Genomic DNA, 60,948 nt, shown 5'->3' with positions numbered 1-60,948 from the left:
ACAAAATAATTTTTACAAGCTATCCAGTTGTGATTAGAGCTGAGAGAATTGAATTTCCCTGGCAGTGATCATATTCATATTAGCCTAATTAATAGCGCTGTTTAACTTCGACTGTTTACCGCTGTAATAACATCACAGTGTGCTGGAAACTGAAGCTCAGTCTCCCCTGAAGCGCTTTATCTCTCTCTCTCCTTACTGGCCGTGACGACCGCACACATCTTAAACACTGCCGGTGTTAAGCCATTTCGTTTCCCCCAATATATTTGTCTTTTAAGTCGCGGGAAAACAATTCTTCTGGTAAAGATATTACCATAAACCCTATACAAGATCCCTGCGTCCAAAACCTCGTATTGTATATTATATAACTTACTGAATAAAAATAAGTACATACCTTATGTGTTGTGTACGTTATCTTTATCAGTAACATGTTGGTGCACTATGGCATCCTGACATGTCACCCGCCATGTTTGTTATCTGACCAGTTTGCTTGATCACCTAATATGCTTACAACAATGGTGAAATTATTAACTCTGATGTTGGTAAACAAATACAATCTAAACACAAGGTATAGTTTTTTTTATCTATGTACATTTTGGCAGCTTTTCAGCCCGGGCCACATGGGATAGACAGGGTTGCCAAGTCTGTGTTTTTCACACGGAATTTAAATTCTTTCCGTAGTTTTTTTTTTTTTTACAATAAAAGGTGTAATAACTTTGTTCATTGTGTCTAAGCATGTTGATTTTATTTTTGAAAAACAGACTGTGTTTATGTTTCATACAGTGACTGTCAAATATGTATTCTGGGTCTGGAAATAGAATATTTTGAGTTTTGGTGTTTGGGATAGTTTTTATTGGCCATTGGCTGGGTTTTGTTACGCAGACCTGGCAAACCTTAATTGTCCATCCAAAACAAATCTCAGCAAAAGTAGAACTAGGTATTTCTCAGATTATTTGTATTTGTCATATAATTTTGTTTTGCACACCCAGGTTTCAGATACACTATTAGGCATTTGTATTTGCACAAATTATGCAGTTTTGGAAGTAGCTGTTATCCTCAAGGCAGGTCTATTTTTTAAGACCTTATAAGCCAATACTGTATCTAATATATATTTCACAAAATATGGATAAATGTGCGGTAAAAATTTGTTTTTACCATTTTATTATAATTTTAATAAAAACGTGTTAATATTTTCTTCTCTTCCTTTTGGTGTATAAATCATAAGAGGTGGTTCATGTATGATATAACCTCTAAACTTTATAATCCTTAAAAATTAAAATGATTTTCATCTTTTAAAAAACTGTTTCACATTTTACCCTATATAGTAAGATATATAATGAGGACATTAAGATATGGCATAGTTTGAATTACTAAGGGGCTTTGAGACCACCCTCAATTAAACTTGCCTCATTAAAAGAAGAGGGCAATTTCACACATTTTATTTTCAGAAATATTTTAGGATGAGTAGCTTTACAGATGATTTAGTTTGCATGTAGTGTCATTTTGAAGGTGAATTCATGTTTGAATGCAGTACAGTGTAACAGAATCGCACAACTTAATTCTTTCTTAAACTCTAACACCAAGGTCAAGCTCAGGAGTCACAGATCTCGAGTTGACCAGAGGTGAGGAGTTCAACCCAGTCATATGACATTACTGCATTCAGCACATACCCATCAGATTAATGTGCTCTTGAATAATAGTTTGTGACTGGAGAAACTCATACACTTCTGTTTTTTAGATATTACCAAATAAATCCTACTCAAGAACCCAAATCTTACAATATTGTACAAACAAAAAAGCTGTTTTATGGTGTCGTAAAATGTATGGCAGATTTTTTAAGCACTGATGAAGTAAGTTACTGATTACATTGTAAACATGGTTGTTAGGTGTGTACTGCAATTCACAACTAAAATCAAAACATTTTAGCATGGAGCACATAAGAAACAAGAGCAACATAAGTACATCAGATGGTGATCTAACACCTTTTATCATCATTAGAATCAACTTTGCTTTGAAATCAAGCTTAACATTTAACATAACAACAGACTTCCTATATTAAACCATAATTTGTCCTCTAGTTTGACTATTCTGTAAGTATGAAATGAAAATAGGACTGAACAGGCTTTCAAAGCATGGCAACATTCATAAAACATCTCCGTTGTTCTGTTTAAAAGAGGAATTTTCACCCCTTTGTTGCCCTATGTGTGCACAACAGCCTGAGCAAAACAAGCCAGGCAAGCTCACTGATCCAGAGCAGTGCGCTGAACTGCCCCTCTTGTCCCAGCAGAGCCACAGAAGATGGATTTGGCACAATCAAAATAAAAGCTAATAAAATTGAGTCTCTAGACCACCCAAGTCCAATGGTAGAATCATTTAAGAGGTCCACCTCTGTTCATTTAACATCATGTACTATAAATAGCCTTTTATATTCTCTATATTATAGACCTATTAATTGTGGCATGAACGAATGAAATAGGCAACTTAAAGCTAAAATGGAGTAAATGCAAAATGTTAGGCTTTGAAATTGTTACTGTTTTGTTCTTTAAACATAAAGTTTAATTACAGACAAAGCCTCTGGAGATTGGCCTCTTGTATATTTTTAAGCAGTTCTGAATGGACGTCTGTAAGGTATGCTGTGCGCTAATTGGGCAGGCCTGCCAGTCATTAGCTAAAATGTCGGCCCAGTCTGGATGAGCGATAGTCTACTCTTAGCTGGACGAAAGCATGGAGGAGGTTCCTGTCAAGGTTGGTCAACTGCTCTCCAGAGCACACCTGCTTGAGGTTGTCCGGGGCAACAACCAGGAGATTACACAGAGCATGAAGTGTGTCAAAGAGCTGGAGCACAAGTGCAACCTGTGGAGGGTTTGTAGTCAAACATTAGTGTTAACAATTAAGGTAACGCAGGCTTTATAACTATGAAACATTTTCATTTGTTCCTCCAAAAATTAGTAATTTTATGAATACTGTACTGTACAAAATAGAGTTTGAAACTCTTAAAAAGTTCAATCAAATATGTATTTTTTTCCTATCCTGGTAAAATTTTCAAGTAAAGTGTTATTGTAAAGATTGTCCACCTTATTGGATCATACTGTACTAAATATTATAGGTGCCATTTTATTTTATACAGTATTCACGTTTTATTGTAATGAAATAAACCTGACTATGTGTAAAACACACTGTGTAAAACCTGATACATTCATACAATAATTTATATCTATTAGTTAAAAAAACTAACAATTTGTGCATTAATTTGTAGACATCACACATAACTTTCTTGGAATATAATGGTAACAATCCATCTCAGAAATAGTATTAACCTTCAAAACTTTTACAAAAGTGCTCATTAATGACAAAAAATATGCGCATGAATGCTTAATTTAACCCATTATATTAAAGGATAACACCACAGTTTTTCAATATTTTACTATGTTCTTACCTCAACTTAGATTAATTAATACATACCTACCTTTTTTTAATGCATGCACTTAATATTTGTACAGTGAGTCATGAACATGTTAGCATTTAGCCTAGCCGCATTCATTCCTTAGGATCCAAACAGGGATGAATTTAGAAGCCACCAAACACTTCCATGTTTTCCCCATTAAAAGACACACGAGTAAGTATGGTGGCACAAAATAAAACGTGGGGATTTTTAAGCAAATAAAAAATTAGAACTATATTGTATGGCGGAAGAGCACTTAGTTTGCGGCACTTCGACCTCGGCGCGCAGTTACATCACAACTCCTGACTACTTCTCTCTCGCTCAAACTTACATCAATATTACTGCGCCCAAGTTTGAAGTGCTGCAAACGAAGTGCTCTTCTGCCATACAATATAGTTCCGCTTAAAAAAATTACTTTGTTTTGTGCCACCATACTTATTCATGTAACAGTCTTTAAATGGGGAAAACATGGAAGTCTTTGGTGGCTTCTAAATTCATCCCTGTTTGGATCCTACGGAATGAATGGGGCTAGGCTAAATGCTAACACATTCACTACGCGCTGTACAAAGATTAAGTGTATGCATTGAAAAAAGATAGATATGTATTAATTTGTCTAAGATGAGGTAAGAACATTGTAAAATATAAAAAACTGTGGTGTTTTCCTTTCAGAAATAGTTTCTTAACTTCAAATAAAAAAATTACATGTGATTATTTTTAAGATAATTTTATAATGCTTTCAGCTATCAAACAAGTAGCACTTTTTAGTACTTTTGGCACACGTATTTATCATGTACATCCATTCTGCTGAATTCTGCAGTTTCCAAACAATTAGCGCTTTAAAACTATAAATACATTTTACAGCTTTGTGAGAGTCTGGTCATACAAAACAGTTTAAAGTGGCCAAAAATAAATCCTATGAGACCTTTGTCTTCTACTCACCCTGAAATCTTTGGCGCAGCGGCGGTACTCTGCCACATCACAGATGGCTAGCATGCCACCCATGGAGCTATAGCTGAACTGCTGCAGGTGTTCATGGATTAGCCTGTGGAATCTCACTCCCAGCTCCGTCAAAACTGTATCCACATTCTTACCATCCATGGATCTCCTCACACGCTCCACCTGCTTGCTCACGTAGACGCACACCTTTGAACAAGCCTTCAAGAAAGAACACAAGAAAAAAAAGTGAAAAAATTAGCCATACAAGACATTGATAAACTTTTTTAAATGAAATCACAAAGAAAAAAATACTAATTACTATCCATGGATTTAATTTCTTACTGCAGTGTACTGTATCATGACATTGTTCTCATCTTCAGGTCTGAAGTCTGTTTTCTTCTGCTCAGTGGCTAGGATTTGCTTCATCTGGCCAATCATACAATTCAGTGTCCTAAGAAAACAACATTACAAAATGTTACAAAACTGAAGTCAACACAAATGAGGTTAAAGATTGGCTTTCGTCCTAAATAAGAATCAATGCCGTTCAAACAACTAAATTAGTTTTGAACTAACCGATCAATTCCAGTGTCTAGCTTCACCTCCATCTGTTCGATCACCTCTTTCTTCTTGTGCAGGCACTCCGTCAACTTAGGAGAGGAGCTAAAGGGGTCAAAAGTCGAAACAAATGTTATGGGAAAGTCAACAGTCAGAAGAGGTATAGCCAAAGGATAAAAATGAGTCAAACTCGCCTGATAAGAGGCATGAGATGATCGTTAAACTGCTTATCAAAGAGGTGGAAGATTGTGTTGGCCTGCTGGACCACATCCAAGAAGTACAGGTTGGCATTTTTGGCATCCGCAGATGGGATGCCTGTGTAATAAATGTAATGCACAATAAATGTTCATTCTGTTTCTCTATGAGAAACTTCCTACTGATCTTCCTACTGCAAGAATTATCTCTGTACAGTGCATTGAAAAACCTATAGCATTGCCTACTAGTTAGAACAACAATAATGTCTTCAAATATGGAAATATGAATCATGAACTTCTTGACTGAAAACCTTTATTAACAAAACTCAGAATCATACTATACAAGGGGAACTTGGAGACTCAAATGCTTTGGCCAGGCATACCTGAAAGCCCAATCTCAAGGGCATAGTCTATATGGTCCACACAGAGGTAATCCACCAAAAGAAGAAAGATGGAGAAAGCATTCTTTGGTAGATCTGAAGGGTCAGACAACTGTGAAAAAGACAAGTATTTACATCATTATTCATTGTATTATAGTCCTCAAATTCCTGCATAAAAAAGAAAGGAGACATTTCACAATTCAAGTTCATAACAATGCTGTGCTACCTTGTTGCATCTCTCAAAGGCATGTCGGGTTTCCTGCAGCAGGTTAACTACAACCTCTTGTGAGAGCAGGGTCTCTCCATGTGTATCAATACTGGGCCCGAGAGGCAGGTTAGTGCGCTGTCTGATCCTCTCTTTTAGGTCTTGGATACTAATAGATGAAGAGGAAATTTAAGTGATACACTGAACACTTCTATATAACAGCCTTAAGCTTCTGAAGCAATTTTGTACTTCCGTCTAACAGAACAAAATCCAGATCCTTACCTGCCTGCACCTACGGGACGTTTTTGGTGGTTCTTTGAGTCGTAGAAGCGTTGAAGAATCATGCTGCTGCGGCTTTGCAGATACTGCCGCTCCATATCAATGTAGCTCTCCAGATAACACGAGAAGATGTTCTTTATCAGCTTAGACAGAAATGTGTGTTTGTCTGAGCCCAAGTTAAAGTCCGAAAGCTTAGCAGCCAATGCCGTTGTCCTGCAAATAACAGGTAAAATACTTCAAAATCATGGTGATGGAAATTGAATTGGTGCCAACATACAGTAAACAAATCTGTCAAGAAATAACTAAAATCATAAGCTCTAATTTGATTGGCTGACTATGCTATTTTTGGAGGTCAGAGGGCATATTTTTATCAATCCACCTTGAAAAAAAGTCAAGTTTCTTACAAGTTATAATTCTGATATAATTGACCGCTTCCAAAGAACAACTAGTAGCAACATTTTCCAAGGTTTGGGAGGTTAATACATAGCATAAAATAATTTATGTTTGATTGAAATCTTTAGTAGAGTAAAAGGTATCTCCATAAGTACATTTTGCTAATATTTTTAACTGTCATTCAGTTTTACATGTCTTCTACTCTACTTATTGTGCAAAACTATGTTCAGTAAAGCAACTGCATATGACAACTTCGTATAAACAAATAAACTGTTTTATGTTACAAATACAAAGTTTGATGGCAAACTATCTATATTTAAATTAATAATATTTAATCAATACCTTGTATAGAGGTCATAGAGGTTTTTGAGGTATTGCTCCACGTCAGAGTTACGGGTCTCATCTAGTTTTTCTTTGACATGAGCCTGAAATCATAAACAACATTTGATTTAGTTACAAAAAGATGACTTACAGGATTAAAGCTACAGTAACTGGCTGTTAAAATAGTGCTAACTAGCAGTAAAAAACTGGAGATGCACCGCTATATCGGGCAATAAAATAAATTTTTAACATTATTGGCTATCGGCCAATAGTTTAAAAACCGTATGTATAAGCTGAATTTGGGCAGAAGGGAAAATTCACCTTCAAGATCATCTAATACCTACTTTCTAGGGGACTTTTAAGATACTTACTCCACCAGACAAGACGAGACACAAGATTGCGTTCTTTAAAAAAAATCCTCAATGATAAAATGGATAGAATGGAAAGTAGTCCTTTATTTAACTGAAATCACATAATTTTGAAATGTTTTAACTAATCTAAGACTGTCACTGATAATTATTTTGGTAATTTTATATTTTTTAGTGATAAAAATAGACCTAAGTGAGCAATAACCTTTAAAAATCACATAATAATGAGGCAATAATAATCGGTTAAAATAAAGTATAAAAAACTAGTTAACAGATGGTTTTATTAAACAAAAACATTATATGTTGGGGTTTAATTAATGCAAGTTAATATATCCACCAAACTGGTTATCAGTATCAGCAGATATCAGTCTGAATATCAGCTATCGGTGGAAATATTTAAAATCAGTGCATCTCTAGTGAAAACTATATGTATATAGTATGTATATTTGACTGACAATTTTTTTTTTAGCAACACTATATAATGGCAAGATATACAGTAACACATGTTTTGTAATGTCCTCCTGTGGGCCTTTTACCTGTATCTTGTTCTCAAAGATACTCTGAATGAGTTTAGCCATGACGGTTTCCGGACTGCAGAAGACCTCTCCAACCTGCTTATTAACACGCTGACAAAGAAGGGCTATGTCTTCAAAAACATCACTCCTCATATATGCTCCCTGTAGATGAGAAAGACAAGCTACTTTGTAATTATACACACATTCCTTAAATTATTAATGAAAGTGCACCTAAAATCAAGTATAATCTTAATGAAATTAACAGAAATAAATGATTGTCCTAACTAATGCGCACCTCTTGACACTGCTTAATGTAGACGTCCACACAATGGGCATAACCCTGTAAAGGAAAGAAATAATTACAGATTACATATATGGCAAATACGCAGAAAGCTCTGATTTGGGTTCCTGCAGTTGAGTGGTAGAGTATTGCAGCACAAAACATTTGTGGGATCGATCCCAGGAAACACACATACTAATTAAAATGTATACCTTGTAATTCACTTTAAGTCACTTTGGATAAAAGAGTCTGCCAAATGCATACATTTAAATGTAAATGTGTTATTTGCAACTAATTTACCTCAGTAACACTTTTTACTGCAATTTTACTTTGTGATAAATGAAAACATATTAGAGTTTGATTTTACCTGCACATAACTGAATGGACAATGAAAAGTGAGTGTTTTCACACCAGACTATAGCTAGACTTGAATACGAGTTCACAGTTTATTGTAAAGAAATCTATTCCCCTCTTTTTTGAGAAGTATTTATAAGCTGAATATGGGGGCAGAAGGGAAAATTCACCTTCGGATCATCTAATACTTACTTTCTAGGGGACTTTCAAGAGACTTACTCCACCAGACAAGACGAGACACAAGATTGCATTCTTTTTAAAAGATGCAAAACATTAATATGTATGTTGGGGTGGGCAATATGACCAAAATCTTATATCACGATCGGATTACTTTTATATCATGGTAACGAAATGTATCACCGTACAGTTTTTTTTAATCTTTTAATAAGGTTTTTATGTTATTAAAATATTTAATGCCATAGAATTTTCATAATTCATACAAAAAATGTATACAAGCATAAAAAAGAAGATAAAATACAAACAAAACTCAAGATAACTGAAGATAAACAGTCATATCATGGGGATGTCAGCTAAAAAGGAAGTAGATTTGAAGCTCTGAGTTACATTTTAATGCAAGACTTTATCTTGGAATAATATCCGAATTAAGCATAATAAATTCAAAAACATGTTTAAAGAAAGTAAACGGGTCAATTCTGAATTTGTGTTGACTTAAGGGGCTCAGAGTACATTCAACAAACCTTAAAATGAAGCAGGACTGCCGCCACCTCTCGCATGCGTCCAATCTCTCCTCTCCTTTGAGCTGCTGTAAATTCCTGAATTAACTGACGCTCAAGATCATGATATTTACCTGTCAAACACACACAACACTTATGTTGATACTGCATATTTATCATATAGATATATATAAAGTTGCTGTATTGTTATTTTGCAGCTGCTTACTTGCTATCTTGGCCTTGACATCAGAAAATCTAAAAACAGGGTAAAAAAATCATATGAATGAAATGTTTGTGTCTTTTTGCATTTTTGTGACTTAATGCTAGCCTATGATAGCCTATACTAGCCTATACTAAGGAAATGTATATGAAGAGTTCAGATGCGAAACCTGCTACCTGATTTCTTGTTAATTAGCATTTTTATCAGAATCTTAATGGAAGTATTTAATGAACGTATCGTATGTGTTGAGAGTATTCGGTTACAGTACTTATTTCATTTTTGATGGTGGGGTTTAGCGGCTTTTGGATCTGAACTCTTCATATGTATATATAAGGGGATTAAGAACTAGCATTAGCATATTCAAATATGCAAAGAATCTATTTTGTAATATTCGGTTTATACTCTATACTTTTGATTTCAGCTTGTGTTACATACTGTGAGGGGTCAGGAAGAATTTGCAGTAATGGCAGACTTACTTTTTGTTATAAATAATCAAAAAAGTGTGTTAATACATTAAACATTTAAAGGTGCAATGTGGGACTTTTAGCGGCATCTACACTCAAACCGTGAGTTCACACCAGCCGCGTTTGGGGTGTCAAATTCACGTCTACTGCGTCTAGTTTGCCGCTTGAACATTTTGAGTTTGCGCATGAAAGCCGTGCAAATTCTTGTCATCGAGACATTTGCGTGGAAATTCGTGTCATTAGAGGGGCTTCTGCGACTCCACTAGCTTCCTGTAATCATGTCACTACTAGAGCAAGCTCCTGATTGGTTAATGCGGGGAGTTTTTCCGCCAATTTCAAATTTTTCTACCTTTCCTAGTTAAATGCCTCATTCACGCCGCAAAACCTACAGACGTGCGTCATCACGTCTCCACATTGACGTAACGTTGAAATCACTCGTGCTTGACGCCTCTACCACGACTGGCCTGAACGCAGCATAAGAAAGGAATTTAAAAAAAAAATGTCATGCTTTTAACACATTATGTGTAATTTTAACACATGTCAGTTTGTGTTAATTTTGTGTTAAAATAAAAAAGTAACACAAAATGTGTTGTTCCAATAATAACACATAGATGTGTGGATTCTGGGACAACGTATTTAGTATGTTGTCCCTATACTAACACTGATTGTGTTGTTTTTAACACACCCATTTCTAAGAGTATAGCAGTAAGCAGTATAGTAAATGGTATTCATTTACCATTAGCGCATGCTGGTGACGCTGTGCTAACATGTGACGCAGCAGTCGAAACCTTCGATTCAATAGACCAATTTAGAGTAGACGTCACAGTTACGTCACTGCAAGCTGCGCGCGCAATGCGGTTGCAGAAAAACAGTGGAAATGAATTAGACACGAGTGAAAAGAGCAAGATAACTCACTGGAAAATGTCCGGTTGTGCTGTTAAGTGTCAGAATAAGAATGCCAAAAAAGATGGCTTTCATTTGTATAGAATATCATCGTCGAAGACATCATTTGAAGATAAACGTAGGTGTTTATGATTACAATAAGCCCTTAAACGGACAGAATGGAGCAAGGAAATCATCTGGAAATCTTTTAATAATTAGAATAGAAAATAAGTAGAGAAAATGTCCGGTGTTTTGTCGAAGTCTGTTCCCTCCATGTGTTTCTTATAGCGATTTTATCACGTTACAATTATAATTTATTAAGGAAGAAATAATAGAAAACTGGAAAATTATGAAATATTTAATAAACGCTATTATATATAATACATGATAGTATTGCTTTTACATGTACTTTAGCGATTCAGACTGTAAAAATATTTGATTTAGCAAAAAAGAACAATACATATACATTACATACATGCATATCAGTAGCCAAGCCATTTAAACTTTTTATCTATCTAAAAAATAAACGTAACGTGATTAAAATGCTATAAGAAACATTGCACTAAAGGGAAACATATAGGAATCAGACTTCGACAGAACTCCGGATCCATAAAAATCACGGTTTAATGCTAAAACACTTCACAACCCTACTGCGGAGCAGTCACTTTCTGCAACCAGTTTGGCTCCGCCCACAAAAAAAGTCATCTCTGTTTGCAAACACGAAATTGGTCTATAGGTGTCATAGGGTAACGATCTTATAGGAGTGCAAAAATCCTGCAGTGTATTCTGGGCTTAAGGGGGACCCGCAATGTATCTAGATTAAAAGGCTAGTTTAAAGGAAATAAAAACAATACAGTTCATTTTGTAGGGTCTTTATACACCATTGAGAAGTTCTGTATATTATATTGGATTTCTGTCAAGAGATCCTTCTAAAAGTCCCACACTGCACATTTAACTTTTTGAATTTTATTCTGGCAAAAATTGTGATATACATTTTTAATGTTATATGACATTAATAACCAATCTCTGCAGTACAGTGGTTTCAAGTTGACTCTGTCCACAGACTTCTTACCTATCAAACGGAAGCTCCTGAGCAATCAGGTGCAACTTTTGAATGATGTCGGCAGCTTCTTTTATCTGTTTGGGATTAGAACAGACGGTGGTAAGTAAGAGCCCATGTATACTACAGGACAGATGCCTCAAAACATGAACCAAGGCCAGAGGCATCACCCCTAAATCTGTGGATCGGCTTACGGTAAACCTGTCCCTCTCCTGTCCATGTTCATTTATCATCTTTTTGTCCACCACAAGAACGATAAGCGCAAGTTCTAACCTGTGCACCTGAACCTCATCAGCAGCCCAACTTAACCCCCGTCCATCAAGAGCTGCCCATCCAACACCTTACACTCACTCATGACTATTACGAATGGACTATATCTAATCCCTCACTAAATCACCTCCCATAATCTGTCCTCCCCCTGGCAGGTAGGAGCTCACGCCAAAAACAGGACCCTGACATGAACCCTTCCACCTTTCCCTTCAAGCCCGTAGGAGAAGAAAAAGGCCCTGCCGTCCACACATCCTCCGTTCCTCTCTGCTTTTCCTGCCTGCCTTAGCTAACATCATTATTGTGCTCCCGTGAGGTGGATCCATCCCTTTTCCGCTCTCCTCGCTGAGGTTTTCTAAGTATCTGTCCCCCAGCTAAGATTAGCTAAATCCCATGTAAGTGATGTAGCAGTCTCCCAGCAGTAGGGGTTTTTTACCGGCGCTTGTCTCCTTGCTGCCTAGGCCTGGCCCTCCCTTTCACAGGGATTAACCCAACCTTTCGTTCCTTCCTTTTCCTATTCCTCTTTTTCCCCTCTCAGCTATTCACCGGCACCTCTTTTCTCTTCTGGAGGAGTGCTCATTTTGAGAAATATTGAAAAGTCTGCCGGGTATATTCCCACATGGTCTCTAGAAGCATGTTGGTGGCCTTATGCTAATAGCATCAGAAGATGTAAGACTTGCCACCCAGGGTTGGTCACATTAATACAGGGTAACTTGAGAGATTAAGTTACAATGTGGCATTTCCAATAATGGTGGTGCACATCAACAACTAAGGAGACATTTTGCATATGAACAAAATTGTATTGCACCTCCACACAGTGGTGGAACCATAAAAAATTATTAATTTAAATTTAAATGAAGAGTGAGATAAAAGAGACTAGGTATCAAAAATATGTAATTATAAAAAAACTGCCAAGTAAATAAGTTATCAAAATTGTGAAAAAAGGCAGGTTTTAAGACCACATATCGCCACATCAAACTACAACCTACTAATTTATTCTTTTGATGTCACGTAGTGCTGTCACAATGATTAAATAACCGTCTCATCGCGATTATTTAATATCACTGCAATGATTGCACATCTCTCTAAAAAACATAAGGGGGAGCTGCAGCGCCTGTATAAACGAGACCGTATCAGATGGTGTTTCTTAACTAACAGTGTAACGCAACATTGCAAAGCCATTCAATACAGTAAAAAACAGCATTTAAAGAAATGCTGGATGTGATACGAACTGCCAGGTAAAACATACATATCCAAAACAGCAATTGCAAATTTAGGGAAGGATGCTATTCTTAAGGATCTGTAAGGAATTGATTTTTTGGAGCCACTACAGACATGTTATTTTGAAATTACTTTTTTATTTTCAGTTATTTTTTATGTTTATTTCTTATCAAGAATTTTCAGTTTTTAAAATGTATATTCATTAAATAATTACTTTAAATATGTGTTATGTATTAATATTTACTGCCAGGTAAACCTTGCACAATTTAAATAATCACAACAATGTGTGAAAATTATTTTAATGAACAAACAAAAAAATTATGAGAATTAAATATCAAAGCAATAAAACAGACAATTAATCATCATAATCACCAAAGCCCTAAAACAGGCAATTATTCTTCATAATTGTCACAATTTAGCAGGCAGTTGACCTTCAGCCAAATTTAATTATCGTGACAGCAATAATGTCATGTATTCTAAAGTAACCAAATTGGCGGTCACGGAGTGAAATTTCTCTGATATATCCATTGTTGTGCTATCTAAATCTGACCTTTTCAGGATTGTTGAAGACATCACTGCGCAGCTCTCCATCCAGGAACTCATTGAAGTACGTCATGAGCCTCTGGGCTTCCACAGCCCTCTGCCTTGGCGTGTTCACTCCTTCTAGCTGATCCCCCAGATGACAAACCTTAGTGGCCACATAGCTGATATGTTCATCAAGCTCCTGGAAGTGCTGAAAGGCTACCTAAATGTCCATAATAAGGAAGGTGAGGTTGTGAAACAAAATTTGCTGTACTGTTTTTTTGTGAGGAACACACTGTAAAATGATTCCTGTAGATGTTTAGTTATGTTTGTTCAATTATTATTAATGCCATTTTAGCATCTATGGCTATTTTCAGGGCGAGAACCGGTTAATCCATACAAAAGTTGACCGACCCAAGTTAATTTACACACATGTTGGGGGAGATCCAAATTGGAATCTCCAATTCACCTAACCAGCAAGTTTTTGGCATATGGGAGGAAACCAGAGTACCTGGAGTAAACCCACGCTGACACAGGGAGAACATGCAAACTCCACACAGAAAGGCCTTGCTTAACTCTTTCCCCACCAGCGTTTTTAAAAAAAGTTGCCAGCCAGCGCCAGCGTTTTTCATGTTTTTCACCAAAGTTTAATGCCTTCCAGAAAATGTTCTTCTTTAAATATATAAACATACAATATACTAAATGAAAGAACAGACCCTCTGCTTTCAAACAAAAAAAAACGTTTCATCCTACCTTTAGTGGTTCTTTTGCAATCAGCTTTTGAATATGGGTAGGTTTTTGCAAAAACACCATATTTTGAGCAAAAAGCAGAGATAATTAAATTTTTATGACGGACTTTTCATACAGATCCCATTCAGAGCGATCTTTAAAACAGACACGGACATGCAGCAGCTTGCCATAGAGCAATACTTTCGGTTTTAAAAAGTTGCGGACCTGCGCCACCTGGTGGATAATAGCGGTATTGCAGAAAGACGGAAAATCTCGTCAATGGCGGGGAAAGAGTTAAAGGAACACGCCAACTTTTTGGGACTTCAGCTTATTCACCGTATCCCCCAGAGTTAGATAAGTCCAAACATACCTTTTTTATCTCTGTCCGTGCCGTAACTCTGTCTGACGCACCCACCGCCAGCCTAGCTTAGCAAAAATGGCTCCAGCTAGCATACTGCTCCCAATAAGTGACAAAATAATGCCAACATTTTCCTATTTATATGTTGTGATTTGTATAGTCATATGAGACACAGCCATCTTTTAACGGTATACATACTGGGAACTATATTCTCAGTAGGCGAAGCACTGCTACTTGGGCGGAGTGATTTGCTCACAGCACTTGAGAAGCCCCTTGGTGAGGAGCAGAGAGTTCACGCAAGTGTTGTGCTAATCACTCCCAAAAAGTTGGCGTGTTCCTTTAATTATAAACAAATTATAAAATTGTTTTAAATTTACTTATGTATGAATGTAAAGGAAACTGACTTGGTTGCTTCTCTGCAGGTCCTGGACCTTGTGGGCAAACTCCTTGGCTTCACGGTGACATTGCTGCTCCAACTTCTCCACCTTCCTCTGGATTCGTTCATCTAGCTGTTGTAGCTCCTCGATGTGGTTGACAAACTCCTCCAGCAACCTGAACAACAGACAAATTGTGTTATACACTCACCTAAAGGATTATTAGGAACGCCATACTAATACTGTGTTTGACCCCTTTCGCCTTCAGAACTTCAGTCTTAATTCTACATGGCATTGATTCAACAAGGTGCTGAAAACATTCTTTAGAAATGTTGGCCCATACTGATAGGATAGCACCTTGCAGTTGATGGAGATTTGTGGGATGCACATCCAGGGCACAAACCTCTCGTTCCACCACATCCCAAAGATCCTCTATTGGGTTGAGATCTGGTGACTGTGGGGGCCATTTTAGTACAGTGAAGTCATTGTCATGTTCAAGAAACCAATTTAAAATGATTCGAGCTTTATGACATGGTGCATTATCCTGCTGGAAGTAGCCATCAGAGGATGGGTGGGTACATGGTGGTCATAAGGTTATCCGCCTCAAGTTTGTGCGTGTTGTGGCTTCACAAATGCTTTGCTGCATACCTCAGTTGTAACGAGTGGTTATTTCAGTCAAAGTAGCTCTTCTATCAGCTTGAATCAGTCGGCCCATTCTCCTCTGATCTCTAGCATCAACAAGGCATTTTCGCCCACAAGACTGCCGCATACTGGGTGTTTGTCCCTTTTCACACCATTCTTTGTAAACCCTAGAAATGGTTGTGCGTGAATATTCCAGTAACTGAGCAGATTGTGAAATACTCAGACCGGCCTGGCTGGCACCAACAACCATGCCACACTCAAAATTGCTTAAATCACCTTTCTTTCCCATTCTGACATTCAGTTTGGAGTTCAGGAGATTGAAGCAACTGCCATGTGATTGGTTGATTAGATAATTTCATTAATGAGAAATTGAATAGGTGTTCCTTATAATCCTTTAGGTGAGTGTAATTTACCTTGTGGAGCAGAAAGGGAAATGCTTAGGTATTGAAGTTAATTTCAAAATGTTCATAACATAAGGCAAGGTATGTCTTTAATTGTACTTTAATTTTTGGCAGTATAAACTGCCAAAGCCTTGAATGTATGTAAAAAAGCTGGGTTGATTTCTGCTTTACAACTTGGTTTCCGTTCCACAGAAAGAAAGAAAAAACATGGTAGGATAGTTCACCCCAAAATGAAAATTATGTCATAATTTTCTCAACCTCATATTGTTTAAAAGGGCTACGAAGATTGATACCAGCAAGTTGAATTGCTGACAAAGAACTCTGTGATCATTTTTATACATTAGTCTGGAGGTTTGCCGAGCATTCCAGAAAACACTCTTTGTGTTTACAGAACACTGGAAAAGGATCCATTTCACACTTTAATTTGCAAGATGCAGGCTTACGTCCCAAATTAAGTTAGCTTGGCTAGCATGTAATCTATGGGGAAACGTAATATAAAACCTGACCAATCACATGAAAACCCTGAAGCTCTGTTTCCATATGCTGAAACCAGCTCAGCAGCAAGGATCTGTGCTGAGATTCATTTATCTTTCATGAATACTTCTTCAAACGGACTCTGAAAAGTCTAGGAGACTGATCTTAAACTGGAAAACGAAAAAGCGTCCAAGTAGAGCATCATATTTGTCAAGATCATATAAGTACTTACCTCGGCAGCAAATCAGCTAATGGCCTGTTACCATAAATTGTGTCTCTTTATAACAATGTCCTGTCTGTAATGTGTGTGTGTGTATTTAGGAAAACTCACATATACATCCGAAAGCTTCGTCAGCTGCATTTCAAAGAACTTGTAGGACAGCAAAGCCAAAAGCTCCAACTCAGCAAGTTTGGATTCTCTGGGTGGTAGCAAAACATTCTGAAGTGATGAGTATATAATCTCATATCACCGTAATTCCCTAAACGCTGCTGGCAGCTTAAGTTCTTTTTCCTCTCCATCTCTTTCCTTCCAAATTTGTTCTCTTCCATCATTTGTGAGTCAATGGTTCGCCCAGCTCACAACAGCCTCTTCATGGTCGGTTATTTGAGAGCTCAGTGTAAAATTGGGGACGATGTTTCTGCTCTGGCAGTCAAAAAGCACTTTTGCAATGCTTTTATGTTGAAGTAAACTTCTTGTCGTTTTGATGCTTTTGTCTACAACAGTTACATGATTGTCAAAATAGTCATTCGAACAATATCATATGTTTTGATGATGCACACGGTACATTATCATAATTAAAGGGATTGCTTTTATGTAAATCTGGCCTAGATGTAAACTACTCATTTTTTTGTGTTGCGGAATCGACTTGAAAATGCAAAACATGTTAAACAAACAAATAACATTATATATAGGCGACAACAGTAGTGTCCAACTTTGAACAATTGACATCTTCAAATATGAAAAAATATTGTATGCATGTTGTATAGGAGTATACACTAAAGCAGTGGTTCTCCGAAATTTGGCTCCCCTTGTGATGTCAGAAGGGGATAATATTGCCTCTTAATCTGCACTATCCAACCACAGTACTGCCATTTAGTGCAGAAATCAGCTCATTTGCATTTAAAAGGACACAACTAAATGGCACATTTTTGCTGACATCTTCTGAGTGGCAATTTTAACATGTTATAATAAATCATTTATATGGTATTTTGAACTTTACATTTGTACTCTGAGGACACCAAAGATTTATTTGACATCTTAAAGTCTTGTAAAATGTCCCCTTTAAATGTTTAATTTATAGTTTCATAATAAACAACAAAGTTCTGTCTGAATTCGGTTCCCTATTGGGTCCTTTTAGGAGGGTCGGAGTTCACTTTGTTTGTTCACATCCTGAACTGCTCTGAGGCTTTGTCCACACGAAGCCGGTGCATTCCCTATCCGATCATTTTTTTCTCGTTCTAAAAAAAATAATCTGTAAACAGGGCGTCGTCTCAAGAAATATCTGCACAACAAACGAAACCACTGAAACCGACTGAAAGCGGTGTAGTATATATGCCAGACCAGTATGGGGTGCTGTACTTCTGCCACAGATATACACTATACACGGAGAAGAAGACTTTGAGCATGCGCATAACCTTGCGCGCTGTATACGAACCAAGAAGAAGAAGTGATGGCAAACGCCACAACTTCAAGAGCAAAAGCCTCCTTTTGTCTTTCTCCTGGTTGTGTTCCGTGGTGGATCTAAGAGCATGTGGCGTATGGTGTTGTTCATTATCGCTTGCTCACCACAATTGCATAGAAGCAATAGATTTTGCTGTAATAAAGCTAGTAGGCTTAGTAGCTTATGTAGCACGAACACAATCATGTAGTCCGCCATTATTGTTGTTGCTGTACGTGTGATGCTGCCGACACGTGATGTGATGACGTTTTCGCTTCACAAAATATACGGATAGGCTGTACACATGAAACCGCAAGGGTGTCGATTTCAGATTTATCCACTTTAGGACCCGGTTTCAAAAAATAGCGGTTCCAGTCTCCCAAAATGCCGGATCCGTGTGGACGAAACGCCAATACGATAAAAATGTATACGTATACAGTGATTCACGTCTCCGTGTGGACAGCCCCTGAGAGCGTTTGGAGGGCTCAAACAAACTGAGTGTAAAAACACCCTCAGAAAGAGTGGACTGCAGCTGGAGTGAGTGCTTCAAGAACCACTACGCACAGACGTATACAAGACATTGGTTTCTGCTATCGCATTCCTTGTGTCAAGCCACTCTTGAACAACAGACAACGTCAGAAGCATCTCAAAGACAAAAAGGACTAGACTACTGCTGAGTGATCCAAAGTTATGTTCTCTGATGAAAGTAAATTTTGAATTTCCTTTGGCAATCAGGGTCCCAGAGTCTGGAGGAAGAGAGGAGAGGCACACAATGCACGTTGCTTGAGTTCCAGTGTGAAGTTTCACAGTCAGTGATGGTTTGGGGTGCCATGTCATCTGCTGGTGTTGGTCCACTGTGTTTTCTGAGGGCCAAAGTCAACGCAGCCGTATACCAGGACATTTTAAAGCACTTCATGCTTCCTGCCGCTGACCATCTTTATGGAGATGCAGATTTGATTTTCCAACAGGACTTGGCACCTGCACACAGTGCCAAAGCTACCAGTCCCTGGTTTAACAACCATGGTATCCCTGTTCTTAATTGGCCAGCAATCTCGCCTGCCTTTAACCCCACAGAAAATCTATGGGGTATTGTGAAAAGGAAGATGCGATATGCCAGGCCCAACAATGCAGAAGAGTTGAAGGCCACTATCAGAGCAACCTGGGCTCTCATAACACCTAAGCAGTGCCACAGACTGTTCAACTCCATGCCACGCCGCATTGCTGCAGTTATTCAGGCAAAAAAGAGCCCCCACTAAGTATTGAGTGTTGTACATGCTCATACTTTTCATGTTCATACTTTTCAGTTGGCCCAGATTTCTAAAAATCCTTTCTTTGTATTGGTCTTAAGTAATATTCTAATTTTCTAAGATATTGAATTTGGGATTTTCCTTAGTTGTCAGTCATAATCATCCCATAATCAAATTAAAATAAATAAATAAACATTTGAAATATATCAGTCTGTGTTTAATGTGTGAATATAATATACGTTTCACTTTTTAAATGGAATTAGTGAAATAAATAAACTTTTTAAAAATATTTTAATTATATGACCAGCACCTGTAGTTATAAGAGTAAGAGTTCCAATATATTCTGCTGACTATGATATATATAAAACAAATCATAAATTATGTTGTGACTCACTTTTTGGGGTCAAATGCCTCGGCTCCTCCTTTAGAACCTCCTCCAGGAGTTCTCCAAGCCAGTCTCTCAATATACTCATCGGCATCAAATGGTTCCTGGTGAAGTTTATATTGTAAATATTTTTTAAAAAAAATCAAGTAAAGCTTATAAATTTGACATCACACCTTAAATTTCATCAAGTTAAATTTCACAAGACGTTTTTAAGATGTCAAATAAATCTTTGGTGTCCCCAGAGTATTTTAGATTAAAATAACATACAGATAATTTATTATAACATGTTAAAATTGCCACTTTGTAGGTGTGAGCAAAAATGTGCTGTTTTGGGGTGTGTCCTTTAAATGCAACTGAGCGGATCTTTGCACTAAAAAGCAGTGCCATTAGCAGTGGTTGAATACTGCAGATTAAGGGGCGGTATTATCCCCTTCTGACATCACTGGGGGGGAGCCAAACTTCAATGACCTATTTTTCACATGCTTGTAGAAAATTGTTTACCAAAACTAAGTTAATGGTTTGATCTTATTGACATTTTCTAGGTTGATACAATCACTGGAAACCAATTATAGCACTTAAACATGAAAAAAGTCTGATTTTCATGATATGTCCCCTTTAAATAACGAAAAAGAATCGATTACAATCTATATTGCTTATACATAGGTGCGTACTGTAATGAGGTAAAATTTCTTCCTTAGGCTATTTAAATATAAATAGTGTGTAGGATAGTGTCAATAGCTAAAAATTGTGAGCCAGTTTAGTGTTTTGATTAAGTATTGTTTACCACCAATGCAACTCAACTGATTACATGCAAAAAATTTGTCAAAACTTAACGATTTAAACACGTGCACTTAAAATGCGCACTTAATATGTGCACTTAAACGCGTGACACACACTTTAAGCTATAAATCAGTTTGTCTTAAAGCTGTAACGCAAACCGTGACATATATGATTGAATTATCAGACAGACTTACCTCGAATAACTGGGCTGTCGTAGCCATATTTGACAGCGCCTAAATGTAAAGACGTGCCCGAAAACAACGCTCAAAACTGAGAAGTTTCCCCTATAATCCCTTTTCTCCTTGTATATTTCTATTTTGAGTACAGTTGCTTCCTGCATCCAACTGCCATGACCGGACCGGAAATAGAAAGAAAGGATACAAGGAGAGGATGTGCTATGTGCTTGCGAACGGGTCTGGGATCAGTTGTTATGTTTCATTTGACCGTCATCAAAACCAGTCAGTTTTGTTAAGGCTGATCCCACATCAGCTTCGCCTGTTTCGAACACGACGCAGCCACGCCCCAAAATGTCACGTGATGTCTGAAAACAGGAAGACATGGCTGTCAGATGAGAGTAACATGACAGAAGCGTTCCTCTATCCGGTGTATTTTACATATTTAACATGTTTCTTGACAATCTAAATTGGTAACTCAGTGTAGAATTATGAATAATGATTATTCTAGGTATTATATAATTACTGGCGTTAATTAATAATACGTTTATCGCATACTTCGCTAGATGCCTGCACTTTTATAATAGTCACAGTCTCATACAGATAAATCAGACAGACAGCAGCGTCAATGAGTATACGAGCATTGTGGGTTGTCTCTCACGAGAAGGGTGAATCTGGGAAAGTGCGGTTTTCCAGGTAAGCTCGCTGTCTCTGCAATTCACCATATTTGAAATGGACTAGTGCACTATTTGCCATTTTTAAAGTGATAAGTGGTTGTGTTCAAATAGCATGTTACCATACTACCCATACTATATGCTGTATAAATACTATATGAAGTGTGTAGATTTTTTAATGCAGTGAACATGACTTTCTATTTTCAGAACTACATTACTATTTTCATTAATTATTTGATCAGACGAAAGACATTTTAACTACTAATCGACACAACTTCACTAAATAAAAACAGTGTAGCCCAATAAAAAAAGTATGGTTGATACACTTCTAATGGGAGGTCAAGTTGACCACACTGCATTGTGGGTTGTAAAATACTAAATATTGGGAAAAATATTATGAGTGTTATAAGTACATGTTTCAGACATTTTTCTTATATATATTTTTTTTAATGATCACATGCTCACTGATGTAGACTTGCTGACTCCAAACAAATATGACAGCACAGAAGGTTTGCCCTCTTATTGTAAGTTGTTTGTTTTTGTTTTTTTAGACGGTACCCAACAGTAGAGTTTCGTGCCAAATCCTTGGCTGGAGCTCAATATGTGGCTGTTCCAGAGGACTGTGTTTTACCTCAGCTTCTGCTGACAGAATTAGGGCAGGTGGATGCTGACAAACCTTACGTAGACATACGGGATGACTGTGCCCATCAACAGCGTTCACCGGCTGTGGAGCTCCACGTGGATGGCCTGGTTGGGAGAACCCTCTGGCCTGTGCTTGCTGTCACTCAAGGAGCATTAATCTTAGCCTGCCTTCCGCTCGTGGAAGCCCCTCCTGAGCCCCGGCCACCTCTCCCCAGCCTGGCCTCAGTCTCTCAGGGCTTAGCTCTGTTGTCAGGCCTGCAGGATTTCCTCTGTGGGGCTGGAGGTAAACTACCAGAGCCTGATGTGCTAGCATCACGTTTGGCAGCCCTTCCCTCGGTGCTCCTGCAGATTTGCCCTTTGGGACGGCCGCTGGATACTCCCCCTTCGGCTGGAACCATGCCTGCTTCTGTGGCTCCAAGCCCAGGGGGGGCTCAGAAGCAGCCAGCCTGGAAAGCGGGGGTCCATCGTGGAAGGGCTGTAGTAAGTGTGGCACTTACAGAGAAGGTGAGGTCCATGCAGTATGGCAAGAGTACCCAACAGGATCTGTGGGATGTGTACGGCATGGTTATGTGTAAAGTTAGTGGCCTTCCTTTTTCCGTTCAGATTTTTGTGTTATTAAAGGAACACGCCCACATTTTGGGAAATTAGCTTATTCACCGTATCCCCCAGAGTTAGATAAGTCCATACATACCTCTCTCATCTCCGTGCGTGCTGTAACTCTGTCTGACGCAGCCCCCGCTAGCTTAGCTTAGCACAAAGACTGGAAATGCATGGCTCCAGCTAGCAAACTGCTCCCAAAAAGTGACAAAATAACGCGGACATTTCCTATTTATGTGTTGTAATTTGTATAGTCACATCGTGTACAAATAACAAGCTCGTATGAGACACGGACATCTTTTAGTCGTATATTGCTGGGAACTATATATTCTCAGGCGCAGCGCTGCTGCTGGGGCGGAGTGATTTGCTCGCAGCACCTGAGTGAGAAGCCCCGTGGTGAGGAGCAGAGAGTTCGCTCAGAGTTGGAGTAACGGAGTTAGCGATTGCTAGGTAGTAAATTTATTACAATCATGGGTGTTTACTGTATTGTAAAGAGCTGCAACAATAAACAGGGGAGACCAGGTAATACCATGATGTTTCACAGAATTCCAACTAAAAACGCTGACCTGATGAAACAATGGCTGCTTGCTCTGGATATAGACCCACACACACCTGTAGCCACCATCAAGGGCTATCGTGTTTGCTCAGAGCATTTCAGAGAGGATGACTATTTTCATAAAATGGAATTTGCTACACGGACAATGAAACATGTGCTGAAGGATACGGCCATCCCATCTATCGTACAGACAGGACAAAGTGGATCACCTGCGGCTACGGTAAGTGTCCCGTTATGTTCGATGACTAGTTTACTGTAGAGTGCCATTAGCTAGACGTAATATAACGTTAGTGACACTATTACATGAACAGGGTGGTCACTACTATTGCACTTCCCGGGCCCTATGTAATTTTAGTAATTATTATGTTGTCAAGAACGCGCTATATCGCCCGAGTAACAAACGAACGGTTTTTGAGGTAACTCATTACTGTAGCCTTCACCTGGCTGTTGAATTAGAGGGGGAAGATTTGTGACCCTGTTTGTACAATAGTTGCCTACTGTCTGTGGGTTCATTGTGCAAAAACAATTTGCTTTGTGCTATTACTTTCACCTTATTCTATAATAATAATAATTTTTATTTTATGTAACTTAGCGCCTTTCAATGTTATTTCTCAAAGCGCTTTAGAAGTATGAAGCAAGATAAAAAAATAACGGGTCTCACTCAGGTGCTGCGAGCAAATCACTCCGCCCCAGCAGCAGCGCTGCGCCTGAGAATATATAGTTCCCAGCAATATACGACTAAAAGATGTCCGTGTCTCATACGAGCTTGTTATTTGTACACGATGTGACTATACAAATTACAACACATAAATAGGAAAATGTCCGCGTTATTTTGTCACTTTTTGGGAGCAGTTTGCTAGCTGGAGCCATGCATTTCCAGTCTTTGTGCTAAGCTAAGCTAGCGGGGCTGCGTCAGACAGAGTTACAGCACGCACGGAGATGAGAGAGGTATGTATGGACTTATCTAACTCTGGGGGATACGGTGAATAAGCTAATTTCCCAAAATGTGGGCGTGTTCCTTTAAGATATCTAAACACTTACAATTTTTTTTGGTTTTCTCTTGGCATCAGTGTGAGGTGGAAGGTGTTTTGCCCAATGTTACGGTCACCCTCACTCTTCCACCAAATGGCTCGCCACTGCAGGACATTCTTGTCCATCCGTGTGTGACATCTCTAGATGCAAGCATCCTCACCGCCTGCAGCGTGGAGGAAAATGATGGCTCTGCCTTTTCAGGGCCATACAAGTTCCCGTTCTCACCTCCTTTGGAGCTTTTCAGACTCTGCAGTTACACTTCTCAGGTAGATCTTCTGTTATTAATAGGTTATTAAATGTTTTTTAAGATGTGTATTTTATTTATCATTTATCATATACACACTACTACCTAAGTGTTTTAACTGTCTAATAACTATTTATTAGGTACCTGTGCCACCAATTCTTGGCACCTACCAACTGAATGCAGAGGAGAATCATCTAAAGATATATGTGGTCCTGAAACTCCACGAAAGTGTCAAAAATAGTTTTGAGTACTGTGAGGCACACCTTCCTTTTTTCAACCGGTAATAGATGTTCACATTCTTGCATAGCTTAATAAATTAAATTTTAAATAAATAAAATAAGTTAAATAAATGTTAAATTTTGTTAGTAATTTTATACTCCACATGTGCTAGGTGACACATTTAGAGAGATTTTTGCAGTAGATCTGAATATTGCCAGTGGTTTAGAATAGCATAGTGCTTTATAATGGCTTTAGTAGGTTCAGTGTGGTCATGCTTATATATAGTAGATTACATCAGTTATTACAACAGTGCATGCTTCTTTACAGGAATCTGATGGGCAACGTGGAGGTCAAAGTGAGCTCAGGACAGCTTGAGGTGTCAAAAGAGAAGAACCTGCTGGTTTGGGTCATTGGCACGTCAACTCTTAATATTTCAGTTTGTTGGTAATTATTTTAAAAAATTAACATAAATATAACATATTTCTTATGTCCTCAGGTCAGAAGTTTCCAAAGTCTAGGGAAGTATCGCTGGAGGGGACTGTTCATTTTTCAGGGACTGTTGCTGGACCAACAGATCCTCTCTGCACAGGACTCACTACTTATATAAAAGTGAGGAAGCAATAAGGGTTATTAATTTTTCTATTAGTTTATCTTATTCCATCATTTCAAATTATTTTGTTGCAAAGATAGATTTTTTTGTTAAATTCATCTTAAGATCTAATAGAGATGTAACATTTATCCTTTTGCAGCTTTATTTTCGTATACCAGATTTAACTTTATCTGGATGCTGTGTGGATCAGCACTCTGTGCAGGTATACTCATCTGCTAAACCACGCATTGTCACAAGTAAGTATTTTACGATACATCATAGTAAGTACAGGAAATGTCTTGTGGTCATAATATGTAACTTTTTATAATATTTTTCTTTCTGTAAGCACGAGAACTGGTCTCTTCAGAATACTACATCTGGAACTCCACAGGGGATGCTCCTGTCTCCTCTGGTCTCATGATACTGTGACAGATTGTGACTCAATAATGCACCAGTTGCCTTAATAAATGAACACCAAGGTTTATTGCAGATGTTAAAGAAGGATCGGGTTAAATGACCGTAGATTCTACAGTGTTACCGTTAATTTACAGTATAGACTGCATGGTCTCTTTTAATACAGTTTGTCAAAATGAAATATTACCTTTTCAATGAAATACATCATGTATATTGTTTATGTCTTTGCCAATGTATGTGCATTAATTTATTTCAGTATACTGATACATAATTAATAACTGAGTATTTTATACATATTAGAAAAGCTTTAAATGCACATGTTTTAAACTTATCTTTTCTAATAAGAGGTATGAAGAATAAAAATTAAATTAACTTTTCCTTTATTTTGATAAAGGCTGAGCCCTGAGTGTTTTTATAAGTGTTCAAGCTTTGGTTTTCCCTGTTAGCTGTTCGGCTGGTTTATATGGGGGCTCCTTGAGCTCACACACAAGAGGACTTTGGTCCTGTGTTTGTTTAATGAGTTTGAAAAGGGTTTATTCTGATGGGAGAGAAAGAGAGAGACTGCGATTGTTAAAGGGAAATACCAGACTGGTATCCAGAGAGGTACTTAATTAGTTTCCAAAGTGACCCATATGGAGGTCTCTCTCAAGCCTGTCTTGGACTTTCTCCTCACCAACAAAAGCAAGTTAACAGAGCCCTAAAAATACCAGTCATCCACATTACAGCTAATACACACTTCATTTTTATAACAGAAAGTTAAATTCTGTGACTTCCATAACAAAAAAACAGCATATGTTTCTGGCCAGCAAAATGCAGCCAATACTGCAAATATATGAATCGTCTATGATTAAGCTTTTGATGAGTTGCGTTTGGCTGTCAATAAGGACAATTCCAATAGAGAAGACAGCAGGATGATGATAGTTCAGCTGGAGCCGCATAAGAGCTCTCCACTGAAGCAGATCTTTGTCTGGCAGATTAATTGTCTGCCATGTCTGACTGCCTGTGTCTTTGCGAAAACTAGAATGGTCTGCGTTCTCACAAGGATTTTCTCTTCAGAACACAGATCATGATCAATCTTATCATTGGAGCCTGTCTCCTATAAGATACTCTTTATTTGTTGGGCAGCAGACAAACTTAAGAATGTTCACGCCACTGTGTATGCATCTGTCTGTAGTGTCCCTATAGCTCAGTTGGCAGAGCATTCCATTAGCACCACAACAGTTGTGGGTTTGATTCCCAGGGAACATGTATAGTATAAATGCAAATTGGCTTGAAAGCACTGTAAGGTGCTTTGGATAAAAAATGTGTGTATAATAAATGTGATGTAAATGCCTCTACATTCAGATTATTTCTCTAAAAATGTAATGCACCGGTATATCAGCCAATAAACGGTATTGAGCGTTAAAAGCAATATTTTACACTGTCAGCTATTGGCTGATAATTTCAAAACTAATATCATGGCTGATACAATAGTCATGGCTAGAAACATTTAATGTTCATTATTAAATGGGACATATAATGAAAATCTGACTTTTTCTAAGTTGTATAATTGGGTCCCCATGCTTGTATCAACCTAGAAAATGTGTTAAAGAACAACCCAGTAATATGGTTTTGATAAACCATTTTCTGCAATGTGAAAAAATATGTCATTGAAATTTTGATCCCCTTGTGATGTCAGAAGGGGATAATACCCCCCCCCCTTAATCTGCACTATCCAACCACGACCCTGCCATTTAATGCAAAGATCAACTCATTTGCATTTAAAAGGACACACCCAAAATGGCAAATTTTTGCTCACACTTACAAAGTGTCGGTTTTAACATGCTATAATAAATTATCTATTGGTATTTTAAGCTAAAACTACTCTAGGACATCAAAGATGTATTTGACATGAAAATGTAATCTTAAGAATTTGGTTAATGCAAATTAATATAATCACAAACCTATAGGTATCAGCGTCGGTATCAACATATATCAGTATAAATAATAGGCTATCAGTGGAAAATTTTCATATCGGTGCATTTTTAATAAATATTTCTTCTGGACAGTTAAATGTTTCTGTAGCTCAACTGGAAAAGCATTGTTTGTTTCTTTTAATTCATGTTTATGTTCAACATAATGCATTTTATTCCATGGTTCACATACACAGCAAAAATTGGAGAGTTATTTTCTGAGCTGAATTCAACAACTAAAGAGTAAATAAGAGTAAATTGTTGTTCAGACTCAGAGTTGGAGTTAATTGAGTTAATCATGCCAGTTTTAACCCAACTCCTTAGAGATGTAATTACACTTCGCCCACACATTTCAGCCTTTTGTTTTTATGTGTTCTGCAGATTAAATGGGAAGTAAAACCATTAAAAAAATTATGCTCATGTGATGCAATCTGTAACTTTATCCTTTCTATCTCTATCTCTGTTTAAAACCTAAAACTGCATTTTACATCTTACTTGTAGAGTTTGCTGGCTGTTTTATTTAAGTCACCATCATTAGATCAATGTTTGCATTTCATTAGCTCATCTGCATTATAAAGGACACAAAGTGGTACATTTTTGCATGCACCTTTAACATGTTATAATAAAATATTTTGAGATAAAACTTCACATATACACTCTGGGGACACCAAAGACTTATTTTATATCTTAAAAACAATATCATAATATGAACCCTAACACTTTTGTAAGTCAAAGAAACTCTGGCCTAAAGATCACCTATTTCTTTGCTAAAAACAACATTATTTACAATGTGTTCATGTGGTTTATGGTTAAAGAACACATAGGTTTTAAAAGCTCTGTGTCCCTGATTGGCCAGCTAATCTGTACGTTGTGATTGGCGTGAATACCTCTGACGTCAGAAACGTGATGCTCCTTACCATGTTTGAAAGATTTGGTTGCTAACAGAAGTTAACTTACAGGCTGTGAGTCCGAAGCAGGTGGAATTATGATAATGTCGGTCTTGTTTTACCAATCCCAGGAAGTTGCCTACAATCTGTGTGTTTGTTGTAGTTCAAGAAAATAGATTTACGTTGGAGACCATAACTCGCGTCATCATTTACTTTGGGGTATGTACCTTTTGCATATCTTAACATGTACTCGTTAATACACACTTACACACCAAAGGAAATTTTAAAATGTGAATCAATAGGTGCTCTTTAAAAATGTAACACTCTTAAAAGTGTTCATTTAACTTTGATAAGTGTGGAGGCGGAGCTATATAAACTCTGAAAAAGTGTTGCCTTAAAATTCTATTTGAAAATTCTATAGGTTCCGATTTGTGATGGAATAGCAGGAACCCTGTAAAAATTGTGTAAAAAGTAAATTTAAAAAATTGGATAAAAATGAAGAGCTAGCACATGCAATTATTGAACAGGCCTATTTGACTATCAGCACAAATGTTTAATAATGTAGTCTGATAATTATTTATTTATTAGAATTTTGCCACAATTACAAAACTTTATAAATATCATGAATATAAAGTATTAATCTTGAAGACGTGAAGTCCAATGGGGCACAGAAAGCAAATAATTGGATGAATAGGTCCATCTAGTGGCTTTTCTTTAAAAATGGATTTTGTCAGGCCAGACTGAAATGTAAAATATTTTTATGTAAATGTGTTTAGATATCACAGAAAATGTGCATTTTTATAAAAATATATTTTTTAAAATTAAAAGTGAGTCAGACAATCAGACTGATATTATGGAAACATAATAATAAAACTACATTTCCCATCACCCTTTCCTGTAACGCGCTTTAACACAGTGTCGTAAATCACCCGCTCAGCTTTACGGCAGATAATAGGCCAGTGTGGAGTGTACTGAGTAATGGCAGGAACAGACACGAGATAGTCCACGAACTGTCCTTTATTCCACAGTTATCGGATATCAGCAGCTGGACGGACGACTGTCTTTGCCGTCGTTTGCTGTGAGAGGCCGATTCCGACCCCGTTTCTCTCATCATATTAACTGTATGCAGTGGAATGGCTGAAGTGCCGCCTGGGCCTAACGCACTGCCTTCATCCCCGAGCGAGATCACATCACTGCCCGTGGACGGCTGCACCTTACTGGCGAACGATGGGGGACTGGACATCATCACCCCCGGCCCAGGACCGTACCAGCACGCCAACGACCACAAGGCGATCGTTAAATCCAACCAGAACAACATGCATCCCAACGCATCAGGCGCCCAGTTTCACTCAGCCCAGCTGAACGGGGTCCAGTGCAACCACACTCACCTCCAGAACCACGTCCAACACCGGGCGACCGACAATCAAACCGGCGCTTCTGATCATCATCATTCTGGCACCGGTGAAACACAAGGCGATTATACGGAGAAAAACAATTGTTCGAGAAGTAAACGTTGTATCGATAAATCACAGAACCAGTCGCCGCCGAACAACGGGATAAATTGCACTGATGGTATGACTATAACGGAGTGCGGATCTTGTCAACCGGAGAGTGGTGTAAGTAGCAGGACTGGCTCAAAAGATCAGGGTCAAGTGGCGATGGACGGGGTCGAGCCAGGCCCGGGCCCGCACGGCGCTGGAGTAGAGCATGCGGCGGCCACTGACAGCTCTCCGGTGGCGGAGATGTCGAGACTCGCGCTGGAGGAACACGACGAGTCCATCAGATACGTGAGATACGAGTCTGAGCTACAGATGCCTGATATTATCCGCCTTATTACTAAAGACTTGTCTGAGCCCTACTCCATATACACCTATAGGTACTTTATTCACAACTGGCCTCAGCTCTGCTTTCTGGTATGTATCATGTCATTCTGTTATTTCTCATCGTGCTGAAGAGATCAGCCATCTGTCTGTGTTATCAAAGCACGTGCAGTATGCGTAGTCCTCTCACAAAACGTACCACGATACATTAACGACATCAGATGCTAATAACGTGATGCTTTATTGTAATACCACCTTGGTTATAGAGTACAATGTTATTAACATGATGCGTAAATGTGTGTGTGGTAGTTACCATAGTCTGACGAAACGTCGTGGTTTTATTGAATATATTTGAAATAATATAAGGGTTTTTACGTTTAGGGAGCTCATTATAACCAGTCATAACGTCAAAGTACTAAATGTGCAGAAACTGATGTATGACAACATTACTATATTTAATGAAACATGGTAATACTACTGTACATTTGTTGCCACAATGTTAACTTAAATATCAATTTCCCAAATGTTTGCCTAGGTTCAGTCCATGTTTAATTTAAAAAGATTAGACCCATATTATTGTGACAATTGCTGGCACTGAAGGGTGCCATGGTATTTTATTTATTCAAGTAACAATAATAAATTTAGCCGGTATAAACTATTAGGGATAGGGAAATGGTACAGTGGAATACAATTTGTTTGGACATTAAACATGGCATTATGATGGTATTCTTGTGGGATATGTAAATACCATATTAAACCTGATACAATAACCAGTTATGATAGATTATTTAGGTTGTCATAATGACATTGAACTAACCATTGCAATGTAAAGTAGTCATCTTATGTTTTATCTGTGGCAGCCATACCATAGTTTCCCCTAAATTTACCATATAAAGACTGTGATACATAAGTGTCTATATAAGTGTGGCTGGTGTGATTATTTCAAATCGAGACTATGATGGAGGTATGTGTCACTGTTATTCTCATGCTTTTAAATAAGCTTATTGCACTGTCATGTTGACTCTTCCTTCTGGTGTTTCACAGGCCATGGTTGAAAAGGACTGTGTTGGTGCCATTGTATGTAAGCTAGACATGCATAAGAAGATGTTCCGTCGTGGATACATTGCCATGCTCGCCGTGGACTCCAAATTTCGAAGGAAAGGCATTGGTATGTAGCTGACTGACAAAACGCAGTAGCCAATGTCTCCGAATAGTAACAGGCATTGTCTCATTATTCGTCTATTCAAATGGTCTCCATTTATTTACATTTTAATTTTATATTTTTTATGGTTTTTACTTATTCAAAGCAGCATACAAATTAGAGCACATTTAACATTTTGTCACTTTATATAATTCATGTTTTTTGAGGAAATGGGTATAGGCTTTACTGTCAGTTCATTTACTGTCATATGTAGCTTAATGCTGCGTTTACACCAGCCGCGGTAGAGGCGTGAAGCGCAAGTGATTTTAATGTTAAGTCAATATGAAGATGTGTTGACGCGCTTCTGGAGGTCTAGTGGCGCGGATGAGGCAAATTGAGCGCCTGGCGCGGTACGCGCAATACACGCGAATGGTGCTGTTTGTGCATTTTGCGTTTGATGCGAATTGCCGGCTGACGCCCGAGTTGAAAAATTTGAACTTTGGTGTAATTTCACGCCGCGTTAACCAATCAAGAGCCTTCTTGCTGCTGTGGCAGCAGCCCCGTCCGGAGTCACTCATTCAACCTTAAGGAACGCTTGATATTGTCCGTAAGCAGTCACCCGGAGCTATACGACTTATTTCTATAGAGAAGACAGGAATAAAAAGGACCTCTCTTGGAAGAGTGTCAGTGAGGACATTGGGCAACCTTGTAAGTTGTTATACACATTTCACTTTTGAGTCACATGACGTTTATCGACCCGCGCCGTTTATTTCCCCCCTACAGTAAGGTTACCAAATACAAACCGGTAACAGACAACCACATAGCACTTGCCCCTCCCACAAGAAGCGGATTTTGCCTATGATGCGCGTCAAATGCTTGCTTTTTCCGCGCGTCTACTTCGCTCTACACACGCGAATGCATTCAAACTGTTCAAGCGGAAACTAGGCGCGGTAGATTTTGACGCCTGAAACGCGGTTGGTGTAAACGCAGCATAAAGGTTTGTTTTTTACTTTGTTAGAAATCATTCCGCATCTGTTTTCCATTCCTATTGTATTAAATTGCATTATGTACCATGTCTTATTGATTATTTATAAAAAAATTAATAATCAAAAGCTGTACTTTTGCTTTTGTTAGGCACAAACTTGGTAAAAAAGGCCATCTATGCCATGGTGGAAGGGGATTGCGATGAGGTGAGAGAGTAATCTAGCTATGACTTCATAAGACCTCATAACCCTCTTATGTTTGGAATGGAAAGATATTACCCTACTGCATACTTCTTGGTAGATGTCTTCGTTAACGTACGTACAAAAATTGATTATTGCGAAAATATACATTGCGAAAATGTAATGTCAGTGCTATTTTCATGCTACTTTATCTGAAACATAAGATAATTATTCAGTCCTGATTTTCCTGACGGGTTTACTGATAATACCTGGATAACTGTACTGTGTTGTTATTTTTTGCCACTACCCACAATTTTTACTGCATTCTGAAATACGGTAATAGATGGAATGTAATTAATTTGTACACTGCTTTAGATTTTGTCATAGGTTATTCATGTAATACACATAGAAAAATTCACAATGTCCTTCTAAAAAGGAAAATATGGTAGTATTCCATTCCAAACACACCCCATCATCTGTATTTCTTCACTTGCTTTACAGTTTTTACAGTTAAGATTAAAATCTGCACTTTGCACATAATGTTTGTGTGTGTTTGTATCCATCTACAGGTTGTGCTGGAGACCGAGATCACCAACAAATCAGCCCTGAAGCTCTATGAGAACCTGGGCTTTGTCAGGGACAAGCGTCTGTTTAGATATTATTTAAACGGAGTGGATGCACTTCGGCTCAAACTCTGGCTTCGCTAAATCAAGCTAATGGGTTCCTTAAGTCTTTCTTCATCCCTCTGGCATCCTCTTCCTCAGCCCTAGCCCACCTACGGCTCAGATCATCTGCTTCCCCTGACAAGACACTCAACCTTTGCTGAGCCACAAAGGGGAAACTCTGAGGGAAAATTCTACAAATCATAATAAAGTGTTTTACGAAGGTTTTGTGCGAAACAAAGAGAGATTATTGCAAAAAAGAAAAACGTGAATACAGAGAAAGTTGGGTACTAATATTACAGTGACACTGAAAAGGAAAGTGTGGTGGATCTGCTATCAGGCGTCGATAGCCTTGCGTATTTGCGTCAGGCGTTGAAGACCGGGAAGAACGGTTCGACGGTGTCGGCGAAAACGAAAGCAAAGAATGCACCACACATCTGTTGTTTAATTTTTTATAAACAATCACAAACCAGGATGGAGATGCGTTTAAGCCGACTCAACGAGAACTTCTCTCGAAATCAATCTTTTTTTTGTTTGTTTTACTATTGTTTATCTTCTAAATGAGGGTGCACGGGAGCATTGCAGGTTGTGATTGTATTGGAGCCTGTTGCTTTGCATTGTTTTTTTGTGCATATGGGGGTCTGTGGTTTATTTTACGTGTTTATTTTATGTTTTGGAAAACACTGAGCAGAGCTCTGTCCGCTTTAGAAGCTTGATCAAAGCGACGTGACTTCAAATTACAAAAGTCAAACTAGCTAACGCAAATATGCGAACACGTTAACTGCGAAACCGTGTGGATGTTGTCTCTGCTCTTTTAAGGCGGTCAAATTAGTATGCCATGCTGAATTGTGTGGATATTTTTTGTGTGTTTGGAGGCAATTGTTTGATTAAATTTATGCTACTTAGATGAAAATTTTGTTATCACCAACAGTAGCTGAACAAAAGTGAATTACCAAGATCAGCCAATCGCCTCAAATTAAGTATTCACAATTCATTTTCAGTCATTTTTACCACAGTGTTTAATATTCATAGCTAAGAATCTAGATGCATCACAACAGCCAGAGACCATAAATATTTTTTTAGCATTTGCATTGCTAATTGTTTTGCCCAAACTCCACTGTCGCAAGTACAGTTACTCACATTATGCTGACCTAAATCAAGACAAATAAACCTCAAACTGATGCACTTCTCATTTTTGCACTGATTTAAGAGGGTGAATTCTCCTTGTGTGCCACTGCCTTAGTTAAACAGTAGGGGGCAGCATATAAATCTTACCAGCTCAGTTGTGCTATGTAGGAAACATGCTTATTGGATACAAGTGGGTTTAAAGAGACCGATTGGTTCTGGTTTGAGACGTGAAATGAATGAGGTCTATCGATAATTTGCAACACAACATTTTAAATTTAAAAATGTAAAATTTCTCTGTATAAGGGTGGAAAATGAAGGTGGTTCTAGATGTTTTTATTGGATTGTATTTAACAGTAGTGTGCTGTGGCAGGTTGTACCATCACTCACCCGCACTGTAAAGTATATGTCTATGTCAAAGAAATTATTAGTTTGTGTTCCCATTCATTGCCCATGGACCCCTTGTTGCTTTGCTGCTGGCTTATGAGTTCTTGGAAACCATTGCATTTGTTTTTTCTCTGGTTTGAGTGGGAAACAGGTTTTTGATTTGCTTAATGTACATACGGACATTTGCTTTGTGTCGTTTTCGATTATCATTGAAGTTTCCCCCCACACAGCTGCTGTGCTCCATTGTTGATAAAAATGAACATGTTGCTATAAATTTGCGCTTGCATTCACCGGTTTTTCTGATGGATGATTGAGAGAAATGTATGCTTCTTTGATTGGTTTCTGTTTTGTTTCGATTTAGTTTTTTTAGCCCAAATTGTAGTACATCTTTCACATCTCCACAGAAAACCCTGAACATGCCAGTTTGGCTCAGGAGTTTGGTTTCTTTTTGGCCGTCTTTTATGGATCCAGTGGTTGTTGTAAATCAAAGTATAATTTAGAGCCATTTAAATTCTTGTTTGTATTTCATTTATGGACTTCTGTGAATTGAAAAGCAAGCTTGATTTGCTACCATCTCAAATGTTTGATGGCAGATGTAAGTTTAATGTAAATTCAATTACAAATTTGTCACCAGATGCCAACCTAGACAGACTGTAGTGCTTTTTTGGCTACCAGTCATTTGCCATCCTTTGCTACTCAAAAATTCCCACATGGGTTGATTGCTTCTTTTTTTAAATTGTAGTTGGCATGACTCTGATCATGTTTTTGCACTGCCATTTTTTGACTTTGATGGGCTGCTTACAGTTATAAACCACAAAGGTCCATAAACATTATTAATGATCAGCTGGCAGGTTCTAGCTGGGTAAGATGACGTGGACGCTAATTTGACAGACTGCATTGGGGAATCATTCTATAAGGGGACTCATTTTGAATCTGCACTTGTGGCTAACTCTCTCACCATCTCAAAAGGTGAAATTTATGTTGTAGTTGGTGTTGCTCTTTCAACTGATGATCTGGACAAGCGTGACCTGCACCTCAACTTGGATCCATTCTGTTGGGGAGAGGAGAAACTGTTTGCATGTTGATGACATTTTTCTCCACCCCTTCTTCTCCCACTTTCAAAATGTCTAGCGAAGTTTCTTTGTTTTCAAGTGGACAACAGACCTGGTTTAAAAATTATAAATAAATTATTTGATTTTTAAACAAAATCAATTGCTTGTTCTTTATGCATGGAGAGCTTGCGACTCATGATGTTTATTGGATTTCATTTAATACATGATGCATTTACTACATGCTATACAGTGGGCTGCTCAGTGGATAGCACTGTTGCCTCACAGCAAGAACATCCCCGGTTCGACCCTCGGCTGGGTCTCTGAGTCAGCGTGGGTTTACTCTCACAGTGCAAAGTCATGCAGGTTTACAGAATTAGGTTAAAATCACAAATTGTCTTTCTTCAAAATGTATAGATTAATTTGTGAATAGATTAACGGGTTCTTTCCATGAATATAGCTATAGATGCTGATATGGCATTTGGAAATAATAAACAAATTAACACAGTCATTTAATAATTCCAGTAAAAAGAAATCAATTGTTTCATACAGTAGTCCAAATTGTTTCTTTCAACAGCACCGGTACTTAATTATTCAGGGCTATTCATTTGTTTTCTGATTAATTTAATTCAGTGTTAAAATTCATTTTTGTTGTGAAGAGGAGACAGCTGTACTCAAGACCACTCCATGTTTATTTTAACATGATAATTACATGAGACTGAATCACATGACACAAGAATATATTTTATTTGGTAGATGTAGAAAGAGACCCACCTCAGGTTTTGCAAGCTGCAGTATGTGGATACTATTATAGCACTTATTGTGTTCTTATTTAAAGGGGCCACACGATCTGTTGCATTTAATTTTAATATTCTTTAGTTGTGTTTCCTTAATCATCCCTAGTGTGTATTGTTTGTCTTAAAATGGGCATCAGGTGGTTTTGTTCAATAAGTTAAACATTTCTGATTTTTACACTGAAGTTCCCACAAACTCAAGTAAATTAATACCCTGTAGGGGTTTTTAGAAATAAACATGCCATGTCATTAAAATACGGAGCCCCTAAGTGGACATGGAGAAAAATTTAAATAAAGTTTAGTTTCTCACGCGCACGTGAAACTATTGCGTTTAGTTTAGCATGCGCACGTGAAAGCGAAAGTTTCATGTGCGCACGTAAAACTAAACTTAAAAAAATTCTGCACATGAAGGTTTCGCGTGAGCACCCTAACCCTGAACTTAAGATTTCTCCAATGTCACCTTAGGGGCTTGGTATTAATACACCATTTCATGTAGGGCAGGGAGTTTTATGTGCATGCTGTAGCTTGAAACTGATTTTGCAAAGTGGTTGATGTCCTCAGGGCAACATATTGTGTTGACCCAAGGACAACATTTTTCTAAATACAACCTAAACCCACCCCAAACCATAACCAAACCCTAAAATCAGAGGGACATGATAAGTGAAAAACAATGGTCTAGAAACAGCTAATCCTGGTTTTAAGCTTAAACTTAAAACAAACTGTAAACTTATTTCTGAAATCTGATTGGTTGATTGAAATGTTGTCCCAGGGTCAACATAATGTTGCCCTGAGGACATCAACCACTTGGCAAAATCAGGAGGCCGCATATTGTATCCCATGCTGTCAGTTGGTGGTAGGGTGGCCATTTGTGCCAGTTCCGCCGGACACGTCCCGAACATGTTTTCGGGTGCATTCTCCGGAAGTCGCGTTGGTCGACCGCATACATCATCAAGGTTTAATATTTCGGGTTCAATTTCAGAAAAGCAACCTTTACACTTCAAGGTAAGAATTAAACTACAATAATTGTATGTCTTAAAAGAAATAAATCTTAATTGTATTTAAATTTTAACTGAAATGTGAGAACCTTGATGATGTATGCCAGTGGTTCTCAACTCCAGTCCTCGGGACCCACTGCTCTGCACATTTTGGATGTCTCTCATATCTGACACACTCAGTTCAGTTCATGGAATCTATCCTAACGAGCTGATGATCTGAATCAGGTGTGTTAAATAAGGGAGACATGCACAATATGCAGAGCAGTGGGTCCCGAGGACTGGAGTTGAGAACCACTGACGTATGCAGTCGAGCAACGCAACTTCCGGAGAACGCATCCGAAAACATGTTAGGGACGTGTCCGGCGGAACTGGCACGAATGGCCACCCTAGTTGGTGTACATTTGATTTTTTTTTCAGCCATAGGTCTGAGTCGAAGGTGAATGCAAAGCCTAAAGTCTTCTTTATCTTTATGCTGATGATGGTCTGAGCAATGCTATCATGTTTGCATGCTAAAGGTGATCTGGGATATGTTTACATCGGCCCTTCCTTACTTGACTGCAACCTTTCTCATGTTTTTATTGTAATCTGAATGTACTGTTTCCATCAGAACGGAATGGCTTTAAAGGGACACTCCATTTCCAGCTCTTCTAGAGTTAAACATTTAAATTTTTACAGTTTTGGAATCCATTCAGCTGATTTCCGGGTCTGGCGGTACCACTTTTAGCATAGCTTAGCGCAATCTATTGAATCTGGTTAGACCATTAGCATCGTGCTAAAAAAATAGCCAAAGAGTTTAATTTAAACTCTTCTGTTGTTACATCGTGTACTAAAACCGCAATGAAATTACGCAGTGTCCGAAAATAGTCCCCTGCTATTGAAAGCTACCAAGGGGACTATTTTCGAGAACTGCGTAAAATCATTGCGCTTCCTGCAGCCATGTTACAGCAGCAAAGTCCTTGATTATTACGCCAGAATGAGGGTATAGCTCCTAGCCATTTCGGCCTAGAAAACAGAAACTTTTATTTGTCCGTCTGTCTTAGTACACGATTCAACTACAGAACACAGAAGAGTCAAGTTTTAATAAAATATTGAAACTCTTTGGTTAGTTTTTAGCGTGATGCTAATGGTCTAATCAGATTCGATGGATTGTGTTAGACCCAGAGATCAGCTGAATGAATTACAAAACGGTAAAAATTAAATGTTTAACTCTAGAGGGGCTTTGATGACTGAAGCCTTGCAGTGCCTGAGCAGTCCGCAATAATATTTTTCAGTTTCTGCAATAATAACTACAGGTCAAGGTTATCCAAGTCCATTTAATTAACCATTTAATTTGATCTATTATTTGGTATTATTTGCAGTGGAGCAGGGAAGTATTTTGTTTAAAAAGTGAGGACACTGGGACCGTACCCCTAAAATGTCTTACCATTCAGAGACAAATATGTATATATGTAGGATGAACTGTACCTTTCAGGTACCAGTATGCACTTTTTAGATATAAAGGTGCCGGAGTGACAGCTTTGTACCTTTTTCTGAGAGTGCATGCCTTATAAAAAGCTTTCCAAGTAAGCCCATGTAATTCTGCATGGTATTCACACAAACACACCAGAACCATACCCCCTACCTTACCATTGCAAGTTGTAATCATTTCCATTCATTGATGAATAGAGTCAACTGGTCAACTTCAAAAAGGTCAGAAACAACTGTTCACTTAACCCTTAATGTACTTTTCATGTTGTGCATGCATCCCATTTAACTGTGCTTTTCAGAGTTTGATTTATTTTTAATTTCCCATTCGTCTCTCATCCCTTGACATCTTTTCATGGATAACCCAGAGTAACGTCCATACGCACAAACTTGATTGTGGGATTGTATGTTTTTAGATGTATGAGGTCTCTGATCCAATTCCCTCCAGTCCTGAAGCCAAGGTAAGTCACAAGACCTTTGCCCAGTTTCGGTCAGACCTCTGTCTAGATGTGTTGAGCATTGGAAGTTCCTATAGCTTTTCATCACTGGACCTCTAAAATTCCAGTCTTCAACCTCAGGCACAAATCCAAGATCTGTTTGCGGTTTGTCTTTTACCATGTCCCCTGAGTTTGGGTCTATCAATTGTGGACTTGGCTGCAGCAATTCCCTTACATCCAGAATCTGCCCCTCCGACTCATCCCAGAAGATGTTTCTTTGTGTCGGCCTGGACACAAGCCGGACTCTTTGCCTTCCCTCCATGTCATTTCCTTCCACTGGCACATTGCAGGGAGAAAAAAAACCTGATGATCTGAGAACACTTCAGTAGCAAAAATACACAACTCGAGATGAAAACATAATTTTGGGAAATTCATTTATTGATAAAGTGACTCGAGGTACTCACCCTCAGAGGTGTAGACCCTCTTCTGCCTCCCCCGTTTCTCCCTGAAGCACCTCTGCTGAGCATACCGCTTCTTGGTTGCTTGGTGACTGAGCATCGTCTGTGCCAAAAGTAGACCTTTCGTGTGTCCCTGTGAAGGTCAAGAATGGTTGAATGATGCTTCAAAGAATAGCTATGTGTGATGTGTTAATGTAATTTTAGTGTCAATTACATGTAATTGCTAAAATAAGGTCATAACATCAAGTCAACTTAAATTTTCAGGTTAGATTTAGATATCGAGAAACAAACTACATTTACATTATGACGCTTCCATTCAAGCAACTTAAAATGAATTAAATCTATACTTTTTATCCATATGAGTGTTTCCTGGGAATCAAACCTTGTAGCCTACTAATAATGCAATGCTTAGCAATGCGTACCATGGCTGCAGCAGGCACAATGATATAACGCAGTGCGCGAAAATAGTCCCCTTCTATTGAAAGTTACCAAGGGGGCTATTTCCATTTTACGGCAGCAAAGTCCTTGATTATTACGCCGGAATAAGAGTATAGTTCCTAGCCATATCGGCCTAGAAAATTGCAACTTTTAATTTTCAGTCGGTCTTAGTACACAATGTAACTACAGTAGAGTAACATTTTAAATAGGAAAATTATATAAAAAAAAATTAAATAGGAAATTTTGGTTATTTTTGAGTGCGATGCTAATGGTCAAATCAGAGTCAATGGATTATGCTAAGCTATGCTAAAAGTGGTACCGCCAGACCCGGAGATTGGATTCCAAAACGGTAAAAATGAAATATTTAACTCTATGGGAACTGAAAAATGAGCCTATTTTTTTCAAAAAAGCGGAGTGTCCATTTAATACGCCTATACCTGGATCTAACGTCACACAATCCCGCCCGTTTCAGTGTGAGTGCTTGAAGGAAGTCACTGCATCTGACAGAAGTTGGATTGCATCGTCATACAAAAACATAATGGAAAAAACCAAGGTGGCTGTTTGGATGGTGAAAGCCAAGATGAGAATGGAGATGTTTGCTCCATCTGCAGTGTTTCCCTTATAGTTTATGTTGGCTGCAAACGAGCAATTTCGCAATTTCGAGACAATATCAGATCAATAAGCAATAGTTAACCTTGCAAAGTGATCACAAATAAAGTGTTCATGTACCCAATGTAAACTAAATACATAACATTTTAAAGTACAAGTTCTAGTTTTATATTTATTAAGAATCGTTTACTTTAAATGCAGTCTTTAAAAAACTATGTTACAGGTAACTTTAAAGACGGGGTGCATGATTTTTGAAAAACACTTTGGAAAAGGGAGTCGGGCTGAGTACCAAAACACACTTGTAGCCAATCGGCGGTAAGGGGCATGTTTACCGACTGAAGGGCGATTTATAGTCGTGCGTAGGTCCTACGCCGTAGCTAAGGCGTAGGCTATGCGTAGCTCTGCGTAGCCTGACGCGCACCTCACAAAATTTCTAACAGCGCGTCGGCTCTACGCGGACCGCAAGCTCTGTGATTGGTCCACCAGAACCCCTCCCGTCAGGTAAAAAAACCGCGTCATAGGTATTTCCGTTTGAGACGATGAAAACAAAGATGAGCCAAGTTGAGGAGTGATTTAACTCAAACTGCAACATAAGTCGCTGTTTATTTACTTCCATCATTGCTGGTCTTCTCAAATTATACACAACAAGTTGCTATTTCTTCTTCGTTTGTGGGTTAACTTGCTTAGCTTCTTCTTCTGTGGCGACTTCTGCTGTTACTGTGGTTACACGCTTGATTACTGCCAACCAGCGGTTTCGCGTGTGTTTGCACGTCGACGCGGACGGCGACGCACAAGTATAAATGAAAACCGACGCGGAACCTACGCCGTCGCTGCTACGCCGTAGGACCTACGCACGACTATAAATCGCCCTTTACCGACATAGTTGCCTGGGTTGCATATGTGTGGGGCGGGTCTATCAAAAGAAGGTTCAGATTCTATTGGGACAAAGGCGTGTTTGTTAAGGTGATTTCAAATGTCAACATTGGCTTTCAGAGATCATGCACCCCGCCTTTAATGATGATTATATTTACCATTTTTGTATCTTTAGAGTCTGTTGGGTCAGTGTAAAACCCCTGTTTGCAGTTGTTGGATCAAAGTAAATGAGACTTTTTTGGTGTTTGTTGGAGTTGGTTGTTGTTGGACCAGTGTGAAGTGGCCTTAAGAGGATGTGCACCTTATTAAGCAGTCATTGTCAATATAATAAACTGACAAGCATTCTTATAATAGCATGGTACTACTTTATTTACATATGAAGTTTATATCAGTGCAAAAACATGTATTTTGAGGCATCTCCTCACGTTGGATTTCAACAGTCATGGCTCAACATTCATCACCTGTCGTCATCATCTTCATTTCATCTCATCTCCTGCTATTACATCTGTTGGTGTGTCATCTCTTATATACAATACAATTACTCCTGGATGACAAACTGAAAGCTTTACGTCAGCCTTTTTTCTGTAAAACAGACAAAAAACAATAAAGCAGCACATTTGTGAGGTCTGTAAATACACATACATTTTACCCAAGTATAAAGTTTGATACAATTATATAACCGTTAAATTAATCTCCAAAAACGCCAGAATGCATGGCTAGGACTACTACAGTTTTCCTATATATATATACTTTATACTATAATACCATGGCTTCTTTTCCTAACGGCTGACAATAAATAAATTAATAAAATTGAAGAGATGACAATATAGCACACAAACAAAATAAACACACATGTAAGACTTGCTTATGCAATATATGTAAAGTGTTTTGTATGCAAACAAAGCAGCAAACAAGTTAACTCACCGACTGTAGTTACCACCGTGATTCCAGTGATCGCTCCTCTTATACAGGGACGATGATCCAACACACCATCTATCATTTCTCAGCACTGTTGCACTTTAAAGACATTGTACTGTACCCACAACTTTTAAATTTAAGTTCCGGTGAGGCACGATCAAGCCCGAATTTACCTAAAAATTTAACTCATCGGTTGGGTTTGTCTGTATTTGACCCTACCATGGGTTTAAACAACACAGAGTTTATCAAAGGAAATGTGTTCAAATGAAACAAAGTAACTAAACATTACCTTTATTAGATAAGGCTTAAATGATCTAAATATATGACTAGAATGGCGAAATGATCTTGTATGTAAAGACGACGCTGGGATTTCCAGAGTGTGGAAAAAGGATCTTCTCCTATTCCCTATACCCTGCTGGTGGATCCCAGAGATAGATGCGCCATTGCTGCACCCCAGTCTACTTTCCACTCCACCAACACTGTAATCAGATCCAGTGGGACCACAGGTCAAGGCTCAATGCTCACCAGCTGTCAGTCTTCTCATACTTTATCTACATCTTTTAGTTTTTGAACACCATAACAAACTTTCATTCTTTGTGTTGTCACCATCCCTATTTCTGAATATATACTGTATAATATACCTTTGCATATTTTTGCCATATACAAAGTCAAAATATATACCCCATCATAGTGTGTTAAAATAATATGAATATGGAATAGAGCATCATTTCTAGTGGATTTTAAAAGTGAGTTTTAAGTATGATAACCCAAAATGTAACCTGGGGGAAAGGTGCCTTGCTTAGTGGTACCTCAGTAGCTTCCTACCACCCTTCACGTTACAAGCCCAACTCTCTAACCACTAGGCCATAACTGACCACATTATGTGCCACCTGTCAAGGGTGTTTCCCTGTTTCTGTTAGACATAGCTGAGACAGACTCCAGCATTCCCTGTGACCCCAATAAAAATAAATTAATGGTAGAGGATGGACAGATGACTTGCTTGTTTTTATGATAATATTGTAACAATAAATAGCAAAGCTGTACACATTTTAAATGTATACACCTAAACATGAATAATTAATTTTAATGTCATTAATTTAGTAACATAACAAAATTAATCCTTCTTGAACAATCTGAGGTTGTTACTGCATTAAAGAAAGCAATTTTGTTGAACGTGTTCAGATTAATGGTTTTTAGTTGTCCACAAATGTTCCTGTTGAATGTTCCTGTAGCTCAGCTGATAGAAAATTGCATGAAAGTGCAAAAGATAATGGGCTCAATCTCAAGAAAAACATCAAATGTATAGCTTCCTTGAATGCATTGTAAGTTGCTTAGGATAAAAGTGTTTGCCAAATGAGAAATTTCACAAGACTTTTAAAAATTTAAAATAAATCTTTGGTGTCCCCAGAGTACATATGTGAAGTTTTAGCTCAAAATAACCCACAGATCATTTGTTATTGCATGTAAAAATTGCCACTTTGTAGGTGTGAGCAAAAATGTGCTGTTTTTGGATGTGTCCTTTAAAATGCAAATGCTCATCTCTGCACTAAATTGCAACGCTGGTGGTTGGATAGTGCAGATTAAGGGGCGGTATTATCCCTTCTGACATCACAAGGGGAGCCAAATTTCAATGACCTATTTTTTTCAAATGATTGCAAAGAATGATTTACCAAATCTAAGTTACTGGGTTGATCTTTATCACATTTTCTAGGTCGATAGAAGCTCTGGGGACCCAATTACTAGCCTGACTACGTCAGACTTTGTACTTCCGCTAAATTTCATTACGCTTCTGTACTAAATCTGCGATATCTCCCATTATAACCACTTTCCTCCGGCCTCAAAACGGCCGGCCAATCAACAAACAGAGGGTGGGCTGAGAGCTGTGACGTAGACGCTAAACGCCGAATGTAAGATTGTAGTTTACAGCGGACATGGAGACACAGAAAGCTATTCGCTTTGTTGTGGAGAATTTTCTCGGCATTTGCCAACTGAAGCCCGAACAAGAGGAGTGTTTGTAAAACATTTTGAATGGAGATGATGTTGTTGTCCTACTCCATACTGGTTTTGGGATAAGTTTAATTTATCAACTATTACCGATCGTCAGCGAGAATTAAACTTGGGAGAGCAAAGGCTGTGTCCCCCTTGGTTGCTCTTATGGAGGATCAGGTTAAGGAGGCAGCAAAACTCTTTATGTATGCTGCACACCAATGATCGATAAATTATTGAGGGGAATTTCATTGTTCACAGTTAATGGTGGACTACGCGTGGGCAAACATTCTTTGGTGACATTCCTGATTAACCAGAAAATAAGGTAGGAAGATTTAATTTACATGTGGTTATGGCTGTCTGGTAAAACAGTTTTTGGGTTTGGGAGGAGTGAGGGGATTCCTCCACTTAGACGTGAGTGGAAAGACATCATAAGGATAGTGTTCAACTCTGGCCTGATTTACTTTACATAATCTGCAAAAGTCGTTCATAGCCATGTTCACTCTTGTATTTCGGTCGATGGATTTGTTTTCGCATCATACGTGTGTTTCAAGTGGAAGTTCGATGCGGCTGAGCTGGCGCATAACACACGTTATAACCAAACGTTATGGATTGGCTTATTACACCAATGATTTTAAACTTCAGACAAGCCCCTCCCCCGAGAAGGTAAACGCTTATCAATTATGCCCAGCCAGACTCTGTCTATTAAGCGTAGCAAATTAGCAGAGGATGGTATTACCAGGCTAAGCAATTACAGCACTTAAACATGAAAAATGGAGTCTGATTTTCATAATATGTATGTCCACTTTAAAAAGATCTATACCTGTACTGTGTTGTTGGCTCCACAGTGCCCTCTCTGGTTGGGAGTAGAATAGCGGTGGACAGGCCCATCTTTCCATTCCGTGACCTGAAAAATAATAAAAAAAATTGTATCAAAAGGCATTAACTACCATAGAACTACACTAACTAGAAATAATTTATCATTTCATCCTAGAAAATGAAGAAACTAGTAAAAAAACCTCAGATTCTGCCATGCATGTATGTTTGACAGGATTCACTTCAAACTCTATGGCAGAAGCCATTGGTTGCCATCCCTGTGAGTTAAATTTCATGATTATGAATGTAAACCACATAAAAACTGTATGCATTTATTCTTATAAACAACTTTCTTAGATGAAGTATATGTTCAGACCTTCGCTGGTTGTGGTGGGTGAGACTTTATAATACTGACACCAGTTTTATCACAGACACTCTGAGATCCTGTGGGTGACATATCACAATTTAAACACAATTAAAATAACATAAAAAAGCCAATTAAAAAATATAATATTTTGAAAAATGTTTCAAAAATGTGTGATAGTTAAAGCTAAAGTGTGTCATTTCTCTCAGTAAATAAATTAGTAAAACGACATAAAAAGTTGTAGTTAAAAAGTTTTTATTAAATGCGTTTTTAACAGCTCTTTTATTGGTAAAAGGATTAGTCAATTTTGTTAAAATAATCCAGATAATTTACTCACCACCATGTCATCCTTTGTCTTATCATGTCTTTCTTTGTTCAGTTGAAAAGAAATTATGTTTTTTGAGGAAAACATTCCAGGTTTTTCTCATTTTAATGGACTTTTATGGACCCCAACACGTAACATCTCCGATCCTGTGACGTGCCAGCGCGACCTCACGTAATACATAATCACGTCAAGAGGTCACGGATGATGAATGTGAAACTACGCCCCAGTGTTTACAAGTGTGGAGAAAGAGGACCGTTCCGATGTTGATGTATGTCGAATGATACTAATTAATGTCTTTGTGTCAGTTTATTGTTTAAAATGGTCCGCAAATGTGCATTTCATATATGTAACACATGACCTTTCGTCACTACCAGTTACGTGAGGTCGTGCTGGCGAGTCACAGGACCGGAGATAGACGAGAAGTTGTGGTTTAAAAGTGCATATTTTTTATTTTTCTTGTCAAAAATGACAATCATTTCGCTAGATGAGACCCTTATGCTTTGTTTGGGATCGTTTAGAGTCCTTTGAAACTCCGTTGAAACTGCAATTTTAAACTGCATTAAAATTGTTACGTGTTGGGGTCCATTAAAGTCCATTTAAATTAGATAAATCCTGGAATGTTTTCCTCAAAAAACATAATGTCTTCTTGACTGAACAAAAAATGACATCACCATTTTGGATGACATGGTGGTGAGTAAATTATCTGGATTTTTTTTTAGAAAATTGACTAATCCTTTAAACTAAGAGAGTCCTGCTCCAAACACACGTCACTGGTTGATTAAATGTTGCTATTTAATATAAAGGAATATTCCATTTTCTTAAAAGAAAAATCCAGATAATTTACTCACCACCATGTCATCCAAAATGTTGATGTCTTTCTTTGTTCAGTCGAGAAGACATTATGTTTTTTGAGGAAAACATTGTAGGATTTTTCTCATTTTAATGGACTTTAATAGAGCCCAACATTTAATGTTTTAGAGTTTCAAAGGACTATAAACGATCCCAAACGAGGCATAAGGGTCTTATCTAGCGGAACGATTGTCATTTTTGACAAGAAAAATAAAAAATATCCACTTTTAAACCACAACTTCTCGTCTAGATCCGGTCATGATGCGCCAGCGTGACCCCACGCAATACGTCATGACGTCAAGAGGTCACAGAGTACGAACGTGAAACCCCAGTGTTTACAAGTGAAAGAGGACCGTTCCTACGTTGTTGTATGTCAACTGATACTAATTAATGTCTTTGTGTCAGTTTATTGTTTACAATGGTCCCCAAGGTGCGTTTCATATATGTAACATGTGACCTCCCTACGTCACTACGCATTTACGTTAGGTCGCGCGGGACCGGACCTAGACGAAAAGTTGTGGTTTAAAAGAGCATATTTTTTATTTTTCTTGTCAAAAATGACAATCGTTTCGCTAAATAAGACCCTAATGCCTCATTTGGGATCGTTTATAGTCCTTTGAAACTCTGCGGAAAAAAATTGTTAAGTGTTGAGTTAAGTATTAAATGTTGGGCTCTATTAAAGTCCATTAAAATGAGAAAAATCCTGCAATGTTTTCCTAAAAAAACAGAATTTCTTCTCGACTGAACAAAGAAAGACATCAACATGGATGACATGGTGGTGAGTCAATTATCTGGATTTTTCTTTTTTTAAGAAAATGGAATATTCCTTTAAGTTAAACTGTAACATAATTATGTAAACATTAAAAAATTACACTTTAAAAGGAAATTAATTAAAACATACTTTTTTGCCATTACATAACTATATTATATAGTACTTGCACTTGTACTGAAAAAAAATGCAGCTTGAAGGGAAAACAACTTGGTTTTGCAAGTCAATTCAACCTACTATTTAAAATTTAGACCTGTGAAAAATTGACATAAATTATAAAAAAAAGTTGAAATTGTTTAACTTAATTGTTTAAGTTAAAACAGCAAAATGTTGATTGACAAAAATGCAGCATTTTTACAGTGTGGCAGTCAGTGTAGTAAGCATAAAAATTTGCTGAATGACGCAGCTGGTTGACAGTAACTTACTGTAGAAGATAAAGACTGAAAATGTTTCATGTTCCAAACTGTTGCCATTGACATACTGTAAATGTAAAATCTACAGTAAGTTACTGGCAACCAGCTGCCAGTAATACTGTAATTTCTACAGACATTTTTTACAGTGTATGTTTCACAAGTTTTGTGTTGAAAATTTTTGATAATTTCAGGAGGAATAAAGATTAAACATTGCGTTTTGCAGCAAATGCTGTATATGTGATATACTGTAAGACAATAAATGATCTGACCTGGCTCTAAATGGAAATTGTGGGGTACTTCCTGTCTTCCTGTCAGAGGAGGCAGATGGTTGGACTTCCTCTGTCCCAGAATCCCTTTCTCTTGTGTCTCTGTGCCTTGAACAGTAGTGATCATCCACTTTGAGGTTGGAAGCAGTGAGGGCTCATCTTCCAGTGCTAGATCATGAGACGGTGCAACTTGGCAAATCTTTGGTCTGGTGTTGCTATTCCCCATGATCCAGGCCTACAGTCATGTAAGTAATATATGAAAATACCTGATGGAGAAAACAAATACACAATGAGACTAACTGAATGAAAATCAAATATTTTGTGTGGATGTTCCCTAAAAGCAAAGTACCTTTGATTAGAAGGCCGTGCTCCTCAAGGAACGACTTTAGACTCTTGACCTTCTTTCCAAGAAGTAAACTCTTTGTTCCACAAAAATATCATACATTTGTTATCCCGGGTAAATTCACTTAACTTTGTTCGAATTTGTAATTTTGAAGTGGAAGTATACTCCAAAAAATGTCCACTTGCATCTGATCCAGTTAAAGTGTTATGGTCCTAAGTTGTTCTTCTTATCAAAGAGAATTTCCATTCTGTTTAACTGTACAAAACGAAACTCTAGCAAAGTTGTGTTGTGAAATGGCAGGTGCGTGCCCCTCTCTCTCTTTATATTTCTCGGTTTTGGCGTAATGAGGAAAGTTTCCATGGCGACTGTCCCTACAGGTTACTTTATAACTGTGTGTTAATGCTTGGACGGCGGTGAGGGGGCCTGTCTCTCTTCTGATTGCTCAGGCATGCGACTGCTCGGGGAGCTAGGTTTGATGATTGACAGAATTAGAGGCGGTTTTAGTTTGTCTGATTACTTTCAGTAAACCTTAAAGAAAATAAATCTTGCTACGTTGCAATTATAATTATGGCAGTTCACAGAAATGAATCTTTGTTTTTGTTTAATAAATAAAACTGTACCACTGCTATGACTTTGATTTTTTTATTATCAATTCCATGTTTTTTTATCATAAATTATCAACCTAAATTAACCTTGCCCAAAGCTCAAACTTTTGAAACACTTTCATTCTTTTCAGTGATAATATCCTTTTCATGTTTTTTTGTGGCGAGCGTTATTCCGATCAACTCAAATCCACCGTTGCAAAAACAATACAATAGCTTCTGAACAAAAAAACATTCAAATTACTATCAGAAATGAAAATTGCAAAAAACGAAAAGTTGCATTCATTTACATTCGTTTTTTGACATAAATAAAATGAAATTGTTTCACCAGATTTGATACGCTGATGTATGAGTCTGAGGCCACACAAAAAGATGGTATGCCTGAACCCCTAGTTGGCCTTATAATCGAACATAACCTTTGACATCAAGCAAACCCTATGGTCATACAAATGTTCCTTTGCAAAACTAAAGTGTATAGTCATAAAACTAGCTAGATGTTATTATTGGCATGAGGTTTCATACATAATTTAATTATAGTGCCACCTAGTGATCTTGAGATAGGAAAATGGTAATTTTGCTTAAAAATACTGCAAACTTGCATCTAAAATCATGAGTCATCATGAATTATTTCTTTCATGGCTTGAAGTATAATCATTGGTGGATGCCAATTCACTCTCTAGCAATAAATGAGAATACCCCAGCGACCGTTTTGCAAGAGCCATATCTCTGCATCAGAACATTGTAGAGACATGGGGGTGGGCTCTTTTGACTCACAAACACTATTGTAACATTTTGAAAGTTTTGCCACTGCAAGCACCACTTACATTTTCTTCAGTGGCCTAGTTGTCCATGCTTCTCGAGAGATCCAAACTCAACTCAATATTTAAGAACTTTAGCCTTTCTGTTAAAAGACCTTTCTTGATTATGGTCTCATCTCATCTCACAAAAAATCTAATTTAATTAAGATCTTTGTTAAAGCGTAACTAAACCCCTGGTCAGAGCCTGACTCCACCCACTGGCAATATTTGAAAAACGCAAGAAAAGTGGGCAGATCCCAACGGAGATAGAGGGGATGAACTAAGCTTGTACCAAGTGTGTGGTGAGATCGTAACAAGGGCGTGGTGAGCTTGAACCTGCTTACGTCACGAGTCATTTTTTGGACCCAACATCCAATAGGAAAATTAAAATGCAGTAGCCACTGTTCAACCTGAAGAGGGCAGCACTCAGACGTTTTTACACCATATATTGTAGTATTAAAACACTTTATATCCAAATGTCAAAAAACTTACTAAAATCAATGAACAGCACTAATAAAGCATCATTCTTACAGATCATTAACCAAAAAAAGGTGGTTTAGTGTTTAGTTACTCTTTAATTATGGGGGTGTATTTAAGTCATTGTATGCAAAAATGCTTTTGTTTAAATGCAATAATAAGTAGATGCATGATGCCATTAAAGCCAGCATTCATAAACCTGAAGGTGATTCACGACGCTATAGAAAACTATTTTTGTCTGAATGGTTTCATAAAGAACCTATTGCATCTGAAAAATCATTCTGTTTAAATAAAGGTGAAAAAGTGTAAAAAAAAAAATATTAAAGAAATTCTATGAATGGTTCTTTGAGGAACTAAAAATGGTTCTTCTATGGCACTGCAATGAAGAACCTTTAAGGCACCTTAATCCCTTCTGAGCTTCATCAGCACGTGGACTTTTTATCACCACCTTATGGGTGGCTGAACGAGTGGCAAATAATGTGGATTTGAAGGCTTCCTTTACAATCTGTTTGCTACCCTCCTTTTCACCCACACTTCTTCTCTACCTCATTTAATTTAATTGGGCTTCTCCAGCAGTTTGAACATACCCAACCTGTCCATTATTACCTCATTAAACTTCTGAAAAGGCAAGATCATCATAGTCATTTAAAACAAATGGATGTCACATTACTGCAAAGGAGTGTTTATCCCTGACAGTACTGAGGGAACGCGATGGGTTTGTCTTAATCAATAATATCAGCCAAGTAGCAAGTTTGTAAAACCTCAAGAGCTGAACTGATCTCATAGAGACGAAGGTTTGAGTTCAGCCAGCACCCTAATGACCAGTACGGTCTTAACTGAACTGTGCTAAAAAAACAAATACCCATAAAAAGACTTGTTATAGTCTTGATACTTAGATATGTTCATAATAAAGGTTTTGCTAGTATATCTATTTATATATTATAGATGTTTGACTGAAAATGGCAGGTTGACTTTAAACATGCATTTTATACAACTGTCCATGCTTTCCTTCCTATACAGTATCCAATCAAATCAAAAGAGTTGAAAGAGTTTTAAAGATCTTTATTATAAAAGAAAAAGAAAGGCTTGTTCATTAAAGCATAATATATTTTTCCTACATATATACATGATACTACTATACGTACAATGCAAATAATCCTCATATTTCATGTTCATATACGTCTCTGTATGCATTCATGTGTACAGTGAGCCAAACTGGCCCTGACAAAGTCTATATTCACAGAATACAGTCCATGGGGAGGGCTAGCTGGGGTGCAAGTATTGCGTGCAGAGGGAGATAGTCGAAAGTCCATTCATTTCTATGTATTATATGAGTTTTACTCCCCATAAAAATGGCAGGCCCTCACTTAGAGAAGAAAATACTAGATTTCCTCTTTAAAATAAAAATACTGTCAGTAAATACTCCTGTTTAGTGTGATGCTATTCTCACATAGCAACAGCATGTTCTCAACTTTGACTGGTTGAGATGTTATGGAAATTATTTAGGGATATCATCCCTACCTTCAGTATCTTCGTTATATTCCTTTACAAACTTTAAATGCAATCATTCTTTTTGCCCAAATGCTGCCTCATGGTGAATGGTCACTGACTGCTGGCTACTCATTCCCAGTTCATAAAGAGGTAAAAGGTCATGCCATAGGGATGGATACAGCTCCGTTGGCTCTGCTTCGGCTGCGTGTGTGGATGCTGGAGTCTGTGAGCTCCTCGCCGTGCTCCTCCGGTTTCTTGTCGGCCAGGGCGGCAAGGAAGCGCAGAATGACCGAGTCCCATTCTTCCGGAAGCAGAAGCAACAGGAACCCCAGGCAAATGATGCAGGTGGCAGCCAGACGCACAACACTGAAGATCACCTCATGCTTCAGCACATCAATGGCTACTCACAAATAGAGAGAGAGAGAAAGAAAGAAAGATAGAAAGAGAGTGAGTGAGAGAGAAGTGTATAATACAGCTAAGAGATCAATCTGAGATAAAATGATTTTGAACCATACATGTAAAATTTTACAAAGACAAAAATGCACTTTTAAGACATAAAACATTCAGAAAAAGTTCCTATTTAATATAATTAATGAATGCATGGTAGTCAGACTTTACTGTTTTTTATACAGTACAGTGTTTTGACAGAAACTCCTATTAATTGCTTGAGGTTAACTACACAAGACTGAGTTTATGTAACACAAATGTGACCTCATATCCTCACTGTCTAAATCACCACGAGTGGGTGCATTACTGACTATGCAGAGTCCTCTTGGCTAGGGAACCAATTAATTTGAGTAATTTAAGATTCATTACCGTTAAAAAAAATCATTCAGCAATTAAAATGGCTATAATTTTAAGGAAATTAGATTTTTAGATAAAGAGTGATTCTTCATGTGTCTGTACTCTTGACTCTTTTTACAAGTTCCAAAAAGCAAATCATGCTTATAGACGGAGTCCCGTATTATTAACAATAAAAATGTGAAGCGGCCACCATTTATAATTAAATATAACTACCAGTTTACCGTTATTCACCTCTTTTATAAATCAGTGCAAACATTTGTTTATCAATAAAAAATAGGCACAATAAATCACAAATGAATACTATGATTTGTTGTATGTGCATAAAAAGCCACATGTGAATTAACTCACTGACCTTGAAGATTGTTTAAAGCCAAGCACCCTCGAGACATTAAGGCATTTACTGTTGTCCTGGAAACCTTACCCGCTGTCACAGGGTAGCAGGTTGCTTCGAGGATACTTGCCTCTGATATAATAGTTTCTCAAGGAGTCTTGTAGGCTAAGAGATTTCCTTTGATTTTACAAAGTCTTATTTTATAGTATACATGTTATTATATATCAAAGGTTATTTTAAATAATTGTTAAACAAAATTATTACATGTATGTTAAAACATATTTTGGTAACACTTTAAAGTTGAGTTTGTTAAAGGATAATTCCGGTATTTAACACTTTGAGTCTCATTTCTGGTTTGTTTTGGATGAACTACAGTGATGGACACAGATATTTTGACAATGGGTCGTGTCTTGACTTTTTGACTTGTTTAGAAGCGTCTCTTGTCTGTTTCAGAATGGAAGTCAATGACCATGCACAAACATGTCATTAAAACAACACTTAACGTTCATTTTCAAAATTGTGCTACTCACCGAGTGGTTCGTGGTGTTGGAATTATCCTTTAACATTAGTTAATAACATATTAGCTAACATAAACTACCAATGACCAATACTTCTACAGCATTTATTCATCTTAGTTATAATATGAATAAATGTGCTATTGTGCTATTTTTAGCATTCACTAGGTACATTTTTAAATCAAAAGTCGTATTTAAGTTGTATTTAACAATAGTTAATGCATAATGAACACACACACGCACACGCACGCACGCACACACGCACGCACACACACACACACACACACACACACACACACACACACACACACACACACACACACACACACACACACACACACACACACACACACACACACACACTCTGGTTTTCATTTTTTTGTGGGGACATTCCATAGACGTAATGCATTTTATACCATACAAACTGTATGTTACCAAATTCATTTAATTATGTTAAAGAACACCTATTTCATTGCTAAAACAACATTATTTTGTGTATTTGGTATAATACAATGTGTTTGCGTGGTTTATGGTTAAAAAAAAAACCCACATTGTTATTCACATACCGTACATTTTTGTAGCTCCAGATTTTACTCTCTTCCTGAAACGCACGGATTTTAAAAGCTCTGTGTCCCTGATTGACCAGCTAAACTGTACGTTGACATTGGCAAGTATACCTCAGACGTCTGCCGGAAATGTGACGCTCCTTACCATGTTTGAAAGATATGGTCACAATGCAAGGCTAACAGGAGTTAACTTACAGGCTGTGAGTCCAAAGTGGGAAGAATTATTATAATGTTGGTCTTGTCTACATCACCAATCCCAGGAAGTAAACTGTTGCCTCTTATATTTCTTATCTGCATACTGAGGGTCCCATTACATGGAAGTCGCCATTTTGTGCCGCCATGTTTCTACATATCCCTTAACGGACAAAGTAATTTTTACTAAGTTGTCTCTGACGATGACATGTTTATCTGGTGGCAGCTATCGTGGCTTCTCTATGCATTTCAAAAACGAGGGGTGATCGGTGAACTGAGCCATTGGTTGCAATTCGCAACCTCACCACTAGATGCCGCTAAAATTACACACTGAACCTTTAACATGTAAATCACTCGCTATTGCCACCTCTACCGCGTCTGGTGTGAACCCTACATAAGACTTTTGCACAGTACTGTATATATTTTAAAATAAGATTTTTTTCATAACAACATTATTTTCATGACATTTCTCCTAATTCTTAAATCATGTCATTTAAATTGTGAAGTATTCAGTTATTGGGCCCTATTTTAACGATCTAAGCGCAAAGTCTAAAGCGCACAGCGCAACGTGTAAATGGGCGTGTCCGAATCCACTTTTGCTAATTTAACGACGGGAAAAATGGTTTGTGCGCCGAGCGCATGGTCGAAAAGGGTTGGTCCTATTGTAATGGGAGTATTTTGGGCGTAACGGGCAGTAAACCAATGAGAGTCTCAGCTCTCATCCCCTTTAAAAGCAAGTTGCGCTGGCGCTATGTCTAATCCCTATTTAGATGACGGACTTTGTAAACTGAAAAACTAAGCGGAGGAAGAAGATACCCAGTTTAAGATTAATGTTAAATAATTGTGTTGTTTTTCACTTGTATTGAAATTGTTATTTTTTTATTAAAACCTTTAAAACCCGTTTTCTTTTAGTCATGGAAGTAAAAAAGCAGGCTTGTAATTCCTTTAAATGTATGGCTATCCAATATCATCAAAAAATAATTTACAAGCATGTAAGATAAGGTTTGTACTCTAAAAATACTTTATTTGTAACAAACAAGAGATAAAGAATTTATAAACGGCTCTATGCGCGTTTCAGCGCGTTTTTTTTAGCAAAGAGTTTTTTTTAAGCATGACTTAAAAATGTTTCTCATCTCACCATATCCGCAGGTACAGAGTCATCATATAATAAATCCGTGAGGTAGCATTTAAAAAAAAACATTTAAAAACAGATGCATTTGTTTAAAGCAAAGCATTTATTTACTTACCAGGCTGCAGGTGAAGCAACTCTTTGCGCCTTCTAAAGTCTCATAATTAGTCCTCATTTATGTCCAAGAGATTCAATAATAATCTTTTACATTCAATCCTTTAATCTTTCATATTTCAAAGCATTTTTGTGCTGCTGCGCATTCATGTACTTTGTGATAAGCAAACCCGCGTTGTCCTCCCGTTTATAGGCGCATACTAATGCGCTCTTTAAATAACATAAAACACATTGCGGTCAATGGCGTAGTCTATTTTAGTTGCCTCAAAATAGCAACGCGCCAACAATGCTCCTGAACACACCTCATTTTCAGACCAGAACGCCCATGGGCGCAAAAGGGGGCGCAAATGCATTTGCTATTTAAACAACGCGACGCTAAACGTGAAAATTAGGGTGGAAACTAGCGAAAGACACTTGCGTCGCGCATTGCGATTATAACATTGTTCTAATTTACTGTATATTGCAATATAGGTACTGTAATCGTACACAGTTTTTAAATTTAAATATATGTCAAAGTCATCACACCTGCATTGCCTGGAACACTGAGTAATGTCCCAATTGATATGAGAATAGGATACGTGAGCACCACTCCTACATTGACCAGGATGTTAAACACTATGAGAGAGAGAGAGAGAGAGAGAGAGAGAGAGAGAGAGAGAGAGAGAGAGAGAGAGAGAGAGAGAGAGAGAGAGAGAGAGAGAGAGAGAGAGAGATAAATAGAGAGAAAGAGAGAGAGAAAAAAACAGAAATATTTTGTGTTATAATTTCATCATACATAGTTAATCAGATGTAGCAGTTACTGTCATCTTATCCTCTTTGTGTAGCTGAATAAACAGAGAAGTTCACGTGATTTGGATGACTGGCAAAAGTTAATGGATATCACACTGTCCTTAAAACACCCTGGAGACTCAGCACTCCATTTTAGCTCAAATATACGATAAATACAAGTGGATTTCCTACTATCATGGTTTACACTGTCTGACGCAGCGCATATTGGATATCTAAGAAATGCTACGGCGGAGTGTAAATTGATTCTAACCTCATTTCTCTTACTTACTAAGCACTTTAAGTACTCTTGGAAGTGTGCTTAGGTGTTGTATTTGATGCATTAATATACCAACAATGTGCTCAATTACATCCGAACCAGCAGTGATCAAGTGGTAATACGTCAGCACTATTTTATGTCTTCAAATTTATTTTTGGAGGGAAATGGACTCTTTGCTAAGATAAGCTCCGCCCATAATGGTTACTTTTGAGCTTTCAAATTTCCCTTAACAAGAATGAATTCCAGATTTGCATGATTTTCCATAAAATGTGCTTATGAAGTTGCACAAACTATATTAAGGTATATATTTATAATCAAGCAGAAAGCACAATTGAGTTCCATAGTATGAAAAAATTACTATGGAAGTCAACAGTGCTTCAAAAACTGATCACAAATATTGTTCAAAATATCTTCTTTTGTGTTCAGCAGAACAAAGAAATGTATGCAGGTTTGTAACAACTTCAGGGTAAAAAAAATGCGTGAACTATCCCTTTAAATGGCATATGGCAACAGTTGCTTAAGTACTGGTCATTAACATTTCTAAGGCTGGGCTTAGCAAAACATCAACTGCTTAATTTTCCATAAATTAAGTCATACTACACCTAGCCAGAGGCCAGCTACCCCGCAGAGGTAACCCCAGGGCAAAGAGGAGAGAGAACCCCAGTGTTCCACTTTGGTGAAGTAGAGAATAAGGGGAACGCAGGAGATGAAGATGAGGTTGAAGAAACCCATTGTGGAAAAGAAGTGAGCCGCCTCGCCCAAATTGGCACTGCCAAGGAACATCTTAAACAGCACCTGAGTGTCACAAAGAGGTTTTGCAAAAACTCCATATCAACATTAAATGCTAAAATTGTTTTATGCAGAAAAGCTCAGTGTACTAACTTTGTAGAGTGCTGAGGTGGAGGCGGAGCCAACTGCGAAAGCCACACCCATAAAGGAATCCCCATGGAAACCATCAGCATATGCCATCATGACAATGCCTGTGATGGCCATAATGGCAGCCACAATCTAAGAGGAAAAATTATGAGTCTAAATTCCAAACACAATACTAAACACAATAACTGCTGTTGCCAAGCAAAGTCTTCTTATGATAAATTCACACACACAAAAAAAAAGTTTTGTTTTGTAAAAATTCAGTAACTCAGTGTTCCCTCTGCATACTCATCATGCTGCAGTTTCAAATCCAAAATTCACAAATAATTTCAGAATCATTTATTTAACTCATTATAAAACACACTTTAAGCAATAATGCACAGTCAATTAATTGCCACCATAGACTGCAAAAGAACGGATGATGCATCCACTGATCTATATAAATGCTGGATTGTGCATAGAACGCTTGACGTAACTGCGTGAGGTGAAGCCAGCGCAGAGTTCAAGCGGCCATCTTGGTATACCCAGCCGGCAGAGGGCGTCATTGACTTCCATTCAAAATCATGATCAAAATTTACCCCCTTTACAGCGTATCAGTTACACAAGGTACATTTTTAAGATATGTGTACGTAAATTATTTGTTAATTCTGGTGTTATTTGCAATGTTTATGTTTTAATCGGGCAGGATAATGGATTTATAAAAAAAACGTTTAGGTGAGTGTGTCTTCTGCATTTATTAATGACACGGGTATAAATAAAGTTTTTTTGACATTCAGCTACACTGTGACGGTAAGCGTTATTTTTCTAAATAAGTTTGTAGGTTTAGATAACATAATTACAAAATTATTGCATGCACATACGGTACAAAGCATGATTATTTATTTAGATTTCAGAATGAGCACGTTTATTGTCATTAATACTAAATATGCTGCGGTCTGTCTACTGATCTGATACTGTAATAAAGATGAATGTATGATAACTGATTAAAACGCAAAATGTACAACTTTCAGTAAATAACTATTTACATGCTTAGGACGTTTGTGTTGTAATAATGTACAGGGTAACGTCACATATAAAAACGAAGACGAGTAAAGTGATGTTTTATCATTAAAATCTGATAACGTCCATTGAACGTTTGGGTATACCAACATGGCGGCGCGGTGGCTTCACAAGTGTGACGTCATGCGCAATCCAGTCATTTATATAGATCAGTTGATGCATCTCAAAATATCAAAAAAGTAAAAAAAATAAAATGACTGTTGACATCTTGCGCTGATGACGTCAATTGGAGAAAGAGTTTGTGCAGTAGTAATCGTAAGGCCCCAATAATTTTCACGTTTAACTCAATCAAAAACACACAAATAAAATTGTCAAACTCTATTTTTAATAGCATGTAATAACCAACTTAAACAAAACTCACTAGAAAAATGAAAACTTAAAAGTACATTATCATTAAAAGAAATAACAGAAACAATCGTTCCGAAGCATTCACTTTTCAGGTGTCAGGTGTGTCGCAATGTAAAATCTGACATGGTGTTCCAAAATTTGTTATTTACTGGCTATTTACTAAATAATTCAATAGAAATATGCGTATAGCTGCAACATAAATGGCAACAAAATGACCAATCAGAATCAAGAATTCTAAAGAATATGTTATTGTTGAAAATACTTACCCGCACACCCATGAAACGATCTTTGAGGACGATCCATGACAGCAGGAAGACAAAGGCTTTGTGGCAGCAGTAGAGTGCTGAGACGTCTGTGGCGGTCAGTTTCCTTAGCGCCAGGAGGTACAGGTAGTTAGTCAGCGTCCATAAGATGGAGAAAGGTGCTGTTCTCTTCAGAAGGACCTTCAGAGACATTCCTTCCTCCCCAAACAAGCGACTACATTCCCTGCATGATGAAATAAGAAAAAAATGTAGTGTGCTTCTGTTGACACTGCAGCACTGTAGCAGCAAAGCACACTGTAAAACAAAATGCAGCATGACGTTAAAACATGATTATGCAAGTCAATTCAACCTACTGTTTTAAGCTTTGACTTGTTATAAGTTAACTAACTTATAAAAACAAGTTGAAAAAATTATTTGAAGAGTTTGGTTCCAAAACGCGATAAAAGCCTTTTTTTTTAAATAGTTAACGCCAAAATCGGTATTGTATCAAGTCAGTATTAAAAGAAAATCGTAGTTAGAAGCAAAATCCAATATCTGCCATGTTATTCTGTCATCTTTTCTCCTTTTTTCCAACAACGGGATAAACACCAGTCCTCCTTCTCTGCAGAATGCATTAAATCCACTCAACCAATCACAGTGCACCATTCTACGCATTGTAAACAACAATGGCGGCACTCTGAATACACATGGAATCCTAGTTTTCCTCATCTACTTTGTACTTCATACTTTGTACAAACAAAAACAAAATAAAACTTTTGATGGCATTGATAAGCCTGTGGTGCTTTTCTGTGGCGGAGAGGAAACGTAAGCCATCAAAATCTAATTATTTATGCGAGAGGCACTCGGGAGACGGAAAAATGCCGTCTGATGCTTGTTTTCACATGAGAGCATCAATGCTAACACATAGACGCCAGGGGATCTTATGGAAAACTTTCAATTATTTTACCCGAAGTCAACAAAAATCGAGCAAGACCAGTGGCGGCTGGTCACTAGGGGCGCTGTGGCGCCGCCCCCTTAAAGCTGGCCAGAGAGGAAAGCTACTTTAACATGTTACCAAAAAGTTAAATATATAGTGCAAATTAATACAAAATAAATTCATTTAGTTGTACTATTTCACTGTTAGTCATGTTATAATTTATTTAAAACAATTAAAAATCAAAACTGAGTTCGTTGTGTGTGTGTCATGTTTGTGTGTCTGGGGCGCACCCCTAATGAGTGTCTATGTAGGTCAGGAAAAAGGGTAAAAACATGTGACCTGAGGCTGAGCTCTAAGTGGCTGGTTTCGGATCCGCCCTGGGGCGCAGGACTGTGCGTCCCAAACA

At 37.8% G+C, this 60,948-nt stretch overlaps 4 protein-coding genes across 5 annotated transcripts in view; 2 read left to right on the top strand and 2 right to left on the bottom strand.

The window, feature by feature from the left end:
• Window positions 1-1,407: 1,407 nt before the first annotated feature.
• On the bottom strand, window positions 1,408-20,952 carry exoc5 (exocyst complex component 5). Its single transcript, XM_065288609.2, has 18 exons — window positions 20,772-20,952; window positions 19,807-19,901; window positions 15,021-15,168; window positions 13,558-13,752; window positions 11,532-11,596; window positions 9,120-9,148; window positions 8,918-9,027; window positions 7,881-7,925; window positions 7,607-7,747; window positions 6,724-6,806; window positions 5,992-6,201; window positions 5,731-5,878; window positions 5,508-5,616; window positions 5,125-5,245; window positions 4,949-5,035; window positions 4,718-4,826; window positions 4,379-4,594; window positions 1,408-2,850 (listed from the first exon to the last, which is right to left on the bottom strand). The coding sequence occupies exons 1-18, from the start codon at window positions 20,796-20,798 to the stop codon at window positions 2,662-2,664; spliced, it is 2,127 nt and encodes a 708-aa protein (XP_065144681.1). The 5' UTR covers window positions 20,799-20,952; the 3' UTR covers window positions 1,408-2,661.
• A 172-nt stretch (window positions 20,953-21,124) lies between these two features.
• Window positions 21,125-26,100, top strand: ap5m1 (adaptor related protein complex 5 subunit mu 1). The gene is made up of 8 exons (XM_065288610.1): window positions 21,125-21,446; window positions 21,976-22,642; window positions 24,290-24,517; window positions 24,636-24,775; window positions 25,042-25,127; window positions 25,211-25,323; window positions 25,464-25,560; window positions 25,650-26,100. Exons 1-8 carry the CDS (start codon window positions 21,379-21,381, stop codon window positions 25,730-25,732), a joined length of 1,482 nt encoding a protein of 493 aa, XP_065144682.1. The 5' UTR covers window positions 21,125-21,378; the 3' UTR covers window positions 25,733-26,100.
• A 3,343-nt stretch (window positions 26,101-29,443) lies between these two features.
• Window positions 29,444-35,144, top strand: naa30 (N-alpha-acetyltransferase 30, NatC catalytic subunit). The gene is made up of 4 exons (XM_065288611.2): window positions 29,444-30,469; window positions 31,421-31,544; window positions 32,652-32,707; window positions 33,250-35,144. Exons 1-4 carry the CDS (start codon window positions 29,690-29,692, stop codon window positions 33,385-33,387), a joined length of 1,098 nt encoding a protein of 365 aa, XP_065144683.1. The 5' UTR covers window positions 29,444-29,689; the 3' UTR covers window positions 33,388-35,144.
• A 16,799-nt stretch (window positions 35,145-51,943) lies between these two features.
• The window catches only part of slc35f4 (solute carrier family 35 member F4), a 51,721-nt gene continuing 42,716 nt past the window's right edge, over window positions 51,944-60,948 (bottom strand). For both annotated transcript variants that reach the window (XM_065288612.1, XM_065288613.2), the window contains exons 3-7: window positions 59,630-59,849; window positions 57,966-58,091; window positions 57,686-57,878; window positions 56,564-56,653; window positions 51,944-52,787 (exon numbers count right to left, since the gene is read on the bottom strand). In XM_065288612.1, the coding sequence (XP_065144684.1) occupies window positions 52,546-52,787; window positions 56,564-56,653; window positions 57,686-57,878; window positions 57,966-58,091; window positions 59,630-59,849 (871 nt within the window). In that variant the 3' untranslated portion in view covers window positions 51,944-52,545. The remainder of the gene's footprint in view (window positions 52,788-56,563; window positions 56,654-57,685; window positions 57,879-57,965; window positions 58,092-59,629; window positions 59,850-60,948) is intronic.

The sequence above is a fragment of the Paramisgurnus dabryanus genome, chromosome 17 (assembly GCF_030506205.2).
Source record: "Paramisgurnus dabryanus chromosome 17, PD_genome_1.1, whole genome shotgun sequence".
Classification (NCBI taxonomy): Eukaryota; Metazoa; Chordata; class Actinopteri; order Cypriniformes; family Cobitidae; genus Paramisgurnus; species Paramisgurnus dabryanus.
Note: the sequence above shows the minus strand (reverse complement) of the source record. Positions and strands in the feature narration are given on the sequence as shown.

Bases quoted from the DNA above. Each gene is read 5' to 3' on its own strand.
- exoc5 (XM_065288609.2), bottom strand. From the start codon at position 20,798: ATGGCTACGACAGCCCAGTTATTCGAG. The intron at 15,169-19,806 runs GTGAGTCACAAC...TCTGTTGTTCAG, and splicing joins GAGGCATTTGACCCCAAAAA to GTTGCTGGAGGAGTTTGTCA. The intron at 5,879-5,991 runs GTAAGGATCTGG...TTCATCTATTAG, and splicing joins CGTCCCGTAGGTGCAGGCAG to TATCCAAGACCTAAAAGAGA.
- ap5m1 (XM_065288610.1), top strand. From the start codon at position 21,379: ATGAGTATACGAGCATTGTGGGTTGTCTCTCACGAGAAGGGTGAATCT. The intron at 25,128-25,210 runs GCACGTCAACTC...TTATGTCCTCAG, and splicing joins CCTGCTGGTTTGGGTCATTG to GTCAGAAGTTTCCAAAGTCT. The intron at 25,324-25,463 runs GTGAGGAAGCAA...ATCCTTTTGCAG, and splicing joins GACTCACTACTTATATAAAA to CTTTATTTTCGTATACCAGA.
- naa30 (XM_065288611.2), top strand. From the start codon at position 29,690: ATGGCTGAAGTGCCGCCTGGGCCTAACGCACTGCCTTCATCCCCGAGC. The intron at 30,470-31,420 runs GTATGTATCATG...GGTGTTTCACAG, and splicing joins GGCCTCAGCTCTGCTTTCTG to GCCATGGTTGAAAAGGACTG. The intron at 32,708-33,249 runs GTGAGAGAGTAA...ATCCATCTACAG, and splicing joins TGGAAGGGGATTGCGATGAG to GTTGTGCTGGAGACCGAGAT.